Genomic DNA, 72,089 nt, shown 5'->3' on the forward strand with positions numbered 1-72,089 from the left:
AGCTTTTCTCAAACAAGTCCTTTTTTTATTATTTAAAATAGAGCCATTAGAAATCCTAAATGAGGATCGTAATGAGATATCCAAAGACTTGCCAAGTGAATTTAATCACTTTGTGATCCCAGCAGCCTTGCCGCTCAGTTCTTCCTGAGCATAATTAAGCAACTAAAAATAAGGGTGCCATTCCAAAGCCTTGTAATGAGATGCAACAGGGGCCCAAACTCCGCCAGAGGGGAATTCCTATTAAATATTTATTGGATGTGTAGCCTCCTTGGCAGCGCAGGAGAGAAGGAAAACATAAGACCTTTTTTTTTATGAAGCGAAACTGTTAAAAATTGAAGCAAACGCAACCCACTTGATTCTGGACATGCTATTACTCTTGGCCTGGGGGCCCTTCTACTGCTCAGCATCAATAAAATCATAGTGGAGGTTGGAGGGGTTGAAAATAAAATAAAATAAAGTGAGGCAAGGAAGACAAAAGTGCATGAAAATCCAAGTAGAAGGTGACTGAGGAAATGAGGTTGTGGCAAATCAATGGATGAGGTACAGCGCATTTCGAGACAGGAATAACAACAACAGCAACAACAACAATAGCTTAAATAAATGCCAGAATAGGGTCCTAAGCACTTTGCAAAGCATGAAAACCATTTACACAAACATAAAAATAGAAACACCCATAACCAAAATACACAATAAAACAATCCCATTAAAATATATACACCCGTAATGAAAATATACAATAAAACAATCCTGTTAAAACAGCATAGTGATTAAAACAGGAGACTCAGGTCAAAAGATCAAGAAAATGCCTGTGTGAACCGGTGTGTCTTGGAAAGCCAGAGGAATGTCAATACAATTCAGCAGGGAGTACATTCCAGAACATCCATGGTACCCATGAAAAAGCCTACCTCTGCATCACCACAAACTGTTAACCATCAGGCCAGTCCATACCAGTCCAATTCCCACATGGGCTCAGGTGCTTCGGTCAGTGTTCCCCAATCTGGTGACCTGCAGACATTTTGGATGACAATTCTCATCAGCCTTAACCAGCACGGGTTGACGAGAGTTGTCCAAAACATTTGGAGGCCTCTGAGCTGCAGACGGCTGGTATAGACTATGTATGTGTTGGAGTGTGGATGCATGCATGCACGTATGCACATGCACGCACGCACGCATGCACACACACACAAGTTCCATGTAATACCCCCTTACTTTTGGGTTCTTAAAAGGTAAGATGAGACCCAACCAGGGATTATTTATATCTAGATGTAACTGGCTTTGGTAAGATTTTGTCTCCATTGCTAATGACTTAATTAAAGTTGCATAAAGCATGGTTCATTAGCCAGGTGGGTGACCATCTCAGGGTGCCGAATGCTGCATCTTTAATGGCATAATGGGCATGCTGCTAGACTTGTAGCGGTTCATTAGCTCACAGCTCTACCGAAGATGGTTCAGGTAAGAATACCGATATCCCACATTGCTTTCTATTTTTTTGTCCTCTTCATTTAAAACCCCACACAGTTTGAAAGCACTCTCTGAGTTTAGCAGCTTCTATTTTCTTTGGAGGCTGAGTTCAACTATAGTTCAACCACTAACGATTCTTTATACTCAATTATGTGCTGCTCCCTGTTAGGGAAGGCCTGGTTTCTTAATGTCATTTCCTGTCCACCCATTCTGCATTAGAGAAACAGCCAATTTGTTCTTTGTGCCTCAAAAGCAGGGACCAAAAAGTTTAAATGGCAAAAGCACACGGGATGCACTAGTCCCATTTGTGTTGCATGCAACGGGTGGACCCAAGCAGCGACGTAGGAATCACCATCTGATACATCTATCAAGATCAATGGGTAGCAGAGGAGGATCATATTTTATGTATTTAATTTATTAATCTACTATACATTTTGGAACGTTGTCTGCTGGGTCGCTAGGCATTTGGACAACTCTGAAGATATCGTCACCAAATTTTATACGATGGTTCCTGAGATCATGGAGCAGGCTTTTGTGTATGCTTGGATGCAATGGGGCACCATTTTGAATCAAGATGCTCCAGTGGTAGTTGGTGCCCATTGGAGCTGGTAGGGCGGAAGGCTGGGAGCCCAACAGTAGGTAGAGCCAGAGCCAATAATAGGCAGCACCAACAGGTTTTGTTCCTCCCCTCCTCCCTAAATTGTGCTAAGGCAACATTGAGACTAAGGAGGGAGAAGCTGACAGGCAGTGCCACCCGCTGGTCTGGTTATAAGTAAGAAGGCAGGCAAGTGGGGTCTGGCTGAGGACAGACTGAGCTTGGTGGGGCCAAATGCCATATCAGCAGGACACGCAGGGATCTCCAATAGGATCCCTGCATCTGGAATACTGCCAAAAGCATTCCCCCTCCCCCCATTTTAGTACTTTTCAAGGGGCTGTTAGTACTTTTCAGCACTTAACCATGACTCTTTTTAAAGCAGGGACAGATAATCTGTCACCCTCTAGATGTTGCTGAGCTACATCTCTCTCTTCTCTGACCGTTGGCCATGCTGGATGGAGTTGATGGGAGCTGGAGTTGGGGCTCAGCTGCTTTGACTGGACTTAAGCACAACGTGACTGGAATTGGCTGCCTGATGCTCCTCTGTCCTCTCCGCTGCCGTATGAACAGCAGAGGCAAATGAAGAGAAGGGAGACAGAGAGGAGCTGGAGGCTACAGAGTGGAGACTAGGTCTCAATGGGAGGGCCTGGGATGGCCTAGGCACTGTCTGGAGATGAAGCCAGCCATATCCTGTCGCTAAAACTAGCAAAACAACTGGACAAGGCTTCCAATTCCAGGCAAATAAAACGTGGTGATGACCCGGAAACTGCAAAGGGGCAAGAGATGTCCTGTGGGTTGGGTGAAGTATGAGCAGAGGACCTTTAAGGACCAGGTTGTACTGGTTTATGACAGGGGCAGAGAATCTTAGGCCTGGAGTCTGAATACGACCCTCTAGGCTTCTCAATGTGGCCCCCGGAACTCTCCCTAGGGCACGCCCCTCAGTGGCCCTGCTTTGCAACCTCCTTGGGTGTTTTCACCTGGCTGGAAGGTACCCTTGCCCTTTGATAATGCCCCTCGCTTGTCTAGATGAAGGACAGAGAGGGAGTGTGTAGGAACAAGCCTGCTGCACAAGCGTCAAACTTACATTTGCCTCTGCCCTCCTGGCATGTGGCCCTCAGGAAGTTGCCCCCAAGGGAATGCGGACCTCGGCCTGAAAAAGCTTCTGCATCCCTGCTGTATGGAAAGCTACCTGAAGCTGTTAAGTAATTGAAAGACAGGGCAGGTTCCTGTGATGAGTGGGGCTTCCATCCTGACTGTAAAGGGTGGGAAGAAGCCATATCCTCTGTGCTAAGATGGGGAGGTGGAGAGAGAGAGAGAGGACGGCCTGGGCTCGCCCCACAAAAAGGAGCAGCGTCTCACAGAGGAAGAAGAGCAGCATCGCACAATGCAATGCAGTGCAGCACAATCATTAGCATAGTGGCAAATACAGAAACGCAGGGTCCTTTCAAAATACTCATACCGCCATGCCTCCAGGCTTCACCTTCTCTTGTGCAATTACAGAAGTATAGAACCAGAATAAAGCTGCTGTGTGCAGAGGCTTTACCCCGCCCTTCCCAGTATGCCTCTCTGACTAACCATTGCAAGAAACGTTTCGATTTTAAGATTTCTGAAATGAAGCCAAGTGTGGGACTAGGATTTGGGAGACAAAACTTCTTTGCCATGAAGCTCACTTCTAGGAGCCAATCAGCATGAAAGGGGAGGTGTGTGTTGACTACTGAGAAGGGTCTTCTCAGTGACTGGCTCACCTCCTTTCATTCTGATTGGCTCCAATCAGCACGAAAGGACAAGGAAGCATGTTGTTAGCCATGTGAGAAGACTCTTTTCAGTGGCTAACACATTTCCCTTTCATGCTGATTGACTCGGGGATAAGGACCCTACTCCCAAATGAGTAAAGGATATATGACCCCCTGGAAATTCCAGATGACTATACCCTTGAACACAACACAACGCAAATTCTGTTCTCAAAAACTCCCCATATGTCTTGCTTTCCAGATGTGATTTCAAACCTCCCCCAGTCTCTCCCTCCTATTATTATCATGCTCACACAAGAGAAGAAGGTTCCTTTCTCCTACAGCTGAGATGGTTCTACTGCTGTGCCTTTAATGGAGTGAAGAGGCTGCAGCAAGGATGCAATGCTGCTCTGTAAATTTAACGACTTTATGAAGATAAATGTTTCCCTTCCATAGCTCCTTCTTGTCGGAATACATTTAAGGCCGCCATTCCTTGGAGGGCTACGTTCCTGTAGCACTTTGCAGCACAATAGCATGTTTTTTCTGCCTGTGTGAAATTGCACTTCAAGCAAGGAATAATAATGTTTCAGCATTCCCGTGTACATTTGTATTACTGCCAATGAATAGGAGTAAATTAAGTATTATGGCTACCATTTGCGGGGACCAAATTCCTAATTCATTTTGCATTGAATAAAAAATAACCAATATCAATAAGATGCCCTTAACTTCCCGAACATCCTTCTGTGTAGCAACAATGTGTCCAGTTGCATTAATAAACAAATTGTAAACTTCCACAGGAATAGACAGTGTTTCTACATTTTTGAACATTTCATAATTAGGCAAAAAATATATATTCAATTATATATATATTTCCTTTTAAAATACTGCTACTGCTGCTATGTAAAACATACAACAAATGATAATGTAACAATGATTACAGAATCAGGGCATCAGAGCTGATTTGTGAAATGACATTTACTGCAGCAGCAGCAGCAGCAGCAGCATAGTGATTAGAGTGTTAAACTAGGGACCTCGGAGACCCGAGTTCAAATCCCCACTCTGCCATGAAGCTCACTCAATGACTGCGGGCCAGTCACTGTCTCTCAGCCTAACCTACGTCACAGTGTTGTTGTGAGGATGAAATGGGGAAGGGGGAACCATGAATGCCACCTTGAGCTCCTTGGAGGAAAGGTGGGATATAAATAAATAAATATTTTTAATCCTAGAAGCTTATTGTGAGCTTGTTGCTCCTTAGGTAGCTAACATGGCATCATCCCGGCATAAGGGCAAAGGTAGCAAGAGGCTTGCAAAGAGGGATACACCAAGGTCTACAGAAGTACAAAACTACTTAAGGGGAGGGTGAAAACAACCAAAACAGCTCTGTTGGCCAGTTGTTACCCAAAGGTCTGCAAGCAACTTATAACACTGAAACACAAATAAACATTTTATACCATAAAGACAAAACAACAATCCTCATAACAGCCCCAGCAACATTTGGCAATACATTAATAACAGACAGTATCATATTGGGCCACATTCACACCATACATTTATTCCACTATGATTCCACTTCGAACAGTCATGGTTTCCCCCAAAGAATCATGGGAAGTGCAGTTTGTGAAGGGGGCTAAGTGTTGTCAGGAGACCCCTGTTCCTCTCTCAGAGCTACAATTCCCAGAGTTCCCTGGGAAGAAGGGCTAAGCGTTAAACCACTCTGACAATTGTAGCTCTGTGAGGGGAATAGGAGGCCTCCTAAGAATTCCCAGCACCCTTCACAAACAGCACTTCCCAGGATTCTTTGGGGGAAGCCCTGACTGTTTAAAGTGGGATAAATCTACGGTGTGAATGTGGCCTTACACTTGCAACAAAGTGGACCAAGGGGACAACCCCTGCAATCCAAGGATATGACCAGACTTGGGAAATCTTTACAGTGGATAAGATTTTGCATCAATTAAAACAAGGGCTCACTTTTTTTTTGGCTTGAGGGCCACATTTGCTCTTGACCAACCCCTCTGGTGGCAGGAACACAACAGCGGTGGGTATTGCCAAAATGGGCATAGTCATCCACACTCTCACGTGTGTATGCTCACATTCACAAATACCGGGGCATGCACATGAGTGTGCATGCACATACACACTCAGGGACATGCACCCCTTTTCATCTGATCCAGGTAGATTAGCTGCAGAGGAGGGGGGGTATTGCCCTGTCCTGCTCATCAGATGATCAATCTGGTAACGACCATGGAGTGGGTGATTTGCATCCCCACAAGACTGCTGGGCTCTGTGGAGTGGTTCAAACCTCTCTATCTCCCTCTTGCACGATGTCTACTTTAAAAACAGGATAATTTTTGCCACTCCCACCTAAACATGGATGGTTTTGGAGGGGTTGGAAAAATGGTTTGCAACTCCTGAGTTAAAGACTACAGTTAATCTCTGGTTATTATTTTTAAAATCATGCTTGCTTCTAAATGCAATTGACTTGGCTAACTGGAAATAAAAAAAACTGCTTAGATTCTTTTCAGCAATGCTCTATTGATTAGAATATTATCTTTATTTATTTCATTAAATAATCACTTCCCATAAAAGATCCTGAAGTGATTTAATAATAAAACATTTATAAAAACAATTTCGAGTCCAATACGGATACAAATTATGCATGTGTCTGTCTGTCGTTCTCACTCTATTATTTATACATATATTTATCTCAGGTTATTCTAATTTTGGAATTTTATTTATTAAAACATTACTCTTGTTATTCTAATTTTTGAAAGAAGGTCTGTGCTTTATATAAAAAAGGAACAAAAATGATAAAATAGAGTTAACAAGCAACAATAGTCTTATGCTTCCTCATATTGTATAGGATTATGGGGCTCCACACCTAATTAATCCCCGGTAATCTCAAATAAAACTACAGGACACAAGTCAATTTAAGGCTGCAATCCTAAGCACTTTTCCTAGGGAGTAGGCCCCATCAAACATTTGTGAGGCTTCCTTCTGAGTAAAGATGCATAGGATTGCGATGTTAGGGATGTCATGACTTGTCAAATGTTCAACAGGTATTCTTTTTAGGATGATTCAGAATTTCCTTTCCGGTGTCTCCCAAAAACCACTCTAGTGATAATCAACAAATACAATACTACATCCTGAGAGTCTATTGATAGTATTTTCCTAACATTATTTAGAGCAGGGATGGGGAACCACTGGCTCTCCAGATATTGCTGGACTAAAAATGTAAATGTACTACCTTCAAGTCGATTCTGACTTATGGCGACCCTATGAACAAGGTTTTCATGAGGCTGAGAGGCAGTGACTGGCCCAAGTCTCCCAGTGAGCTTCATGGCTATAGGACGTTGGCCCAATGTCCTGTAGGGCCCTGCAGAGGTGCGTAGCGGAACGGAGAGTTTTGAGCGAACTTATGTGTGTGTGTTTGAATCTTTGCTAACATTCTACCTTCCCTGCAAATTAGTCAGACAGAGACATTAAGCTTTAAAATAAGAAACAACTACTTTATTCTGGAAGTACATGTTTGATAGGAAAGAGTCCTATATCTAGCTAACTAGCTATGTTGGAGCAGCAAGCACTGCACCCAGTGCTCGCCCTCATGCTGGAGGAGAGGGAGAGACAAAGGAAAGATGTCTGCTCCCCTCCCGAGAGAAAGAAGACTGGGAAGGAGGGAAGGAACTGGGATCAACATCCTTTCCATATCAGTCTAGCAGGAAGGGAGAGACAGCAGGAGATCAAAGGGATAGGTATAGCCTAGCAACCAAGAGGTCTCCTCTCTAGCTACCCTTTTTAACCCCATGCAGCCTCAACCCACAAGTTGGAGTTGAACCTCATACATTCCAACAGTGGCTGTGTGGGGATTCGAATCCTGGTCTCCCAGGTCACAGGCCAACACCTTAACCACTACACCACACTGGCTCTCATTGCTGGACTACAACTCCCTTAATCATAGGCACATAGAAAGCGGCTTTATACCAAGCCAGACCACTGGCTCTCCAGGGTTTCAGACAGGGGACTCTCCCAGCTCTATCTACAGATGCCAGGGACTGAACCTGCGACCTTCCGCAAGCAAATTGAATGCTCTTCCACTGAGCCATGGCCTTTCTCCAGACCATTGGCCGTGCTGGCTGGGGCTGATGAGAATTGCAGGAAAAGGTATATGGGAACCCATTATGCTTGATGAAAGTGATAATTTCCTGTTAAAAATCCTTGTTTCAGCATTGCCTTGCGTGGCAATATCCTGCAGCTTTTTCATAAGAGAGGAGATTATTTGTGAAATGAGAACAATTAAGATGCAAACTGGAGCACAAAGGCATTAAAATGATGGCCAAGAATCCTCTTGTTCCTTTTAGTTGGCTCTGCTTTTCTCTCCTTTTTTGATGAAATTCTAAGAGGCTTGCGTAGAAGTGGAGTGGTGCTTTGAAGTTTAATACCCGTCAATCAACTCTGAAACTGTTTAAAAAGATGACCTTTAAAAAGGCCTATGTAACGTCAATTAAAATTTCAAATTTAGTTAACAAGGCCGGATACTCCCTCTACCATGAGTGTCATCTTGTCTGTTTTGAAGACGCAGCAGTTCTGCTGATGGCACCTTTGATGGATGGCTCTTTTATTGCAGATTCTGGAGTCTTTTCTGCGAACTTGGACTGGCTTAATAGTCATTCGCCTCCCCAGGGAACCCTGGAAATGAAAGAGTTTGCAAGAGAGGGAGTGTGGGGATCCCTAGCAGAGAATGCTCAACACCCCCATCAAACTACGATCTCTGGAGGCGGGTGGGGAGGAGAGGGGGGCACGGCAGCTAAAACTGATATAAAATTGGAAATTGACTGCCTTCAAGTCGATCCCGACTTATGGCTACCCTGTGAATAGGGTTTTCATGGTAAGCGGTATTCAGAGGGGGTTTAGAGGGGGTTTACTATTGCCTCCGTCTGAGGCTAGTCCTCCCCACCTGGCCAGGGCCTGCTCAGCTGGCCACAGCTGCACAAGCCAGCCCCTTCCTTGTCCGCAACTGCCAGCTCGGGGGCAACTGAGCTCCTTGGGCACGTAACCACTGAGCCACTCACTGTGGGGTTGATCTTTAGCTGGCCCTTGACACCCAGGAGACACCAGCAGAGATTTGAACTCACAGACTCTGGACTCTCAACAAAGCTCTCCTCCCCACTGTGCTGATATAAGTTTGTAGCAAAGATAGGAATGCAGGATACGTTTGGCTCCATTTGCATTTTAATGTAAATGCATCCAATTCACACTTCCCTGAAACAATGGGTGGTATTCAATACTAGTCCTAACCAGAGTAGACCCATTGAAGTTAATTGACATGACTAACTTAGGTTCATTCATTTCAGTGGGTTTGCCCTAAGTAGGACTTTGTTAAATCCAACCCAATATAGAAACAGAAACGCATCTGTCCTTTGAAATTCACACCTCCTAATTTTGTGATGCAGATATCCAAACAAATAATGTTTACAATAATGCATATAGTGGGAGAAGGTGTATATAAACATGAATATATTTGTGAAAATGACATAAAAAACATTCTATTAGGGGTAATTTCTTGCAGAAAGGTGTATATTAGGCAAAATTTGAGTACAAAAAATCTGTATATGAGGAGAAATGCAGGCTTAACATGCTGGTGAATTTTGGTGAGTTTATTTATATATTTATTTATATCCTGCCCTTTCTCCCAGTAGGAGCCCAGCATGACAACTTTTAAATTGTCAAACTTATTGCATTAAATGTGGAAATCATAGCTGACAGATTCATCTAGCTTTAAGCATAGACAGACCCTTAGAATAATGCCACAAGAGAAGTCCTCACAGAACAGAGAAAATGGAATTAAGGCTGAGTTGAAACCACTTGCCGTTTTGTGTTTGCACTGGGGCCAAGAGATTCTTGGGTCCCAAGCCATTTAGGGCCTTTTGTTAGGTAGGGTAGACTAAGAGGGTGACTGGTCTAATGTAACCCAGCAAACTGATCGGGGTACATGAGCTCAGGTCTCCCCTGCCAAGTCCAACATGCCAGCCACTCCTTCAGGGATGGCCAACCTCACACTCCCTCTTCCTGGACCATGCCCCTCACTGGCCCTGCTTGGCACCTTCCTTGAGGGTTTTTAAATTTTATTTCCATTTTTTTGCCTAGCTGGACTGTGTCCTTAAATTCCGACAGTGCCTCTTGCTTGCCTGGGATGGAAGATAGAGAGGGTTGTGTGAATTGTGTGTAGAAACTAGCCTGCTATGCAAAGGTAAAATGTGGATCCATTGCTCTGTCCACTTTGGCCTCTGGATCTGTGCATTAGTGGCATATGGCCCCCAGAAGGTTTACCGGAAGGGGAAGCGGCCCTTTAGATGAAACAGGTTCCCTACACCTGCACTATCATTCTTCGCCAGCTCACTATTCAATGACTGTCAGCTGATCTTAATAAACTGAGAATACTGCCATGTCCTGCAGCTTTTTTGGGGGGGGAGAGAGGGAGGGGGGCTGATATATTACAGAGCAAGATGGCTACCTTCATTTTTGGACTCTCCTCGTAGGTGTGGCCATAGGGAAGCTGTCATGATGAATTCCTGCCCTTCAAATTCACTGCTACGCCTCTGCATAAGATAACTCTTGGTTATATTTAGGGGAAAGGGCGGGGGAATTGAACACATGGCAAGTATTTTGGGCAGCAGCTTCAAGTTGATTGTAATGTCGAGTTTGGCCATGGGAGCGTTGGGTCGGATGTGGGTTCTCTGCCTGCGTCAGCGTAACAAACAATTCCGACGAGGCATCACAGTGCAGAATGAAAATGATTAAACTACATTGGCATTTAGTAATATTGTAAACACTGTTTTGCTGGCAAGTAATCTCTTGTACAGATTAGCACGAACAAAGATTTGCAAAATGTTAAGCATCTGTCAAGACAACATAAACAGTTATAAGCAACTTTAACAAAGCGATTATGCAATAATGAAAGGTGCCACTGTATATTAATATGACACGGTACTTGGTTTATGTGCTCTAAAACGTTTTCAGTGATTCCGTTATGAAAGCAAACAAAGATTATACAGATTTCCACATGCCACCCACCCCTTAGGAAAATTCTAAATCTAGCATGAAATGTAAAGTCAGGGAAATGAGACTGTTATTAAAATTGACCTTGATCGGATTTTTATTATGTCAGAAAAGAGAGAGACAGAGAGAGAAATGGTTCTGAAGAGATAGAGCTGTCCTGGGATTAGACCACATGTACGGCAATATGTTTCCATGGCAACAAATCAAACACCATTTCCTATGATTGCTGTTGTCGGCTTCGAAAACCATGAACTTAGCATTGAATAATTATGAAGAAATGCAGATTTTTTTGCAGGAGGAGGTGAGAGGGGCATCAACAATCAGTATGGATGCAGTGACTTGTTTTTAAAATGCCAATTAACCCCATCAGTGTGGTGACTTGGGGCCTGTGATGGTGGTGACAGGTAAGGTACAGGCTATACAACTTGAAACTCTCTCTCTCCCCCCCCCCGTGTAATATGTAACTTACAGCATGAAAGGGCGGTGTTGATGAAGTTGGGGAAGCAGGAGAAACCATAACTTCCATTAGGGTTATGGAAATCTAAAGTTTATATATAGATGCAGCCTTGGAAATTGAGAATTGTGTTGGAATATTCAGCTAGCAATAGCAGATGGCACTCCATCTGACTCCTCATGTTTGAAAGGCCTGAACACATACTTGAGTTGGCTAGATGTTTAGTCTCCCACAACCAATGAGCTATCTAAATTCATAGGTTCCAACTATGCACTTCTGTGAACGTGGTAGAAAGTCACACTTGCAAGCATGTCACCACTCGTCACAAAGTTAAGGCTACTTCGCTCACTGGTCACCTCCCTAAAGAACCACAATTGCATTGGACTGCATTGTTTTTCTCTAGTAGTTTGGTTATGTGCCCTGCTTTACAGGGGACAGTCCTCTATTGGAAGGCATCCTCTAAGTGAAGGGCTGCCTGATCTAAGTCTGGTTTAAAGATTAAAAACCCATAAGAAGGGAAAAGCCCTGAAGCAAACCCATCAACAGTCAGAACCCCTTGGCAGCAGACTGAGCAGGCATTCAGACCACCTGGTCACAGTCTTCCCCACTAGGGTGAGATGTACTACACTTCTGTTTAAATTCCTAGAGTGATTTAATGATCAATCCCTCTTCCCAGGGAACTCTGGGAACTGTAGTTCTGTGAGGGGGAATAGGGGTCTTCTAACAACTCTCAGCACCCTTAAGAAATGACAGTTCCCAGGATTATTTGGGGGAAGCCATGACTATATAAAGTGGCATGCTAATGCTTTAAACGTATAGTGCAAACGGAGCCTCCATTCTGAAGATGGCCCTGCATCTATTTCACCAGTCAAAACTGGGTGCATCAGAGATCACTGAAAGTCAGAGATGTATATTCAAAAGTGCCCTCTTTGGAGTTATTCAGCAGTCAATTGTTCAAAAGATCTTCGAGATCCTTCATGGAAGAAGCATCCTTTGATGAGGGAGTCCATTATGGAATTGTCTTCTATATCTGTTTGCCACATTTATAGAATATAATCAGTGCCTATTGAGGATTGTGGATGGTCTGAACTACAGTGCAATAAAGAACAAACTCAAATAAAAACTGCATGCAGGAAAGGCATTTTTTTTTCTTTTTGGTTGCCTGCATTAAACAAAAAGAAAATGGCCCCATGTCACACTTTAAAGCTGTGTTTATGGGATTCTCAGTAATAGTGCAATGAGTGTTATGTGGCACAGATAAACGTTGGAAAACTGGGGATAAACATCTCTACTGTCCGTATGAGAGTAGTAAAGCAATGTAAATCTCCTGGAAAGTAATGATTAAGTACTTTATTACAGAGCTTCCAACCTTTATGAGTATGGGTCCCCGTTTGTAAGCTCAAAAAATTTCGTGACCCCCCCATGCTAACTGTAATTTTAGTCTCTGTTAATTGAAAAAATGATGCGTTGTAAAATCATATCTCCAAATTTCTCTTTCCATTAAAAGCTCCCTGCAGACAGGGAGGTGTTGCTTTCTTTTCTTAATACAAAGATCCAATCAAATTGGTATCCCCCCCCGACAGTCTGAAGATGTACAGTCCTGTCTCCCAACACCAGAGGGTTACAGTGTTGGGCAAAGATCCAGGTTCAAATCCCCACCCAGCCATGAAGCCTACTGGGTGACCTTGAGCCAGATACAGTCTCTCAGCCTGACCTATCTCACAGGGCTGGTATAAGGGTAAAATGGAAAGGGGGGAACCATGTGCACCACCTTGAGCAACTTGGAGGAAAGGTGGGATATAAATGCAATAATAATTAAATAAATACATTTCAGCTGCAGTATGTGGACCCCAGCCTCAGCCAACCAGTTGAGCTTCCCCCCCTTTTTCATTAATAATCAAGGAGCAGCAATGTGTTGGTGATGGGGATGCTAGACTGTGCACTGCAGACAACAAGGTGCACAGACTGAGGGTTAGTGCTTTTAGGCCTTGGGATGATCATCAGAACTGATGACTTGGTTAGTGTGCATTTGGAGAATGAAAGTGGAGCAGAAGACAGATCAATGCAGGTGCAGGCGTGCACACACAAATACAAACACACCTGGCCCTCCTGCAAGCATCTGCAGGAGTGCGTACATTCAGGGCACATGGGAGGGGGAAAGCCCTCAACTGCTGCAGCGTTTTGCAGAGAGAGATTGGGTGGGCGGAGTGTAGGTGGAAGAAAGGAGGGAAGCTGGCACACACACACTTAGTGTTCAGAAATGGAGGGTGATCAAGTCCTGCACTTGCTCACTGCTTCTTGGCTCTGTCTGGGCTGAAGGCAAGATCTGGGCAGCCTCGCAAATAAGAATAATTTTTAGAAGGAGGTGGCAGTGAAGCAGGAATCAAGAAAGGCAGGCAGGCAAGCTGCCAGGAAGGAAGGGGGAACAGCCTTTCCTTGCAGCCTTGCTTCTTTTTGCTTCACGAAAAGCCCTCTCCTCTCATTCTGAGTAAGGGCGTTGTCAGCAGCGGCAATGCGAGGAGACAGGAGTTGGTGATAGTCATCCCCTCTTCTTCCTGGTAGCTCCACCCTCAGCCTCCTTCGGCATCTGCCATGTGCGGTACAGACAGATGCCTGCCCTTGGCGCACCTGAAAGACATTTATTTATTTATTTATTTTATTCGATTTATTAGTTGCCCATCTAGAAACCCAGCCACTCTGAGCAATGTACAAAATAAAAGGCATATAAACATCAAACAAAAGTATATAAACATCAAAAAACAAGCAATACAACTAAACAACAAAGTAGACGCTATCCCCCAACCCACACAGCCCAACCCAAAGATCAGAAAGTCCTCCTAAAGAAGCTGTGTTTGAAGGCTGGAGGGTGGGGCAAGGCAGGTGGAAGCACCCTCCCCTGATGGCAACAGAGTCTCTCTCCCCTCATTCTGCCGCTTCAGCAGAAGTCCTCCCCTCTGGTTTGGAGCAAGGGGGAGGTGTCATCTGCAGTGGCAGTGGGGAGCAGACAGCATCCAGGGAGGGAAGACTTGAAGAAAAATAATTTCTTTATTGTTCGTGGACCCCCCAGATTACTTAAAAAAATTACCCTTAATTTTTTTTAAAAATGAACATTATTTACTTGTAAGTATATTTGTATACTGCTATTTCATTTAAAAACATCAAAGGGGTTTACAACGTGTTTTTTTTAAATCCGTACAGAAAAACCCCATTAAAAATGCAGCAAAAACAGAGATCAAATTTACACAAATACTGTTCTCGTTTTATGTTCTGTTATGAGATTTAAGGGCAAGTTCATAAATGAGGTGCAAGAACACATAACAAAATCCTAACAGGTTTTTTTTAAAGAAACAACAATATTTTATTTATAATGTTTGAGATTTCTTACGCATACACATATAAGGATTTTTTATTTTAAAAAAAGCTTTACAACAAAACAGGAATATTTGTATAGTAAGAACCTCATGTCACTTTTTTCTGTAACAATGCTGATCTCATAGTACCACAAATAGAGGTGGGGGGAAAATTCAATTCAGTGCACATTTGAAGCCAAATCTATCAAATTCACACTTTCTGAAACAATTTGAGCACTGAAACACAGACATCCACGGTTCTCGAACCAACCAATGTTTACAAAAAAACATATATTAGTGGAAAATGTGCATAGCAATGAATATATTAGTAAAAATAACCTACAAAAATGCATTATATTAGGAGAAATTGCTTGCAAAATGTGTACAGTAGTCAAAATTACAGACAAAAATTCATTTATTAGAAGAAATCCGCACTAAAATGTTGATGATGAATTTCAAGAGGATCTTTTTTTAAAAAAAAAACCCTGCAAATTGCTGCAGACAAGTGGAGAACTGAAATTAAGATTGGAAAAGTGAGAGCAAACCAAAATGGACAGATCCTGCCATCCCTACAAATAATGTCATTATACAGAGGCAAAATTAATCTAATCCTTGGAAGAGGAGTTGAAAAAATGGAAGGAATTTGTGAACATAGTTTATGCCAGGGTAGCCTTTACAATGGAATAAAAATCTCCACTATTGCAGACTATTTGCAAAGTCTGAAAGGGCACTGAAAGATTCAGGGCCCATCCATACCTAAGCACAAAATCTGCCTTTTCCATGTCTGGTTGGTGGCCACGAGATCCATACATGTCCTGTTTGTGGTCAGATTATTGTGAAAGCCCGATTATCAAGCATCCATACGTGTGGGCTTTTTTGGGGGTCTAAATTGCTTTAGCATTGGCCACTCCCCTAAGTTCACCCCTTTTCAGTGATTGGTCCATAACGGTCATTTGCTTTTTGCACACTTTTTCAGAAGAGTGCAGAAGCGTCTATCTTTTTAAAAAAATGCTCATGCCTGTGCAGGTTTGTTGATGTGCTATTGGGTGGGAAGGAGACAGGGGGCTTGGCATATGATGGAGAAATGCCATGGACGACATATTTCAGGAAAGTCCACAGCATAGACATTAATGAGATTGATTAGTTTAGGAAAGCATATCGATTTTTCGATGATATCTCTAATGCAGATTTGTGAATGTGAAAATCCATACTAGCTTGCAACGCCATATGGACGACGATAAATTAATGAGGACACAAAGCTATAACACTGCAGATTGTACAGTTGTATGGACGGGCCCTAAGACCACAATTGCTCCATAACTAGCTAATCAGACCCTGCTTTTGTACTGAAAAGAAAGTGTAGAGCTCAGAACTAGGGTACTCTGTTGACACCCATGCTCTATAAGTGGGGACCTCTGCCACGTCCCAGAGTCCTCTGCTGTCTTCCTCCTTGCTGCCACTGCCTGTTCACCTGTTCTCTTTGAGTGTGTAAGCAGTGACAAGAGAGGAGAGAGCTGTGGGGAAGATATGTAGCTCAGTGGCAGAGCATCTGCCTTGAATGCGGAAGGTCCCAGCTTCAATCCCTGGCATCTCCAGGCAGGGCCAGGAGAGACCCCTTTTGTAAACTCTGGAGACCCACTGTCAATCATTGCAGACTATACTGAGCTAGATGGGCCAATGGCCTGGATCAATGTAAGTCAGCTTCCCAGGCCCCTGTGTTCCTCTGGGCATGTATACAGACTGGGCAAAAGAGTGGATTTGGAGTGACAGCAGGAGGGAAAAAGGTCCACAGAGTGCTCATTGGATCCAGCACTGCAGAGCTGCTGGGAATGGTGCAAAGAGAGAGACAGAGAGAGTTCCAAAGAAAATTGTGCAAGTTTCCACATATACAGACTTTCATCAGCAGATGGAGCTGCCCTCTCTCTGAAAGGGCCTCTGATCAAGATCAACACATCTGCCCAGAACTCTGAGGTCCCTTAGGTTCTACAAGTCCTCCTTTCAAGATCTACTGTCAAAAATAAATAAATAAATAAATGCTACAGTATGGAAAGTTCCCTGCAGATTGCTAAAAACCCCTCCTTCCATGCAGGACAAGATTTTGCAATAACAGATAGAGCACTAATCACCGTGCAGGAAAGATTGACAGGTATGAATTACAGCCCCCTTAAGTAAGAAATCCTTGGGAAAATGGCCTTGATAAAAGGGCATTCAGGTCTAGTGAGGAATACAAAAGCTTTGAAGTGTCAAAAGAAAAACGCTCCATTTATTTGCAGCATGGCTGTTGTAGCAGTTTAATGAAAAATGCTTACACACTACGACCGCTGCTAATGTTCTTAGGGCGAGCAATAACAGCGAGTCTCTTGGAAAGGTAATTACTTTGCTTCTCACGCTTATTGGGCCTAGAAGCAAGCAAGATAGCAACAGAGACATTTTTATTTGCTATTATTTATTTATTGGATTTGTATGCCGCCCTTCCTCTGGAAGGAGCCCAGGGTGGGAATCTTAGAATGACCTTGCTGTTGTAAATGTATGTAAATGGCCAGGAGAGCTTATCAGCTAAATCAGGAGCTCTGGCAACCCCTGTCCAGTTTGAGGGCGGCATTCCCTGTTGGTCAGCTTTCCAGGGGTCACATGCCAGTGGTGGGTGGGGGAAAGGATACAGCAGGCAGCAGTCCAGCCGTGCTGGTTTCTACAAGTACGTGTCTCCATCCAGGCAAGCAAAAGGCATTGTTACCATGCAAGGACACATTCCATCCAGGCAAAAGGGCGCGTAGAGCATGGCCAGTGAGGAGGCGTGGTCTGGGGAAAGGAGATGTGGCCTGGGAAAGAGGCATGGCCTGGGGAGAGGAGGTGTGGCCTGGGAAGGGTTCTGAGGGCGAGACAGTGAGACTTCGGTGGCCATAATTGAGTTTCCTTGCCCTGAGGTTGACTTAGGGTTGCCAGGTTCATGGCCTGAGACTGCTCCTGTATCTTTAGGAGAAGAGAAAGTCAGCCAGGTGCAGGTGTTCTTGCAACACTGTAATGGGAAAAACCACAAGGTGGAATTCTCCCTTCCCCCTGCACAACTCCATGGAAGAGACACTGCTTTTCAATGTAACAATTTAAAATTTATAGTGAAAACTGACTTGCCTCTTCATCATGTGGTAAAAGCTATTATTCCCCCTACTGTTATTTTGACTGCAGCATTGGGGAGCACGAGATCTCAGTTTAAGAACCATTGGAAAAAATGATGACAGTTCTTACGGCACACAAACAATGCATAGGCAATTGTCCCATGATCAATTCTCTTCTTAACCTTCCTTTTAATAAACTCACCAAGTCTGATGAGAATTTAAATGAAGCCACCAGATTAATTTTAAAACTGGCTTTCTGTGTGATAAAGTGCAATCCTAACGGTGTCTACTTAGAAGCAAGCCCCTTTGAATTCAGTGGGGCTTACTCCTAGGTAAGTGGGGTCAGGATTGCAGCCTAAGTAGGATTTTTTAAATATAGTAATTAAAATCTGAGCTATTACCTTCTTATTCCCACCCCAACTCACCTTACTAATAAAATTAACATTATCTGAGAAGTTATTTTTAAGATATCAAATTGATAGGTTCTGGAATAATAACAGTTTTCAAGATAAAGTATATATATAAGCCATGAAAAAAGCCAGGGTTTTTAACAAACACATACACACCCGTCTCCATCCTCATTCAAGGCAAGCAAGAGTCATTATCACAGTTCAGGAACATACTTCAGCCAGGCAACAGCATTCGAAGAGGGTGCAGAGGAGAGCTGATGATGAGCATGGCCCAGAAAGATTCAGAGGGCACTTGGACCTTCTGCTTCAGCCCAAGGAACACTGACCAGTGGGGTGTGCATGTGGTTCCTCAGCATCCCTTAAGGTTGTCTGGAAGCTGCAGCTGGTGCAGAATGCGGCGGCAAGGCTGCTCACTGGGGCAGGGTATTGCCAACATGTCACCCGGCTGCTGAAAGAATTGCACTGGCTGCCCATTAGCTACTGGGCCACGTTCAAGGTTCTGATTTTCATGTACAAAGTCCTATGCAGCTTGGGACCAGGATACCTGAAAGATCGTCTTATCCCTTATATACCCAGTCGATCACTGCGCTCTGCAGGTGAGGGCCTACTGCAGATACCATCTTATCAGGAGGTCCGTTCTGCACAACATACGAAACGGACCTTTAGTTTATGGCACCAACCCTTTGGAATTCCCTCCCCTTAAATATTGAACAGGCACCATCTCTGTTATCTTTTCAGCACCTATTGAAGACCTTCCTCTTTCAACAAGCCTTTTAAGTAGAGACCTTATCCCAGTCTGCTTCTGTGTTGGAATTGCTCTTTAAGATGTTTTCAAAGTTGTTTTTTTAAAATGATGTTTTGTTTTAATATGTTTTTAAAGATGTTTTAATATGTTTTAAAGTCTTTTGTTTTTAAGATGTTTTAAAGTGCTTTTAGTGCTTTTGTTTGCCCCCCTGTGCCCCTTCTGGGAGGAAGGGAAGCATATAAATTTAATAAACAAACGAACAAACAAATAAAATGAATAGCTACTGAAAGGCATGGATCTGTTGCATTAGCCAAGGTAGAACTACCCAACAGGGAGGCAACAAGAGGCTCTCCCACCTGTCTCAAGTTATAGGGTACCTGAACAGGTACAGTGAAAACTAGATTTGAGCCCTATTGCAGATCCTTATGCTTAATACAGATGTGGACCTTACAACCATGCCTCTATTCTGGTGGTGGTTTGGAACTACATTGTCAATTTTGTTACTCTCATTGCCTTTATTCCTATGATATAATACAGGAAAGCTTCCTTTAAAAAGCACTACGGATATAAACAAATAATTCTAACATTACTTAGATTTATATGTTTTTGGTGTGTGTGGGAGCTAATATTATCTGCTGCAAGCTCGGTAGAAGTTAACAGTTTGTTAAATTCATGGAGATCCATCGATTTGATTTAACAACCACATTATGTCATTCTCTCCTTCTAAGTACAGTGCTTTTGGCAGAACTCCATCACTTTCAAGTTCAGGCTGAACTTTTGAACTGCAAAACACAACACACATGTAGGATTACTCTTCTTCAGCTGGTGAAGATGAAGACACAGGTCTCCAGCAAGGTGATGCTGGCTGTCACTCTTTCAGAAACATATTGTTGAAAAGATGGGGGGATTGGACAGGAGAGGGTTAATACAGGGCTGGCCCTACCATTAGGCAGAGTGGGGCAGGTGCTCATGAAATGGCAGCAAATTGTTATTTATTTTTATTATAGTTCCACTCCCAGGTTTGGGCCTTTTCTGACCAGTGCCAAAATAGCTTGGACTGTGTTCAGTAACTACAGTTACTGACTTGGCCAAAGGAGAGCGCCAGCCCATTAGGGTTAATGGAGCAGTGCCCCACCAATCTCAGTTAGTCCCCGCTCCTGTCTTCTTACTTGCAACCAGTCCAGGGGGTGGCACTGCCCATCAGTTTCCTCCTTAGTCTTAGCATTGCCCTTGTAGAATTCATCAGGGAGGAAGATGGGGCAGAACTAGAATGAGTTGGCTCCTGCTGTCTCTGTCTCCGCTTACTGTTGGTCTCCCTACTGTCCGCCCCAACAGTTCCAATAAGCACCAGCCACCATTGGAGAGTGCTGGATTGGCTGTTCCACCCTAGGGAGCAAAATGTCTTGGGCCAGCCTTGGATTAATGGAGCCAGAAGACTGCCTTGACGATCCTGGCGAGGAGGACAAATATCACCTTTCTTCAGGGAATTACAGGTAAATGGGTCACGATCGCTAAGGAGACTCCTCTGCTAGGTGAGAGCCATTTGGGCTAAAGGGGCTGTCTTCCCTGCACCCCCAGTTCCCACACCTTAGCTAAGAATCGGTTGGCCACTTACTAATGACACACACACAAAAAGAGGGCACAGAATTGCATAAAATGTGTATGTGTGCATTCATATGTATTAGACGCAAATTTAGAAATAATCAGTACGAATGAAATGGAACCAATCTATCTCAGTATAATGGGGGACAGTGTGTCCAGGTGCTGACTGTGTGATGGGCAACTTCAAGGCCTCTCCTGCTCCCCCTTCTTAGGGTTCTTTATCTTAAAACCAGACTTGGACTGGGCATTCCTCCAAACAGAGACGTGTTCTTCAGCCTTGGGGCCCCAGATGTCATTTGACTACAACTCCCATCATCCTTGACCATTGGCTAAGATAGCTCGGGATGATGGGAGTTGTAGTCCAGTAGCATCTGGGGAACGTAAAGATTATTATTATTTTTTACTAAATTTATATCTCACCCTTCCTCCCAGTAGGAGCCTAGGATGAAAAACACTAAAGTGGAGGATGCCTTCAAAGAGAGGACTGTCCTTCTGGCAGCCCTTCAAATAGAGGATGGCCCTTTGTAAAGTAGGACACACATTGTCCTCCCTGCTAGGAACTCAATTTTAATAACAATCAGCTCCACCCCCAGTAGTGTGCTCCATCTCGGGCAGAGCAGAACATTATCTCTTAGACTTCATCAGGCCTGAGGTCCTAGGTTCAAGCCTCAGAGCTCCTTTCAGGGGCACATATGCAGCTGCTATTCTCTGTAGCAGAAACCTCAGGCCCAATGGCCAATGTAGCCCATCAGGACTCTTGGCCTGGCCCTTGCAATTCTTCTCTGAACACACCACTCACCGGCAGAGCTTGGAAAAGTTACTTTTTTGAACTACAACTCCCATCAGTCCAATCCAGTGGCCATGCTGGCTGGGGCTGATGGGAGTTGTAGTTCAAAAAAGTAACTTTTCCAAGCTCTGCACTGGGCGTGCTTTACACCCTGACTGTTTTTGCCTGGCTGGAACGTTTTCTTGGAACGTTTTCAATATCTGTTGTTTGCACTGCCCACCACTGCCACGTGGCCCTCAGAAGGTTGCCCAGATGGGAATGCGGCCCTCCGGATGAAAAACGTTCACCCCTCCCTGCTCTGTAGTCTCTCCTGGCAAGTGTTCTATGCAACCAACTTTTTTTCAGGTAATAGTTCTACTGTTTTAAGACAACACTGTTGCCGGGTACTCTGCATCTTCCGGTTGGTCTCCTGTGTGGGTTCAGGCCCACGGGGGGAGCCCCTGTTGGAGAGAGATGACAAATGTTTTATTCTGAGCAGAGTCACCAGCCTCCCTGGGGCTGGTAGCACGATGTTAATGATGGCGCCACAATCACATGGGAAGCATACCTTTGTGTGGTTCGGTGTAAACAGCACTCAATATTATGATGTAAATGAGAAATCAGCAAGATACAAAGTGTGAATAGAAACACAGCAAGGCACAGAAGAAGTGCAAATTCAGTGAGGTACAACACTAAGGGAAACAGGATTTAGAAATGGGCTGGCCACTGTGCAGCAACTATATGTGCCAAAGTCAGCGTGGAGAGATAGGAAGAGACACTATTATTTATTTGTTGAATTTGTATCCCACTCTTCCTCCCGAAGTCACCTAGGGTGGCAAACGTAAATCAATTTAACAAAAAGAAGAGAAAGCATACTAAAAACAGTTAAAAACATTCTAAAACACAACTGCAATTAAAAACATTCTAAAACACAGTTAACATATAGTAGAACACAATTAAAAATATTCTAAAACACAGCTTAAAAGCAGTCTTTCATCAGTGATCTTCAGGTTGCCAGGAACAGTCCCTTTCAGCCATCAAATGTCTGGGTAAACAGGAATGTTTTCAAATTCCTCCTGAAAGCTAATAGTGGTGGAGACAGAGGCACCTCCCTGGGGATGGCATTCTATAAACAGGGAGCCACAACTGAAAAGGCTTTGCCACAGGTCAGTGCCAACTAGGCATCACTCAGTGGTGACACCACCAACAAGGCCTCCCCTGCCTATCATATAGGGTTGCCAGGTCAGAAGCATCCCAAAACCTGAGATTTTAGGGGCGGGCCCGAGTGATGTCATGGGGCGGGCCCAAGTGATGTCATTAAGGATGATACATTAAGCATCAATCACAGTTGCTTGGAGCATACAATTAAAAAAAATATCTGACTGGAAATTAAGCTAGACATTTTAGCTAAAAGATGGAGCCTGGTTAGGGAACATTTAATCTAGCCTGCTTGCTTTTGGCAAGAAGGGTTTAAGTGCCTTCAGGCCAGGCCAGTCACCAGAAGGTCACTGTAGGAAGAAAGGAGCCTAGTTTTGTGGAGATGTTAGATGGGAGCATTTGGGAGTAAAGATGGATGCCCCTGAAGGCTGCAATTCTAAACACACGTACTAAGGGACTAAGCCCCCATAGAACTCAACAGGACTTACTTCTGAGTAGATATAGTTTGGATTGTGCTGTTGATAAAGCTTGACTAGGGATCCTCTGCAAAGACATCCATATCCAAGCAGGGTTGGCAACCCCCTGCCTGGAATGCCCTGCCCTTATCTTTTAATGTGGCTGCTCCAAACTTCTATACAGATTTGACCGTTCACTTCAGAAAGAGGTCTGAGAAATCAGTAAGAGTAAGAAGATTCTCTACCCTTTCTGTCTGCATAGATGCCCTCATCCTTCCCCTGCGCCCAGCAGAAGCTCTGGGCCAGGCGGGACGCAGTGGCATCTCATAGAGGACACCCTCCTCTTTCCTGGGGTATATGATTTGTGCTGTCCCAGAGAAGATTTTGGGATGGGCACCCCCAGTTACTTATTTTTTCCTGTATGTTTTGGTCTGCTTTGATTTTGCATAGATATCCTCCTCTGTGCCCTGCGCCCAGCAGAAGCTCTGGGCCAGGCGGGACGCAGTGGCATCTCGTAGAGGACACCCTCCCCTTTTCTGGGGTATATGATTTGTGCTGTCCCAGAGAAGATTTTGGGATGGGCACCCCCAGTTACTTATTTTTTTCTACGTGTTTTTGTCCATTTTGATTTTGCATAGATATCCTCCTCTGTGCCCTGCGCCCAGCAGAAGCTCTGGGCCAGGCAGGATGCAGTGGCATCTCGTAGAGGACACCCTCCCCTTTCCTGGGGTATATGATTTGTCCTGTCCCAGAGCAGAGTTTGGGGTGGGCACCCCCAGTTACTTATTTTTTATGATTTTATGACATCATTATGTATTTATGATAATATCAGAAGCCTGATGATTTTGATTGCATAAGTGTATTGTTATTCTTGATGGGGAGAGTTCCCCGATCACAGTGATATATCATACAGGGTACCCCAACATATATTTTGGCATTCAGAGACATGTTAAGTTTGGTTTGAAGTTGCTGTAGTTGTCAACTCTTCTTTTTTAGTGTTTTGAACTTTCAAGCAAATAAGGAACTGGGAACTAGGAACCAACTTCAGCATCGTATCAGTTAAATAGATTAAACAGTCACGGGGGGGGCAGCTGACATTTTGGTGTATATCTCGGGAACCAGACCACCTAGAAACTTTTTTTAAAAAATTGAAGCTGAGAGTCCGGAGATTAAGGGGTGCTAGCTGGAGAGCCGGAGGGGCCCCCAAAAACCGGAGACTCCAGCCGAAAACCGGAGACCTGGTAACTCTATTATCATAGGACCTGGGATGGCTGATACTGGGGAAGGCGCCTTGTGACCTCATCAGAAATCTGGGTTTTGCCAGCCAAAGAAGGCAATGCTGGATTGGATGGACCGAGAGTGATGTAGCACTGTGTGTTTGGATTGAATGAATGAATAAATTTATTTCGGTCACAGACCAGCCGAGTTTATATAAATACCATACACAAATTACATCTTACAAATTACATCTTACAGAGAGAACTGCAAGATAGAAACATGGGAATAAAAGAATATTTGACAGTTAAAATATTTACTCCATGTCTAGCATCTTTTTCCTGCAAATAATGGCAGCTGCACAAAATTTGGCTACCTTAATGGTGACCTTTGGATTACAATCAGCTAACAGGAAAGAAAGATAACCAGCTTCAGAATCCTCTGGAAGTGCTTGTAAGACAGGAGTAATAGAAACATGGTGGAGATATCGATAAAATGAACAGTACAGAAGGACATGCGCTATTGTCTCCACCTTCCCATTCTCACATGGGCAGACCCGTTCACAGTAGGGGACTCCATTATATCTGCCCTCAAGCAAAGCAGAGGGCAAGTTGTTATGTCTAGCCAGTGTGAACGCCTTCCTATATTTAGCAACTGTTAAGTTTGCCAGATAGGGCGCAAGAGAGAAAACTCTACGATTCAAACCCGGGTTAGGATATGCTGCAACCAAACTTAAAGTAGTTTGGAGTTCGACATCCTTAATCCGTTGGAGAATGCCCATTTTGGCCTTAGAAAGCCTGAGTTCAATAAGTGCCTCGGGCGAAAAGCCAAGGGCATAAATTTTATTATATAGTAACCGCTTCTACTTGGTCTGAAAAGAATCTTCTAATGTCAGAGGGGCCAACTCTAAAGGGGTAAAGATCATCTTGAGCCAGTAATTAAATCTATAGATCCAAACGCGGGACTCTAAAAGAATAAGACCAGCCTCGAGGCGAACAACTACGTTAGGTACACGGGGGGGGGGGAGGCCAAGTATGGATCTAAGAAATTTAGTTTGAATAGCTTCTAAGGCCACAAAATCCTCAAAAGCACAGAATTGCACACCATACAGCATTTGTGCTATTACCTTGGCACTAAAAACCTGTATCGCAGAGGGAATATGTTGCCCTCCTTTACTGTAGAAGGACAACAATGCCTTTACATTCCTCTGTGCGTTCACGATGGAATTGGTGATTTGTGGTTTCCAGGAACCATGAGAGTGGAAGGTAATTCCCAGGTACCTATACACAGTAACCTGCTGGATCCGATGGTCATTTATTTGCCATCGGTGATTGGCCTTCTTCTTAGTGAAGATCAGAACCTTGGATTTATCATAATTTATTGTCAGCCTTTCCTCCTTACAGTAGGAAGCAAGTGCCCTCAAGAGACGACAAAGGCCCACACTGGTTTGAGATAAAAGAACAGCATCATCGGCGTATAATAATATGGACAGGGGTCTATTAGCCAGTTTGGGGGGATGAGAATTTACGAGCGCAAGGCGGTTGACTATCGAGTTAATATATAGGTTGAATAAAGTGGGTGCAAGGATGCAACCCTGTTTGACCCTGTTAAAGGTGGGAACATGCGCCGACAAGTGCCCGGCGCAATCAGATCTAACCCTTAGACTCGTATTCTCATGCAGGCTTCTAATTAGATATAGCAGCCTTCTATCAATGTTAGTACTCCCTAGTTTGAGCCAAAGTCTGTCCCTGGAGATTGAATTGAATGCCAATTTGAAATCAATAAACGCAGCAAATAACCTACCACTTGGGGTAGCGGAATATTTTTCGGCCAGGTGTTGAAGAACTAGCCTTTGATCCACGGTCGATCTCCCTGTCCTGAACCCTGCTTGTTTGTTTGCTAGAATTTTCTCCTCCTCCAACCAGGTAGTTAATTTATCAAGGAGGTGTTTGGCGTATAGCTTACTAACAACGCTCAGTAGGCTTATGGGCCTATAGTTTGCCGGGTCAGCTCTATTTCCTTTTTTAAAAATAGGTACAACAATTGCAAATCTCCAATCAGCCGGAATTTGCGCAGATTGATCAATAACAGTAAACAGAACTGCCAGGATTGGAGCCCATCAATCGATATTCTCCTTCAGTGCCTCAGGCACGATGTTATCACTCCCAGGGGCTTTTCCGGTTTTAAGTGTGTTAATAAGGGAGGTGATTTCAGGGATAGTTACTGGAGGCCATTCCGGAAGAGACTGCAGCTGCTCCCGCAGGATACACACGTGGCTATGTGTCTTAGCATAGATACCATGGAAGTGTGATTCCCAGACACCTACCAGGATGTGGGAGTCCAGGGCCTTAAGTGTGTGTTTGGATTGGAAATACATGCTACTGGGCTGCAGACACAGGGCGGTGGGGGGAGCCTTTTTCAGCCGGAGTGCTGCATTTCCTTATGGTGACTTCCAGGATATCTTACTGCAATGCACTCTGTGGGTGGGGCTGCCCTTGAGGGTGACTCGGAAGCTGCAGCTACTGCAGAATGCAGCTGCTCGTGGGGGCAGAATATCAGCATCGTATTGTCACGGATGAAAGAATTGCACTGACTGCCAATTAGCCACTGGGCTGAGCTCAAGGTGCTGGTACTGGTGTACAAAGCCCTATACAGCTTGGGACCAGAATACTGAAGAGCCCATCTCATCCCTTGTATACGTAAACCAAACACTGTGCTCTAAAAGAGAGGGCATCAGGAGGTCCATTATGTATTATGCTGGAACTGGGCCTTTAATGTGGTGGCATCTCCCCTCTGGAAGTCCCTTCCTTTACATATCTGAGAGGCCCCATCCTTCTTGTGTTTTGAGGCCTGTTGAAGACTTTCCTATTTCAACAAGCCTTCTAAGTGGGGATTGCTATCCCAGATGGTATCTCACGTGGTTTTGAAACAGATTTATATATGCAATTGTTTTTATATATGGAATTGTTTCTATTGTTTTGTATATGCAATTGTTTTCACTGGTTTTATATATGCAGTCGTTTTGTACATGGTATTTACTGTATTGTGTATTATCAGGGCCAGCCCCAGACATGCCGGGGCCCTTGGGCACAAGTCTGCCCTGGGCCCCGGCACTCCCCTTCTGCAGTTTGCGGCAGGATCGCTGTGCAACCACACAACAGCCGAGAAAGGTAGGTTGCAGCAAGGGAATGGCAGGGGCTCTGGAGCTCTCGGCGTGTGATCCGCGGCAGTGATCTTGCCACGAATCACGGAAGGGGAGCAAAGGGGCCCCTTAGGGGCCTCTGTAGCCCCAGGGACCCTCACCAGGGCCCCACCTGGCCGCCCTTTGGAGCCGGCCTTGTGTATTATTATTATTCCAGGAGCTATATGATAATGGTAGGCGGGGCCAGAAGCAAAAGTGGGTGGAGTAACGAATGTGATTCTTACCTTTGTCAAGGAGGCTACATTCCAGCCATGCAATAACCAAAGGTTTCTACTCTCTAGGGATGGGAAGATCTCTCAATTTTAGTTCTCTCAGTTTCTAATTTTTCCAATCTTGAATTCAGTTCTCCACATTTCTGCAGCAATTTGTGATTTTTTTTTAAAAAAAATCCTCATGAAAAATCTCCTGCATTTTAGTGTGAATTTCTCTTAATAAACACATCTTTGTAGGCAGTTTTGACTCATGTACACATTTTTGCAAGCCATTTCTCCTCATCTAATGCATTTTTGCATGCTAGTTTCACTCATATATTCATTTTTATGCACACTTTCCCCTAGCATTTTTGTAAACATTGTTTAGTTAGAGAACTGCACCGCAAAATTCAAATATGTGTGAATTTTGAAGGACGGCTGTGTTTTGGTTCTCATATTGTTTTGGGAAGTGCGAATTTGACAGATTCGGCTTCAGACGCGACCTGAATTGAAACTCTCGCCCTGCAACTCCCCCATCCCCACAAACATCTTTCCATCCAGGCACCCAAGAAGCCCTATTATACATCTCGCCAGGTGCAAGCACTTATGTAAGGCATGGAGCAGCGATTGCGAGGGGTGTGACCAGGCGGAGAGTTCTGAGGGGCAACTAGACCAGGCTCCCAAACCCTTGCAGAGGGGATCACGCCCATAGGGCCAGTGCAACCAACTAAGCAAACATAGCTACTGCTTTGGGCGGCAGCCTTCCAGGGCTGCCTGCCTCATCTATGTAAAGGCCTGGGACAGAGAACCTCTGCCTGTACTTTTGGGCAAAGGCACTTCAGCAGCTTACTGGCTGAATAATATCACCTGCATTTCTGGGGGACCCTATCAGGTGCTTTCCGAGCTTCCCTGGCCACCTGGAGCACAGACATGATTGCAAAGGGGAGGAAGCAGAGATGTAAATGACATCAAACAATGAACATGAGGAAAATAATTGTCCCAGATGATCCTTGTTCATGAATCATTCCATTGTTATGTTGCTCAGCCTACAGTTAGACACGAGCTGCCTTATACCGACTCAGACCCATTGGTCCATCTAGCTCAGTACTGTCTATACTGACTGGTAGAGGCTCTCTGGGGGTTTCAGGCAGGAGTCTCTCCCAGCCCTATCTAGAGATGCCCGGGATTGAACTTGGGACCTTCTGCATGCAAGGCAGATGCTCTACTAATGAGCTATGGCCCTTCCCCATCAGTGTGTGTGTGCTGGAATTTGGCCCAAGTCAGTGATGTGTAACCTCCATGCCTTCCTGTCTGGTCCTCAGGATTATCCTCAGGGCATACGCTCTCCTGAGCCACACACACCCTTTACGCCCTCCTTGAGTCCTTTTGCCTAGTTGGAATATGCTTCTTACCTGCCTGGATGGAGAGGGATGTGCAAAAGTAAAAAATCATGTTTGTTGCTCTGCCCACTTTTGTCTCTGACCTCACCTGCCGCTGGTCTGTGGCCCTCAGATGGTTGCTCAGAAGGGAATGTGGCCCTTGAGCAGAGTTGTCAATAGGCAGACGTAGAAAGCGAGAGAATAAGCAAATGACAGAGATGGTGTCAATTTGTCAAATCCCTTGTCTTTCCTGGCGCTGCTGTGCTTGGCGACTGTCTCCGAGTCTTGACTGACATGCTGTCACTGACTGAGAAGCATTCTCGATGGAATCAGGAATCTTCTGCCACTCACAGCTGTGTACTTTAGAGTGACAAGTGAGATAAGGCATGATTCTGGTTAATCCAAATGATTGGAAGGGACAGTCTAAATGTTCAGATAGCCATGCCTTTGCCGAAAGAAGAGTGCTGGTTACATTGAGAAGGGGCTCTGAGTGGGCCAGGAAGCGGCTTTGGATACAAGATCAAGATTTGCCGAAGCTTGGAAGATGGTTGAAGGGTTCTGTTGATCATGGAAGATCATAGAAAGAAAGAAAGAAAGAAAGAAAGAAAGAAAGAAAGAAAGAAAGAAAGAAAGAAAGAAAGAAAGAAAGAAAGAAAGAAAGAAAGAAAGAAAGAAAAGTTCCAGAGGCTGCTTTGCAGGGCCTGTCACTTTTCCATTTTGTCCTGCATTTGTTGCAAGCAACACTGCTTCCATTCTGCTGCAATTCATCTTCTGCCAAAGACTATGTTATACATCTCTCTGTCTGCTGTGGCAAAATTATGTAACTTACATAATTTATGTAATTAATTACATATATTATGTAAGTTACATTGTCATTACCTTATTCCACCCCATGTTATTTCAATGCAAAGGAAATGCAATGCAAATAGGAAAAGAACAGAATCAATTGCACATTGTTTGTGGACAAAAAGCAACAACAGTGAAGACCGATCGTATTTACTGGATTGATTTCCATTCCAGACATGGAACAACTAAGAAGAAGGCAAACTTTGTCAATTTCCGCTCCTGTTTGTTTTTGTCAGAATTGTCTGACATGCTTAGACCTGACCTAAGGCACGTCCATTTGTTTGGGTTTGCAGAGAATTGTGAGGAGAGACCACTGGGGACATGTGGTGCCTCTGTTAATAATCTCATATGCTAGTACGAATCTCAGTTCTCCACGTGCTGTTCTGGGCTTGCCTACTGTTCGGCAAAGTGAGGCAACTATCTCAGGCAGCAGATGCTAGGGGACAGTGGCAGCAGCAGCAGGCCCAGTGCCAACAGGCAGCCAGGTTAGGCACTGGCTAAGGCCCAGAGGGGCCCCTCCTTGGGTAGGGAGGGTGGACCTCCTTCTCTGTGATCTGCGCCGATATTGCTTCATGGGGTGAATCACACCCAGTGACCCAACACTGTTGCAGAAAGCAGAATGGGAGCTCCACCCTCCCAGGCAACACTCCTCAGTGCAGGTGGCATGGGCTGAAAAAGGCTTGCCCTCCCACCTACCTCCTGCGTTGTTGTGTTAGCATTCTAGAGTGCTATGCAAATGCATGCTATCACCCAAGATGGCGGCAGGAGCTGCCTTAAGGGGTTTACACCCCCACTGCCATCTTGGGTGATGGGAAGTGTGCGCACACAGCGCACTAGTGCACTGATGTGGCAATGCGGAAGGTGGGGCAGGTGGACCTATTTAAGCCCGTGCCGCCTGCATCGGGAGGGGGTGTTAGAGAGCATAATGAACTGGGCCCAGAGCAGTCTGGTGCTCAAGGGCCCAGTTATGCCCGGTGCTGGCCCTGGGCAGCAGCCTCCCAACTGTTCCTCCCATGTCTCACCGCATTTTCTTCTGCTGGAGGACAAGAACTGTGTGTGCTTTACGGCCTGCTCTGCAGTGCCTGCACTGTACTAGCCTGCTGCTGTCAGGTGCAATGACCCCAGAGCAGTGTATTATCCATTAAACAACACCAGTGCTTAGAGTGGTAGAGTATCTGCTTTACATGCAGAAAGTCTCAGGTGTGATCCCCAGCATCTCTAGGTAAGACTGGAAGAGACTCCTGCCTAAAACTCTGGAGAGCTGCTGCCAGTCAGTGTGGACAATACTGTGCTAGATGGAGTGATGGTTTGACTCGGAATAAGGCCGCTTCTTATGTCTCCCAAGTTCCAACCAGAGACCCCAGTGTCATTTCCCCTCCAAAAGCTCCAAACTTCAGACTGACTTTTCCTGTTCTGGTCTACATTCAAAGAGTAACACCACAACCACCACTAAAACCAACCTGTTTCTTTAGTTTTGGTTAAGTGGGTGACGCACCTTCCACTGACCTGGAGATGCTGCTGGCTATCAATGGCCATGAATTAGTACCCCATTGTCTGCTATCCAACACTGAAAGAAACCAGATCATTTTGCATGAACAAAGATCACCTGTACAGTAACATACTTGTGAGTGTGTGTCAGTGGCAAGAGATAACCTCTTAGGAAATAATATGTCTGACTGCAATATTCCTGACTTCTGCACAAAGGAAAAGGGGGGAAAAGTCTTTTAATTTCTTATATGCATGATGGATAGACAGTGAACAAAACCTGAAGCATATAACTTGTTTTGTTCATGTTTTTAGATTCCTGCAGGCCCCTCTTATATATTGCCCTTACAACTCTGGTAGCTTACTCTGCTTTGCAAAATTCCAGATGGGAATCTAATGCCTTTTACAGTACCAGATCTATCACCTCTTTTTGTTTTATACTGTATCCCACTGCTAATATTTTGCTTGCCCTATGAATAACAGCTGCAGCCCAGGCTTGATGGTTTCAATGAATTTTACCCCCTCCCACTTCCGAGAACATCCCACCAATCGTCCCCCTAATCTCCCCACTGAATGTTTTCTCTGTTAAAATGATATTCCCTAGACTCCACCCAGATTAATTATTCTACATCTGTCCACACTGCCATCCAACAGAAGTTCAAGACCTATAAATATGATGGAATTTGCTTTGCTTTACTGACATCCACAGCAGATCTTGAAGATCTAAGTCTCTCATACTGTGACATGAATGGAACAATTACCCTATGATAACTAGGGACAGTTATTACCCTGTAATAACTAGGGACTGGGGTGAGAAATTCATTTGGTGTGCATTTTAATGTGAACCTAATTAATCTGAACTACTCAAACCAATAGGCGAACCAAAAGGTAGCTAGCCTTCAAAATTCACACTTCTCTGAATTTTGCATTGCAGTTCTCCAACCAAAAAAAGTGTACAAAAACACATATATTATCCGAAATTGCACACAAAGGTACATATATCAGTGATAATGCCTCTTGCTTGCCTGGATGGATGATATAGAAGGGTGTGTGAATTTGCGTAGGAATTAGTAAAATTAACATTAGTTGCTTTGCTCACTTTTGCTTCTGGCTCTGCCTGCCACTGGCATGTGGCCCCCAGATGGTTGCCCAGAAGGGAATGTGGCCCTCTGGCTGAAATATGTTCCCCACCACTGTTGTAAGGGCTCAAACTGTCCATCTCTCATTGCCCTTGCCCCTTTCTCTCTTGACCTTTTGTGCACGAGCATGAATATAACCCTCCCAGCAATAGAGAGCTCTGCAAAATTAGACTCCCCCACAGACAGGAGAATTCTTGCCACATTCAGCTGAACTCACATTTTCCTTGCTGATCTTTGTGCTCGATATGCAAAACATTGGGAGAGAAGAGGATGAGGTTTGTGTGCATGGGCACATTGCTGGTAGGGCTGCTTCATGCTCCCTCTGTGCCCCTGCACAGTTTGATCCCCCATTTTTCTGAATGACCGAAGAGGGTTTAGATCTGCCTTTCCCTACCTGATGCCTCCTAGATGTTTTGGACTCTATCATACCTGTCCTTGCTTGTCTGTTTCAGCTTAGGGATGACGAGAGCTGTAGTTAAAAAAAATATATCAAAAGATTTTTTAAAGTTTTCTTAAAAGGATGTTTTTAAAGATGTTTTGTTTTAATATGTTTTTAATGTCTGTTTTTATGATGTTTTAGAGTGCTTTTAGTGTTTTTGTTTGCTGCCCTGGGCTCCTTCTGGGAGGAAGGGCAGGATGTAAATTTAATTAACAAGAACAACAACAACAAACTGGGTGGAACCAAGGTGGGAAAGGCTGGCTTAGATGTGACACATTACGTTTTACTGGATTTTACACATGCTGTAAGAACATGAGTCTTCTAGGTCAGGCCAAAGGCCCATTCCTCCCAGCATTCTGTTCTCTCTGTGGCCAACCAGATACCAATAGGAAGTCTGCAGCAGGACCTGAGCACAGCAGCCCTCTCCCCGCTTGTGATTCCCAGCAACTGCTATTACTGCCTCCGACAGTGGAGGTAGAGCATAGCCATCATGCCTAGTAGTCACTGACATCCCTATCCTCCATGAATGTGGCTACTCCTCTTTTAAAGCTGTCCAAGTTGGTGGCCATCACTACATCCTGTGTGAGCAAATTCCATAGTTTAACTCATTTTTAAAACCAGAAACAAGCTTGGGAGGCTGCAGTTTTGTATGCAGGAGCTGGTGGGAGGGCAGGCGTGCTTTGCCCTTCCCATGCTTCTTCCCCAAATCACTCCCTATTGCTTTTCTCCCAAGTGGAAGAAAATATATGGGTACCCATTTCTCTATTCCTGACTGTACCCTCTTCAGCCTGTTTTAGGTCCCATCCGTACCTAACTGCAAAATCCACGTTTCCCATATTCGGTAGGTGGCCTCGAGATCCATACATGCCCTGTTTGTGGTTGGATTATGGTGAAAAACCGATTATCAAGCATCCATACATGTGGGCTTTTTTTTTTGGTCTACATTGCTTTAGCATTGGCCACTCCCCTAAATCCACCCCTTTTCAGTGATCGGTCCATAACGGTTGTTTGCTTTTCACACACTTTTTCAGAGGAGCGCAAAACACCTGTCTTTTTTTAAATTCCCATGCTTGCGCAGGTTTGTGGATGTGCTATTGGGTGGGAAGGAGACAGGGGGCTTGGCATATGATGGAGGAATGCCCATGGACCGCCTATTGCAGGAAAGTTGTGGCATTGCGTCCGGCGCACAGATGTTAATGCTCTTAATTATTGATACAGGAAAGCATATCGGTTTTTCAGTGATATTTCTAATGGGGACTTGTGAATGCGAAAATCCGTATTAGCTTGCAACATCATATGGACAATGGTGAATTAATGACACAAAGCTATAACGCTGCAGATTATATAGTCCTATGGACAGGCCCTTAGTTGTCGTTTGTTCTTTAAAAACCACAAACCATCAGGAGAATGTTACATGGATCTAAAAGGTAAAGGTGTCCCCGCACTTATAGTGCGAGTCGTTTCCAACTCTTAGGGTGCCGTCTTGCGACGTTTACTAGGCAGACCTTTTTTTTATATGGGGTGGGATTGCCAGTTCCTTCCCCGGCCTTTCTTTACCCCCCAGCATATGCCGGGTACTCATTTTACCGACCACGGATGGATGGAAGGCTGAGTGGACCTCGACCCCTTTTACTGGAGATTTGACTTCCTCCTTCCGTTGGAATTGAACTCCGGCCGTGAGCAGAGCTTCGGCTGCGTTACCGCCGCTTACCTCTCTGCGCCACGTTTGTAATATCTAGTCTGGCTCTCTGCCAAACATTTTACAAAACTAAGGTTGTAAGACCTTTGGACATATTTTGAGTTTGGATGAAACTATTGATTCATGGGTAGTCTTTTGATACCTGCCCCCATTTTTCACAGCTTTTTCTATGCCTTCTACTGCTTCCTCCATCTATTTCTTGTGCATTAATCTTTGAAGTAAAGCTTCATGAAATACTTAAAAAAAAAAAGCTAAGTACACTTGCCAAATTTCCCTTATCTAGTATAGCTCAAACAGAAATCAGTCACCCTCACAGCAGTCGCCCTTAAGGAACATCCCCCTCCTGAAAAATGATTTCACCTCATCAACCTTGTGAAGAATACAAACTTTCTTTGCTGTATTTCATTGTACCCAATCTGTACCTAACGCCCACACTAGTTAATATTTTCAAGCGAGAGAAAATGTGTGTATCAAATAGTTTAGATCTCAAATCACCTCTCATCCATCTGCCACAGCAGAAGTTTGGGTTTTTGCACTGGAAATGTTACATGTGAAAAATCCTTGGCTGCCAGTTCCAAGGATGGTGTAATTGGGTATCAGCTGGTGTCCCAACACTGGCTGAAGGCCCAGTGCCCCAACAATGTCATTCTAATTTTACACAGAACACCCAAGAAGATTGGAGAGCCTACTTAAGATAGCTTTCATTTTGCTCACCCCATGCCTTTCTGATTAAGATGGGGAGCTCTGAGGATGCCTTACTGAATCCCAGAACCAGCATTGGAGGCCAAGGTTCCAGAAAGAACCATCTCTTCCAGTTGCTTGTTGGTCTGGGACTGCAGCAGCAAAGGGGAGTATACTCTGCTGCTCCCATCCGTTGAACAAAGGACTAAGGACAACTCAATTGTGTGGTTACATGTGTGTGTTGCTTCCCCTCCCCCACCAAACAATTACTTACCACCACCTACTACCACCATGTGATTGAAAGGCAGGCTTAAATTTCCAAACTAAATAAATACATAAACAGGTTCGTAAAGCCAGAGGCTGCTTTGGCCTAAGCTGGAGTGATGGATCAGTTTGTTTGTTTATCGTTACATTTGCTTTTCAGCCCAAATTAATATTGTTAGTACTGTCGTTGCTATTTAATGTGTCCCAAGGTGATGCATAAAATAAAATATAAACAACTAAAAGCACAGTTAAAAACAACACACAGACACAGCACAACAGGAGAGAAATTGAAAAGCAAGGCTAAGCGGACACCCATGGCAGAGACCAACTCATCCAGCTGGGAAAGTCTGTTGGAACAAATGTCTTCAGTTGTTTCCAGAAAGTTGGCACCGAGCAAGCTTACCACAGTTATCATCCGTCGCAGAGTGAGCAGAGAGGTGGCTAAATATGTGGGTGACATCAAATTATTCAGGGTGATAAAAACAAAAATGGATTGCAAAGATGTCCAAAAGGATATCCCCAAATTGGGCCCCCATCTGCATCGTACATTTAAAACAGTATCATGCCCACTGTAAACAGTCACGGCTCCCCCCCCAATAATTCTGGGAACCGTAGTTTGTGAAGGGTATTGAGTGTTGTTAGGAGACCCTTCTTCCCCTCACAGAGCTACAATTCCCAGAATGCCCCGAGAAGAGGAATTGATTGTTAAACCACTCTGGGAATTGTAGCTGTGTGAGGAAGAATAGGGGTCTCCTAACTACTCTCAGCACCCTTTTAAAACTATAGTTCCCAGGATTCTTTGGGGGAAGCCGTGATGGTTTAAAGTGGAATAATACCACTTTAAATGTATAGTGCAGATGCAGCCTAAGTGTAGGCAACAAAACAGCAGATGCGGTTCACTGTGGCTGCATACACACTACATACCTTTAAAGAACATTCAAAGCACAGTTCCCTCAACAAAGAAACCTGGGAGCTGTAGTTTGTTAAGAGTGCTAGGAATGGTAGCTCTGTGAGGGGCAAACTAAAGTTCCCCACCCCTCCTATAAAGGCACGTGTGCATGTTACGGAGACTGGTGGCTCCAATGTCAGCATTATATTCACTGCTCTTTGGAGTGAGCGGGTTGGTGTATTGGGGGTAGAACGTATTTTATTAATGTTGTTAATGCTGACTTAGATGTTGATGCACTTTGTTGATTTTTGATGCTGAGCCCACTCTGTGATTTTTACTGAAAAGCTGTATATATCTATAAATAAAAAATATTAAGGAGCTGCAAATGGCTGCAAGGTTGCCAAGCCACAGAACCAGCCTTTCTTTTCATCTGCAAGTTCTTCTGGCTCTCTCTCTCTGAATAGCAGCACCTTTAGTGCCAAATACCACCCAATGGAAACGCCGTCCACTTCTGCAACTCTTTTACTGAAAGAACCTTTACCTCGACTGCCTGTTGAAAAACTCTTCATCTGCACATTACTTTCTTAAAAATCTCAGTGGGAAGTTCAGCAACTAGCTCATCTTTCATTTTAACACCTCACTTTTCCTCTAGTGCCTCTTTGCAACCTCCATCAATTTCTTCTAATTTTGTGATTATTCTTCCCTGGCTTGAGAAGAAACTAATCTTCTCCTTAAGTTGCCATTTTTCATATTTTTCTACCTGCCATAATTACACTTTTCTGGGCTCTTTATGCTGCTCATCCGAATCAAGTGGCCTCAAGTTAAAATGCTAGTTGAAAAATGCAGAAGGCGTGTGTGCCTGCAGTGTTGCAGAGTGGGCTCCAGATTTGACCAGATGCTGGCCAGAAGGAAAAAAAAACCACAGAAAGGGCAACCAAAATGATCAAGGGGCTGGATCATCTCCCCTGTGAAGAAAGGTCACAAAGGTTGGAGCTTCTTAGTTTAAGGGAAGAAATGGTGAGTAAAGGGTCTGTGTGTCATGAATTATAGAGGTGTATAAAATTATGCAAGGGGCAAAGAAACTGGATCAAGATAAGCTCTTCTTCCTCACTTGTAATTCTAGCAGTGGTGGCTGGTGTCTAGGGATGTTGGAGAATTCTGTTCAAAATGGGAGCAGAAATTGCCACAGTTTGCATGTTTGTCAGAGGTTGGGAACTGAAATCATGCAAGAAAATAGGAGCAGTATTCCCTATAGTGTTCTTTAGTCCACAAAGATTATGTAAATAATTACGTTCTTTTCTGCATTGTTGTTGACATTTCACTTCAATTGGAGTGCACTGAAATTAATTACGTTAGTTTTGGCCACAGTGGAGAGCAAGCTGAACTGTAGTGGATCGGAAACAGCGCAGATTGCAATGAATACAGGATGGGATGGAAATTGCTGCCTCCATGCATCCCTACTGGTGCCTGTTGAGACTGGTAGGGTGGAAGACAGGGAGGCCAACAGCAGAGCTTGGAAAAGTTACTTTTTTGAACTACAACTCTCATCAGCCCAATCCAGTGGCCATGCTGGCTGGGGCTGATGGGAGCTGTAGTTCAAAAAAGTAACTTTTCCAAGCTCTGAAGAGTGGCACCAAAGCCAATGACAGGCAGAGCCAACTCATTCTAGCTTTGTTCCCATCCTCCTCCCTGCTAATTCCTATAGTGGCAACACTGAGATTATGGAAGAGGAATCTGATAGCCCATGCCACCTCCTGGACTGGATGTAAGTCAGAAGGCAGGCAAGTGGGGGCTGGCTGAAGCAGACCATTTCCCCATACGAATCGGCCTCTAATGAATACTAGAATCCAGGGCCATCCATTTAAGTGGAACTGTTGGGTATTCAGGAAAGACAAAAAGAAGTCCTTCTCCACTCAGTGGATGATTAAACTATGGATTTCACTGACACAGTATGTAGTGACAGCCATCAGCTTGGGCAGCTTTAAGAGGGGATTAGACAGAACCATGGGAAATAAGGCTTTTGGCAGTTCTTAGTCATAATAGATAACATGGTACGTCCAGTTATCAGAGGCAATATGTTTTTTAATACCAGTTGTTGAGGATCATAACCAGGAGGCATCTGGCTGGCCACTGTGAGAACAGAATGCTGGACAAAATAGGGCTTTGTTTTGATCCAGCAGGGCTCTTTGCATGCAAACTGTCCCAGAGCCAATCCACAGCATCCAGGTGTGTAGTTGTCCAGAGGAGCAGGGGGACACAGACATTACTTTTTTGGAAGCAGGGTCCCAGCCAGCTCCCTATGTATGAGCCAATCAGCATGAAAAGGAAGCCTGTTAGCCACTGAGAAGGGTCCTTGTCCTTGGATGCTGATTGGAACCAATTAGAGTGAAAATAGGTGAGTCAGCCATTGAGAAGACTCTTCTTAGTAGCTAACACACAGCCTTCCCTTTCATGCTGTTTGGCTCCTAGGGAGTGTGGACTTGCAAGATGACAGGGAGAACAAGGGAGATGAGGGAAAGTGGAGAGAGGGCGTGGCTAAGATGGTGTGTGACATGACTATCATGAAGGGGCCCTGCACTTCTGGATTTGCCACCACACTACTGGCAGCATCTCCAGGGAGGGCTGGGAAAAACCCATGTCCAGAAGCGGCTCTCCCAGGAGGCTGGAACCACAATGCTAACTACCCAGCAGCAGGGTCACTGCTGCTTACAGGAAGGGAGAGGGGGTGAGGCAGTGGGGAGACTGGTGAAATGAAGGTGCACTGGTGGGAGTGCCAGACTGGCTCCACCGGTGTGTCTAAACCATGCCGTCCCATTACCTGGCTCCTCTCCCTCTCAGCAAATGGCAGCAACCCCACGCTGGGAAGCTTCAAGACACCAGCTGAGTTGCTCCTCCCCCTGTCTGAAAACCCAGGGATCTGCTGCCAGTGAGCTAGATAGGCCAGTGGTCTGACTTGGTATAAGGCACCTTCATGTGTTCAGTAGGGGCATCCATAGTTCAGTGGCAGAGGACATGCTTTGATGCAAAATGTCCCAAAATCCTTGGCATTTCCAGGTGGGGCTGGGAAAGACTTCTGTCTGTCCGTCTGAAACTCTGGAAAGCCACTGACATCATTGAGCTGGGTGGACCAATGCCTTGACTTGGTATAAGATAGCTACATATTTTACCAGGCTTTAAAGATGCTTTTTGAAAAAGGAAAAGCTTCTCACTGTTGTGATTTTTTGCTGCTCTCTGTTTCAGTGCTGTTATGATTTTAAAAATGCATTTTAATTGTATTTATTATAAGATGTCGTGGGACCACGTGGGAACTGAAAGGTGGGATGTCAAACATATAAACCAACAGATGAAGCAAATGAAAAAAATGGAAATGGACTGCCTTCAAGTCAATCCTGACTTATGGTGACCCTATGACTAGGGTTTTCATGGTAAGCGGTATTCAGAGGGGGTTTACCATTGCCTCCCTCTGAGGCTGAGAGGCAGTGACTGGCCCAAGGTCACCCAGTGAGCTTCATGGCTGCGTGGGGATTCGAACCCTGATTGCCCAGGTCATAGTCCAGCACCTTAACCACTACACCACACTGGCTCTCTATGAAGCAAATAATACATGACAATTTAAAGTTATATAACTTTAATATATAACTGGGTTATATTTGCCATGTATTATTTGATGAAGCAAATAATACATGGCAAATATAACCCAGTGAACAGGTTAACTGGTTGGATCCCACCACCCAAAAGTTAGTATGAGAACCGGTCCTCTGAGTCTTAAAAGCATTTCTGTGCTCCCAGGAGCGTCTCCGTTGTTAATGCAGCCCCAAAGTGAACATGTCAAAACTTTAAATTGCTAATACATTTTACAATGTAGAAAGATACCAGCAGAGAACTCTGAAGAGCTAACAGAACCTGAAGGCATTATCAAGCAGCTTTTGATGCGCCTCCAAAGGAAGGACTTTTCCTATATTCCCCCTTTAAACTTATTATGGATGCAAGGTATAAGCATTTCTTAATGCAAGAGGCAGCCTTACAATGCAATAAGGTTTCTCTCTGGTCTTTTCATGGTTGGGAACATATAAAATTACTTCTTGAAGCCTGCCCAGGAACTCAAACTTAATTTGCACAGTATTGAAAACATTACAAAGCATAAATCAGTTCAATTTTTAAAGTCCCTGTATGATATTTTCAGAATGGCCGAGTCTCCTCATTTCACATGGATCCCCTCCAAAATTCTGCCAGCACTCCTGGAAATCTTAATAACTTTGGAGAAAGAACAGGTTCTCTGTGGAGTCTCAAATTACCCCGTTTTCCTATTTTCCCAGCAGACTGGCCTCTGATAAACATGCAGGAGAGAGAGAGGTAGGGAAATTGCTTCATTTCATAGTGTCCTTATCAATTACCAACATCTAGACACCCGTTTCTGCTGCCAGCAACACCCCCATGCTCTCCCCCACTCACAAAAACTGGGGCTCCTAAAAACAACCAAAACACGATGCAGTTTCTCCCTGCATCCTGCCCCCCTCTTTCAGAAAGAAATCAGTAACAGAAAGTGTAAATGTGTTAGTGAAAATATGCAGTGGGTTGGCTTTTGACCCATTTGTTCAACATTAGGAATGACGCCAGTGCTACATTTCACAGATGTAACAGTTTGGCTCAGATCTGGGGGATATGAATGAATGCCCCCAGATGCCCCACCCTTGGATGACCTCCAGCTCAGTCTAGGAGAGGGGAAGTCGCACACTAGAGATTTAGTGCTCTTGTTGAGTTGGCTTAAGAATCCAAGACTTTTGGCTGTTTATACCTCCATTTTAGCTAATATATTTCAGATACTTGGCGTTGGGGGGGTGCAGCAGGGGGAAGAATTTAATCCTAGATATTGCCAAGGGTATCATACATTTGCAGAAGCGACAGTGTAAGACTATGAGCTGTACTTCTTTGCTGTGTTTATCTTTATCTTCCTTCCACACTTGTTTCTTTCAAGGCAGGTCGTCGGCTTGGTAGCTCAGTCAGACCCTTGGTAGCTCGGTGGCAGAGCATCTACTCTGCATGTAGAAGGCTCCAGGTTCAATCCCTGGCATCTCCAGGTAGACCTGGAAAAAGACTGCTGCCTGAAACCCTGGAGAGCTGCTGCCCATCAGTGAAGGCGGACCAATGATCTGACTCAGGTTAAAGCAGCTTCCCATGGTCCAAGGCTAGACATGAACCACAAAAAAAGGGTGGCTGAGTGGACTGTCCCACTTCAGAATGCAGGCAGTGTTTATTGAGCTTTCGTCCTGATGTGTTTGCTTCCAGATGACCTGTTTCAGTCCTGATTTGTCTGCAGGGCGATTAAATGACGTTGGCTATTTAAATTCACTCTGATTTGTTGCAGGGATGTTAGGTGATGTTGCATCTACTCAAATGTTATCTCACACTTTCCAGTGCATTCCCACATCACTTTCCTTATCACAAAAAGTCTGATCTTTTGGGGAAGTGAGTTTTATTGCACAGGAAGAACTCCCAATCAAATATAATTGCGCAACCTGAATTTGCCGGCAGTACCTGATTGAATCCCACCCTAAAATAGTGCCAGTCTGGAAGCGGTCAGAAAGACAGTGAGACACAGAAATGGGAGCAGGTCCAGAGAAGGACAGCCTGGATGGCAAAGACCCTGGAAACCAAATCCTATGAAGAACATCTAAAAGATCTAGGTATGTTTGCCCTGGAGAATAGCAGATTAAGGAAATATGGGATAACTTGCCTTCCAGTACCATGCAGAAGATGGAACAGACTTGATCTCTGTTACTTCAGAGGGACTTGAACCAACAGGTGGAAATTTCAGGGAAGTAGATTTGGCTAAGTATTAGAGGAAACTTCCTAATTGTAAGGACTGCTCAACATTGGCTGCCTTGGGAGGTGGCGGACTCTCTCTCTCTCTCTCTCTCTCTCTCTCTCTCTCTCACTCTCTCTCTCTCTCTCAGGAGGCATTTAAGCAAAGGTTAGACAGCCACCTGTCAGGAATGCTGTAGTCGCATCCTGCATTGCAGATCCTGCTTTAAGCAATGGATTGGACTAGATGACCTCCAAGATCCTTTCCAACTCTTAACATTTGATGATGCAGTAATTAAAATCATCACAGCAGAAGGAAAAAATGCATGCACCAGAAAAAATAAAAAAGGTCTTTGCTTGGTTCCCAAAAGACATTGGTGTAGGAGCCAGGTAAGTCTCCTTGGGAAAATGTTCTGCAAGTAAATAGGGATGGCTGAATCTGTCAGTTTTGGTTCTCTATGTTTCTCATTTTTCCAGTTTTAAATTTAGTTCACATTTCTGCAGCAATTTGTGATTTTTTTAAAAAAAATCCTCAAGAAAATTTATCAGCGTTTAGTGCCAATTGCTCCTAATAACCACATTTTTGTATGCAGTTTTAACTAATGTACATGTTTTTGCAAGTAATTTCCCCCTAATATATGTTATTTTCACAAAAACTTGCATTTTTATGCACATTGGTTGGAGAACTACTTCATAAAATGCAGAGAAGCGCATTTCAGAGGAGAGTTGTATTTCGCCTCATGTATTCATTTGAGAATTAGGTAAATATCTCATGAAAACGCAACCAAAATCAAACTTCTCTGCCCCTAAATATGAGATGCCACAAAGGAACAGGCATTCTCCCCTTAGCTACCTACTTCACTTCAGATAGACTTCAAATTTTAAAAAAATCAACCAACCCTCCTGCCATGTAGAAAATGAGCGCAACAGGAAGAGGGCAATGCTAGCAACTTTCTTCCTGTTGTGTTACTTTTCTACATGCAGGGATTTTTTTTTAAACCATACCAAAATTGTATCTCTTACCAGCAGTGTGAAGTGGTGCAGTCCACTGAAACACCAAAGCTGTCTTCCAAATTATGCTTCCACAACTTTGTGCCCTCCTGATGTTTTGGACTACAACTTGCTATCTTCATTGACCACTGGCCATGCTGGCTGAAGCTGATGGGAGTTGGAGTCCAACGACATCTGGAGGGCACCAGGTTGGAGAGGTGTGGTGTAAAAAATGACAGTTCCCCTCTGGCTTGTGGAAAAAGACAGCAGATAATCCTCTGCTCTTGCAATATGATCCATATGGACACATGTGTGGAAATCTTTTTTTTAGAGCCTCTTGAAAGGGTTGACCTATGTGTATTGGAATGCATAATGGGGACCACTGTTAGCAATTTAAGCAAATATATAGCACATTGTAATTTGTTTAAAAGTGAGGGAGAAAGAGCAACTCAACTCCCTTTGTTTTTGTTTTACTCTTCACTGTTCTTGAATGAAAGCTTTTTATTCCATGAAGTATCCAATTCGCCCGAGAGGCCCACATGATCAGTTACCAATGGCTTCCCTTGGCATCAAAAAGGCAGGATTTTCCTATAGGTGTTTAGGGCTGTTCATTGCCGAATGCCTTTTTACAAGGCTGTTATTAACATTACACATTTCATGGGTGACTGAAGTCACTCAATCCCCTCCATTGATGTTTTATAATACACGGGGGCCCATTATTAATAGCCTAGTAAAATAATACACAGCCTGTAGTTATCTTAATTCAATAGCCAGTAACAGACCAGCCTACATAAAGCCATTTCAGACTCTTGGGTTTCTTAAGCTGTTTGGAATGCAGGAGACTTTTTTGTTATTTCTTTAAAAATCAGATATTAATGCTAGTTGCAGAAGGCAGAAGGCAGCTGCGATATAATGAAGAACTGTATACCAACAGAGGAAATCTGTTTTCCCCTAAGTGTAAGAATAGTTCTGTGGCAAAAGGGAGAGCATGTCTGGAGCTAAAGTATGTTTCTGCAGCACCGAAATTTGTCCAGCATTTTAGTGGACATTTTAACTAATGTACATATTTTTGCAAGCAATTTCCCCTAATACGATGAATTTTTGTATGTTATTTTCACTAAAATATGCTTTTGTGTGAATGTGTCATCCCAATATATATTCGAATTTATTATTTATTTATTTAAAAGACGTGTAAACTGCTTGATCAAAGAACTCCCAAAGCAGCGTACAAATAAAATTATAGGTAAAGCACTGCTAACATCCACAAGCCATTTTTTTTTAAAAAAAACCCCATCGGATATACATAAAAGCCATCATCATTAAAATACAGATCAAATTTATATGAAAAAGGAACGTAGATAACTAAATGAGTAGTATTATTTTCCAAGCTATCCAAGAAAAGGAAAACAAATAACCCATAAAATGATGTTAAATTTTTTTTTTTACAAGTAATATTCAAACTGTGTGGCAACCCTTTCCTTCCGCCACCCTTTGCCGCTCTGAAAATCATTATTTAACACAGTCCGTTATAGCTGCAGAATGTCACAAGTGTATTCAGTATCTTTTATGTGCTTTACAAGGTTATTAGAGAATTTATTTTCTCTTTCCCTTACAGATTGGAAGGGTGGGCAGTGATATATAAGCGCTCCCATTTTATTTATTCACCAAACTGTTCCAGATGTGATCTCATCACTTATCCAATGACACATCGAACCTGCTATATGACCTTTACAGTGACCTCTTTACAACATTTGCCTTCATGCTCTTAAAGTTATAACAGCTTAGTAGGGGGGGATTGAATTTTCCTGGGAGACAAGAGAATTGATTCTCACTTCCCCATCTCTTCCACCATCCTTATTGCCTGCTAAATTCCTCAGCTGCTATCGGAAAACGAAATCCAGGTGGACCACTAATCCTAGGTGATATTCTCCCCCCAGTCACCGGCCTGAAAGATCTCTCAAATATTAGCCTGCAGAAAACTATATCTTCTCATGAGGTTGAAATGTGACATCTTCAATTGGCTAAATTTAGCAGGTTCTATATCTTGGTCCACATTGGCAGTGTAGTGACATTGCAAAACATGTATACAGATGCCACGTCATCTAGCTTTATAGTGTCACTGAAATTTTCCCTAAAGTGAAATTGGAAGCATATGGAGGGATGAGTTGATTTGTTTGTACAAAGCGCGAGGGAGGTCAGATAACATCCACTGTTTGTTGAGCATTCAGTCTGATTTGTTTGTGGTGTCAAAGCAACAGTAGCAACACACTTCCAGTGCATTTCCCTGTCACTTTCCTAACCTCAAAAAAGCCAATTTTTTTGAAGCAGGTTTGTTATGTGAGAGCACGAAATCCATTATAATTGTTCAATGTGAATTTGCCAGTGATTGAATCCCACCTTGCATATTAGCGATAGTCTGGAAGTGACCTTTGTGCTGCGCAAAATACTTTTTTTCCCTGTCTTGCATATCCTACCAATCAGCTTCGTTGGATGACCCCATTGGGTTCCAGTCTTATGACAGAGGAGGAAAACTTCTCTCTGTCCACTTTCTCCACGTCATACATCATTTTACAAACCCTTTTCAATGACAACCGAATAACACAACCAAAATCTCTTTTAATCGGCAGATACATGGGTGCACACACAAACACACCCACATGCGAATCCAGTGGAGGCTAGTGCATTCGGGCAAATGGGGCGCCGCCCTACCAACCTCCATTTGCCCTCAGCCAGTCCACACCTGCCTGCCTTCTTCCTTGCAACCAGTTCAGGGGGTGGCCCTGGCGGCTGGCTTCCTCCCCTTAGTGTTGACCCTGTAGAACTCAGTAAGAGGATGGGGACAAAATTAGGTGGCTCTGCCTGCCGTGGGTTCTGGCGCCACCTACTGTTGGGCTCCCAGCCTCCCACCCTCCATGGTCAATTCCCCTCTGAATGTTTTATCAGCTTGTGTGCAGAGCTTGGAAAAGTTACTTTTTGGAACTACAACTCCCATCAGCCCCAGTCAGCATGGCCACTAGATTGGGCTGATGGGAGTTGTAGTTCAAAAAACTAACTTTTCCAAGCTCTGCTTGTGTGGTTAGCAACCAAAAATGAATAGGACGTGGCCTTATACCAAGTCAGACCATTAATCCATCTAGCTCAGTACTGTCTACACTGACTAGCAGCAACCCTCTGGGAGTTCAGACCAGGGTCTCTCCCGGCCCTCCCTAGAGATGCTGGGGGTTGAACCTGGGACCTTCTGCATACAAAGCAGATGCTCTACCACTGAGCTACAGCCCTTCTCTACCATGGAAAGTTTTAGGCAACCATATCAGGTGTCACTCCCAGTTCAGCATAGGCTCCCACCGCTTCCTGCCTGATCTTTGTCAAGGAATCATCTTTCATTCCATTATTTTCTACCACACATTGCCAGGCATGACAACTTTTTGAAATTCAGTTCAGCCACTGCCCTTGCAAGGAATGAATACACTGACAGATGCCGCTGCTGAAAACTGAAGAGGAGAAAAATGGGGGGGGGGGGAAAGAAGTTGCAAATGTACACCCGAGAAAGGAAATAACTTCAGATAAACACTGCAACAAATAAACTCTTAAAGGAAAGTTGACACAGCCATTGGAGAAAGTCCAATGATTTCAACAGCACAGTGTGCGCTTGTGAAGAATAATGATGTGTATAGCTACAAAGTGGATTAATTGGTTAGATTAATTGATGCAAAAATATTTTGATGAAATAAAGTATTCCCTGATTAACCAGGAGAAACAGTTTGAATGTTTAAGAATTATTTTTAAGTGAAGGGCTTATGAAAAAATGCAGATGGCAAAGGACAGCTTTAAGGAAGCCTTTCCTTCTTTTAAGGGAGAACAGTGTGGAAACTGAGGGAATACATCTTCCAAGATGGATGAGATAACACACCCACACATAACCTCCAAAAAACAAAGCAGGCATCGCACTGTTGCTCGAACCCATGTTGTTTGAACCATGTGACGAGGTGCGCCTGGCGCCAACACTGTGATCTTTTTGGCACCAGGTCAAGACTTTCCTCTTCTCCCAGGCGTTTTAGCATGATTTTAAATTGTTTTTTTTTTTAAAAAAAGTGTTTTTAAATTTGTATATTTGTTTTTAATGTCTTTAATTGTTGTAAACCGCTCAGAGAGCTTCGGCTGTGGGGTGGTATACAAATGTAAATCAGCAGCAGCAGCAGCAGCAGCAGCTATAATTCATGATCCAACAACTAAGAGTTCTTTAACGGATGACAGCCCTAATAATATTGCTAAATAAATAATAACAATCAGAAGCGGCCCACCTGGTACAGCGGAGCTGCAACACTAGCTTCCAAGCAGATGTGTTGCTGCCCCTTATCAAGAGGGACAGGGACAGGGGGGGCATTGGTGGGGTGCAGGTGCACCAGCAGGAGTGCTGGTTTGACTCCATTGGTGCATCAGCACTGCAGCAATTTCCCTGCTGCCTTTCGCCTCCCCCTCTCCCTCCCGGTAAGTGGCAGTGACACACTTGCTGGGAGGCAAGCATTGCAGTTCTGTCTAGCCAGACAAGCCACCTCTGCTAATAAGGCTATTGACCAACCTTGGATTAGGCCGTGACATGGTGGGCAGTGACACTCACTGAAGAGCAATGCAACAGAATAGGTTGCAGTGTGTGCTTGGTGGCAGGGTACGTGCGTGGTGTCCATAACAGTTTCTCTAGTGTGTAAATGTGCCTGCAGCCCTAAAAAGCTTAATTCCATGCCAGCTCTTTCTTCTGCCTTTACCCACATACATAACAGGCAGCCTAAGGCAGAGTTATGGGGAAACAAACTTGCTCCTTATTTTACTAACATTTTGGTTGATCCTCCTTCCTAATAAAGGGATCAGTGGATTTTAGGAATTAGAAAAGCGGCATAATTGACAGCACAATAGAGTCTACCCACTGTGTGAACACTAGGGGACAAATTAAACTAGGAATTCTGTTAAAGACAGTGTGCACAGGACTGATGCCTAATTTAGAGCAGGAGTGGGCATGTTTGAGCCTTTTGGAATTTACCTTTCCCCCCAAAACCCTTGGTATTCCATAGCCCATCACTGCATTTTAAAATTAAATGCATTTTAGAAACAGTTACATACCAACAGCTTTTAACAATGGCATGAGCAAGTACTTGCTAAAAACCATTTCTCATTGTGCAGATGGAAATAAAACATCATTTTTATACACAGTACTGGTGACTTAGGAAAACTGAAGAACGAACTTAGTATTATTACAGTTTATCATAAATGAGCACCAGCAGAATTCTGCAAATTTTGCACTTTGCAAAATGCCTTTTGTGCCTAATTCCTTACAATAAATATTGTGACCATTTTTATTCGCAATGAGGTGGTGGGGATAGAGAAAAAGCACGATATCGGTAGTATCCAGTGGGGATAATCATTTAATGGATATTAAATCCCCCACCCCAGATATTACCTAAAATCATAGTCTCTATCAGGTCAACATTCAAAGCACTGTTAAACCTCAGAGAAGCTGTTACGGACGACACAATCTGCCCAATCAAACGGTTGAGGTTGGTGTAAGTTGGACGTTAAATGTCAAGGTTATGGTTGCAGATGTCACAGACGGCCTCGTTGTCTACCAGGAACGAGCAGTCCAAGTGCTCCAGGATGGTGTGGGTGGTCAAGATGGAGTTGTCATTCTGCCCCATTCATTTCAGTGCAATGGAACTGCAATGCAAATGGAGAAAGAACTGCAATCCATTATGTATCATTTGCAAACTGGAAGCAACACCCACCATGAATATCGATCGTATTTGCTGGATTAATTTCCATTCCAGACACACGACAAAGAAGTGAACATTGCCGATTTCCACTTCTATCAAAATTCTCTGATAACTCTACTTGAGATTAATGGCATTCTTGCCCCTGGAAAATTCGAGGCTAGCAAGACTGTTGGCGTCAACATTCTAGGGAAAGGCTATCGCTTAGATAAGAGGTCCTGACCTTTGACCCTCCTATGCCTATTGAAAGCAGTGAGCTTTAGACTTGCCTGACTCCACACAGGATTGCAGTCTGTGTCATGGAGAAAGGAGCACTGGCAACTCTAAGAGTTTAATGCTCCCCCATAAGTAAACAGTAAAGATGCACATCCAGACACAGTAACAATAGCAGAATATTATATTATTATACATCCATATGGAGGTATTCTTCCATTTTTTCCCAAAACTGAAGGACGGATTAATTATATGAGGGGTGGGGAGGCTTGGCTCTTCAGATGTTGCTGAACTACAGCTCCCATCATCCCTAGCTATTGGCCATGCTTGCTGGGGCTGATGGGAGTTATAGTTCAGCAACATCTGGGGGCCCTGAATTACACAGTGTCCTCCTTCTGGGGTGAATCCAGGTGTATAATGCTCTTTTCAAAGACAGCATCCTGCCTTATCCAAGGCATGGGAATGTGAAATAGCCAGTCTGTTTTTCTGCAAAAAAGAGCAAAGCTGTAAGGAAGAGTAGCAGTTTTGTTCCTTCTGAAGTGGGTAGCATGAACCACATAGTGTGCAGTTGAATACTTGAATGTCTTATGGGGAGTACAAGAGCTGCTCTTTGAAAAGGTTGGCATGAAAAGCAGATATTCTGAGATGACTCACTGTCTACATAGGGATGGGATCCGTTGGCCGGTGCTGGTTCGAAAGCATTCCGTCAACCTAACAGGCTGACATCAATTCAATTGTTTTGTATCTACCAGCTGCTGCTTTTACTGATCAGGTTTTTTTTGCTTAGAAAAAAAATCAATATTAATACCAACATTTTTAAAGGAAATATTGATATTTTGGATATAGACATTTTGAAGAAAATGTCTATTTTAAAAGGAAATATCGATAAATTATCATTCTTACAGTTGATGTTTTAGATTTTTTTTTTTTTTAAAGGTCTGTTTTCAAAAATAGCTATGGAAATTCACTACATTAAAATCCGGTCCTTGGTGATTCAGAATAAGCTAATTAATAGACAATTGGGTACCAAATCCAAATTGGGTGGAATCCTAGCACATCCCCAGTCCTTCATTAACATCTCAAAGTTGGAAGAAGTAGTGATGGTCCCCAACTTGGAAGACTTTAAAAGAGGTTTAGTCAAATTCATGGAGGAGAAGGCTGTCAATGGCTACTAGCCAAATGAAACAGTCTGACTCAGTATAAAGCAACTTCTTATGTTCCTGTTAGATTGCAATATAAAGCTACAACCCTCTATACAATTACTGTCCTGGGAGAAACCCCCCCCCGAATACCGTGAGACATACAGAGCAATCCAAATGCTGGGAAGCCATGGGAGGAGGAGCTGTCAGAAAGCTCCACCGGATTCTCCTCCTACTCGGGAGCCACCGGCCCGGCTGAACACTGGCTCCATTAGGAGCCATGCACACCAGCTGGCTGGGAAGCACTGGCTCTGACAAACAGGTCTCCCAGGAAGTATATGCTCCCTGTGGCCCATAGTGGGAAATAAATAAAATTATTTCACTGCTCCAGTCTTTTGGCTGGCAGAGTTTGTGGGGGGATCAGGACCCGGGAGAGGGCTCTGAACGCGAGAAGGATCTCGTGTAAGCCCCCCTTGCAGCTCCTCTCCCCAGGAACTTTCCATTTTCAGGGCTTCGCCACCTTCCACCCAGTCCTCCTGGTGGCACCATGGCTCAGTCATGGCAGAGGGCTGCTGCTGGCACAGCCCGGTGCAGCCAGGAGCTTGCCGGCACAGCCCAGGCTCTGCAGCATCAAACTCACCCCAGCTCAGCAGAAAAGTGAGTTGGATTGCACCCTTAGTCTACAATCCTCTATGCACTTAACATGGGAGTATATCCTATTGAACTCAATGATATTTACCTCTGAGCACCAATGCATAGGAGGGCACTGTTCGTAAGCATGCATAAGCGCAGACTGTATATAGTCAAGGGACTCTGATTACAAGTACTTACAAGGGTTACTTTCTCAACCCCTCTTTAGTACGAGTCAAAACTGTTGAGCTACCCTTAGCTGTTCTTGTCCATTTGCAAGGCATCTAGCCAGGAAAAAATCCCTTCCAAGGATTACATTAAAACCATCCACTTTGAAGCTCTGGAAGTGGCTGTCTTTCTTTGCAAGAAGACTGAACTGTCCTCAGTTCTATCATTGCCTTTATGGCCACAGGCTCATTTGGTGTCTTCAGGTATAGGTAGTGTGGGGGTAATTTTCCAGGCTTCTTGTAAAGGTTGTGAATCTTTGCACACTCTGCTAAATATTAAAATAACATTTTAAAAGAAACTCTGTGTCCTGTTTAGAGTATTCATATTATAAAGAGGTGGGGAACCTGTGGCCTCTTCAGCCCACGGGCCTAAGTAGCCCCCCTGCAACTTCTGTTAAATGAGCTCATAGCTGGCTAAACTAACCCCACCCTTTCATGTTTGTGGCCAATAATTGAAGTCAGGGTTGTCCCAGGGCGGCAAACAAATATATATATATATATCAGGGCTAAACTAGACTATGTTTTTTGTAAATAGTGTAGATGTTCCATCCAGTTCAACAGTTTGATGATGATGATGATTCCTGAACTGAATACGTATCTATATGCCCCTATTATCTTCCTTCTCAGGCTCTTCATGCTTTCAGAGTGCCACTAGGAAGTCTCATCTATGCTGACCTTCTGTAATTTAAAATCACTGCCTCTTCTCAAGCACTGAACTTGGCCAGCCTCAAACCAGTCTCCCCTAGACTTGATTTCCCTCTCAGATATTAATTGCTACCCTTCCCATTCTTCTACTCTGTTTTGCCATGCTGTGTAGATTAACTCTCTTCAGTCTTTCTCCTGACCCTCTTATCGAAAGTTGGCCACGGCTGACATAATGTCTCGGAAATGTTAATGGTTGCTGAAAGCATTTCCTATGGAGAGCTCTTATGGAGGAATATAGCTGCCTGGATGGCCTATGTGACCCAGTTTGCTACAAGCTCTGTAGGCCATAACACAGTCAAGGAGGCAACAGTCAAGAGGGAGATCTTTTAAGTCTGGTTACAAGGAGTCCAGTGCTCTCAAATGAGCAGTCAATAAGAGTGATAGGGTATAAAATAGCAGACTAGAAATACACAGTAGTAGATATTAGAGATAATGGGTGGAAGGTTGAGCTTCTGGTCAAAGTGCATTTGAGTATATTGAGCAGATGGCTCCTTCCTGGGGATTCGTAGTCGTGGCTGGTCAGCTGATTTATTCCGCATGTAGCTGGGTGCTACGGGTTTAGTATTCTAACACAAACATTTTAATTGTGGGTTGAGTAGGGTGCATGCAAAATTATTCAGCCAGCTGGCCCGTATTACTGTTGTTGTTCTTATTATTCAGTTGTATTCAGTGCTTGTCCTACTTAGAGGACCCCCACTGAAATTAATAAAAATGTCTTCATTAATTTCAACGGGTCTGCTCTGAGTAGGACAGTTGAACAACAATTAATAATACATTTCAACCCCACACTTCCTCCCAAAAGAGCCCAGGGCAGCAAGCAACAAGTAGCAAAACAATACCATTAAAAATAAATAAAAACATATTTCAAACATTTAAAAAAATTAAAAACAGCTAAAAACATGTATAAGCAGTCACATCCTCTCCTAGCTAATAAGTTCAAGGTTGCCGGGAACAGTGATCTTTCAGCCACCAACCGCTTAGGTGAATTGGAATGTTTTGTAAATTCCTTCTGAATGTTCATAATGTGGGAGTCAAGCACATCTCACCAGGGCATTCCGCACATAGAGAGAAGACACTGAGAAGGCCCTGTAGTAGGGTTGGGGCAAGAATTCGAGTCTGTTCTCATTTAAAGGCAAATTTACCTAATTTGCACTTTCTGAAACAATATGGGAACCGAGACACACTTCTCCAAATTTTGCAATGCAGTTCTCCAGCCAAGTAATGTGTACAAAAATGCATGTACTAGGGCAGTGTGCACGTAAAAATGCATACATGCTTGAAAATGGATTATATCAGGGAATGTTGCTTCGCAAAAATGTGTACATTAGTCCCACCTTGTGTTTATTTAGAGAAATTTGCATTGAAATGTTGATGAATTTTCATGGGGATTTAAAAAAACAAACAAACACCCACAAATTGCTGAATACATTTGGAGCAATGAATTTAAGATTGGAAAAATAAGGAATGGAGAGAACAAAAAATGACAGAGCCTTTCATCCCTAGCCAGGACCCAGGGGTGGCACCATTAAGAGGGTGAACTGGCAGCCTGGAGGCAAAGCAAACACTGAGTGGGTTGGCTGTGTATTGTTGTTGTTGTTGTTATTATTATTATTTGGGCCATTTATATACCGCTGATATTTAAATAAAACTCTAAGTGGTGTATATCAAAACATCCTTGAACAGCAGATACATGTAGATGGGGAGGTATGGACATCCTGAGAGCAGCTAGGTCTCTAGTCAAGTGCCATGGGAGAGGTCTATTGTCTTCACGTCCAGAGGCATCTGGCATGCCACTGTGGGAAACAGGAAGCTGGACAGGCTGTTTTGATATCCTGATGGAGACTTCATCAGTTCTCCCCTTCCTTACTCCTATTCCCAGTGCAATGACAATATGAAATCAATAACGCCAAACGTCTTCCACACTAATCATGTATTTATTGGAAGGCAACCTGTCCTTTTAAGTGCCATGCTTTTGTTTACACTGTGGGCTATTTTATTTATTTATTTATTAGATCCCTTTCCCGCCCTTCCTCCCAGTAGGAGCCCAAGGCGGCAAACAAAAACACTCTAAAACACCATAAAAACAGACTTTAAAATATATTTTTAAAAAAATATTTAAAAACATCTTTAAAACAAAAAGGTGTTTAAAACATCTTAAAAAGCAATTCTAACACAGACGCAGACTGGGATAAGGTCTCTGATTATAAGCCTTCTTGAAAGAGGAAGGTCTTCAGTAGGTGCCAAAAAGATAGCAGAGGTGGCGCCTGCATAATATTCAAAGGGAGGGAACTCCAAAGGGCAGGTGTCACTACAATAAATGTCTGCTTTCTATGTTGTGTGGAACAGACCTCATGATAAGATGGTATCTGCAGGAGGCCCTCACCTGCAGAGCGCAGTGATCAATTGGGTATATAAAGGGTAAGACAATCTTTCAGGTATCCTGGTCCCAAGCTGTATAGGGTTTTGTACCCCAAAACCAGAACCTTAAACTTGGTCCAGTAGCTAATGAGCAGCCAGCACATTTTCACACATGCATGCTCATTGCTTGATGGCTGCAACATCATGTAACAATGTACTGTGTGAACACCACCACGGATACGATACCCCACTAGCAGGACTTTAATTTTTGCCCAATGTCACACCCTAATTGCAATGCATTTCAGTGTGTGCATTCAAACAATGGTTCACACATGCATGTTTATCACTTGAAGTCTGCAGCATCAAATGGTTACTTGCCAGTGTGACTAGGCTTTATGGATTAGGACACCACAGACAGAATGTACTTACAGCTTCAAGTGCAATGCTTTCCAGGGGAGTCATTTCACACTAGGGACTTAAAGTTCTGTCATTTTGGGTTTGCTCAGTTTCTCATTTTTCCAATCTTAAATTCAGTTCTCCACATTTCTGCAGCAATTTGCAATATTGTTGTTGTTATGTGTCTCCAAGTCGACCATGACTTATGGCGACCCTATGAATCAGAGACCTCCAAGAGCATCTGTTGTGAACCACCCTGTTCAGATCTTGTAAGTTCAGGTCTGTGGCTTCCTTTATGGAATCAATCCATCTCTTGTTTGGCCTTCCTCTTTTTCTACCCCCTTCTGTTTTTCCCAGCATTATTGTCTTTTCTAGTGAATCATGTCTTCTCATTATACATATATTATAAAATCCTCATGAAAATTCTCTAGCATTTTAGTGCAAATTTCTCCTAATACACACTTTTGGTTGGCACTTTTGACTAATGTACACATTTTTGCAAGCAATTTCTTGTCATATGATGCATTTTTGTATGGTATTTTCACTCATATACTCATTTTTATTCGCACCTTCCCCTAACATATCAATTTTTGTAAACATTGGTTGGCCAACTGCATTGCAACATTTGCATAAGGGAGGAAGGGCGGGATATAAATCTAATAAATAAATAAGTAAAATATTGTTTCAGAAAGTGCAAATTTGATAATTCAGCTTCAAATGTGAACTGAATCCAATATCTCACCCATCCCTAGTTCACACAATTCAATACACAATTTAGCAACCAAGTGTTGATGAAATCCAGCAATGTGTACGTATGTGTGACCATGCCTATCTGTGCTACAGCAAGTCACAGTGTGCAATTGTTTTAATTCCAGTGTCTTTTGTGGCAATGGATGCATCTGGGCTAGCTTGGTATCTGAATGGAACACCTGTGCTCTCTGCCAAGGGGATTTTCAGATGTGCCAACAGAACATCAGTATGTGCCGTATGTTACAAACAAATTCATCATTTGCAGATGCTTATTGTTTCTTTTTTGGAAAAAAAATTCAGACATGACTAATCAGTCAAAAGGAAACATATTCTGAAATTACAGTTTGCTTTACTAAAAAATGTGTAATTGCTTTCAACTGCAAGTGATGTTGGCTTTTGGATAGCTTTAAACAAATTATGGGATCCAGCAGCCGGGGAGTGGGGGAGCAGATTTCAAAGCACTATGAAGCATTCAGATTTGTGCAGATCTCAATAATCCAGTTTCTGCTTTCCAGCGCTTGGAATGAACTAGCTGGTTTGATTCACGGAATTAGTTTGAAAATGTCTGAACTACACCCGTTGGGTGAACTAACAAGACTTAAGTTCATTTTGGGGTAGAACTTGTATGATTTCTAGTTCATCTTCAAGTTCATTCTCTTACATGTATTTTTTACTCTTTAGACTCTTTGGCCATTAGAATATAAAGTTCATACGTTTTGAGAAAAATAAATCAAACAATTCACATTCCACTCTGTGTGTGCTTTGATATTTTCATAGTCTTCTTAGGTATATTTTCTGCAGCATAGCAGCTCATAACATTCTGAAGGCTGATTTTTTGGGGGGGGCGGGGAAGGATCATTTGGATGAACTTGAACTGAACTGTGCCCTGAACGTGAATGGAACTAGTTTGTTTTGCAGACTGAACTAGTTCATTTTGCAAAAGTGTGAACTGGAATTAGTTTGTTTTGGACATTTTGAACTTAAATTAGAGCCAATTCTTTTTGCAAATGAACTTTCCAACCTCTGTCGCTTTTTCTCCAGACTCCTCACCCCCAGATCCTTCAAGACTATTCTCAAATCTAACAGAATGATAGTGCTCTTTTTTTTGCATCTGGACATCGTGGACATTTGCGACATTCTGACTTAGTCCAATTAATTCTGTAACCCAGGGATAAACCACCTGTGATGCTAAATGTATTTTTGCATTTAACATGCAGGCTTAAAACATTTAAATATCAGCTGGGGGAGAGAGGGGCTGATAATTATTGGGATTGCATTAGACATAGAGGGACAATGTAACCCCTTCTTCAACTGCAGTCTTGAAGAAACTCCCTCCTCTGAAGCTGGCATCAGCTTTGCGAGGATTCCCTCCTCAGTGCGAATACCAGCTTCAGAAAAGGGATTTTCCTGAGGACTGCAGGATGAGAGAGTTAAATTTCCTCTTCATGCCTAGTGGAATCCCAATAATGATCAGCTTTCCCCTCTCCAACACAGCTGATGCTATTTGCATTTGTAAAAATCTGCAAGTTAAATACTAAGACATAGTTTACATCACGTGTAGGTTGTCCCTGCATTACAGAATTAATTGGATCAAGTTAAAATAAGACAAGGTACACAGCTTTGACCGAAATGATGTCACTGTCCAGTAGGAATCTCACAAATATCCATGACATTCCTCTTGTGAAAAAAATAAAAATAAAATAAAAATGTGACACTCATCTAGGGTTCTTCAATAATACTGGACCCTGTAATATTTATTTATATATTATTTTATTTATATCCCACCCTTACTCCCAGCAGGAGCCCAGGGCGGCAGACAAAAGCACTGAAAACATTTTAAACACATAAAAACAGACTTTAAAATATATTTACGCAAAACATCTTTAAAAAGATTTTTTTAAAAAGCTTTTAAGACTTAAAAAAAAATACACAGCTGAAGTGGAGCATGGGTGTGTTTGAGGCAGGGGTGGGGAACCTTATGCACGGGGGCCAAATCCTGCCCTCCAGGCCTCTCTATCTGGCCCTTGGTGCTCTGCCGAGGCCATGCCCCCTCTCCTAAGGCACACTCCTCACCAGTCCTGATTTGCCCTCTGGGCCTGGTCAGAATGTTGTTTTGAACTCTGACAGAGACGACTGTGTGGGCATGTGTAAAATTAGCCTACCGCACATCCGTTGCTGTGCCCGCTCTTGCCTCTCGCCCTGCCTATCACTGGCATGTAGCCTCTGGAAGGTTGCCCAGAAGAGAAGGTTGTCCTCTGGCTGCAAAAGGGTCTCCACCCTTGTTTTAAGAGCATGCTCTCGCTTCACACAGGTCAATGGAGAGGGTGTACAGGCCTGGCTAGTGCCTGGTATAAACTGAGCCTATGCCCAGTCCCTTCAACATGCCCCAGTATCCTTGGCAGACGCCCAGAGGTTCTGCAGCAAAGAAATCTGCAGACAGAAAGTCTGATGAACACTGCTGTTGCCCAGCAGAACCCAGAAACGGCATTCCACAGCCGTCATTTTGATTCAAACATCCTTCCTTACATTCTTGAATCTTCCTGCTATAATGTCCTAGCATCGCTTGCTCTCCGACATGGAGAACAACTGTGGTTCATTAGACTCATAAATCTAGGAGGAAGGAAACCTCTTCAAGAGCCATGGAACAGCTTACAACAAACACAGCAGTGGGAGCACCTGCAAATTAGCAAGCCTCTGCTTTCCTAAGCAGTTTTTGCATCTGTTGGGGGGGGGAGAATTACTATAAAGAGCAATGAGTGAATAAAGCGTATGCTAAGCCAAAATAAATAAGTCCTGCCTACGTTTCCTTGCAGAGAATCCTTTATAGCAGCAAAAACTGAAGTGAGAGTTCTTGGCAATCTCCATTGAGTTCCCCCCCAGCCGAGACAGCTTCCCCTGCACTTTTTTTGGCATGGTGGTTTTTCAAAGAGGTTTGGATGGACACCCTGTGCGCAGCTGACCTCAGCTGACCATATGGCATCCTGATGACTGCAGCTGATCCAACAGTGGTGGTTTTCAAGCTGTATTCCAGGGAACTCTGGAGTTCTTGGGAAGCTAGTCTGAGTCTCTCCAAAGGATAATTCCTTCAGTTTGGATTTTAAAGTGAACGTCCCTAATTCACACTTCCCAAACTAAAGTTCAAATAGAAATGCAGCTGACCTTTGAAATTCACACTTCTCTGATTTTTGCAATGCCATTTCCCAACAAAAATGTGTACCAGAAAGAACAACCTATATTAGGAAATGGGTGCAAAAACGCATATATGAGAATTTAAACATAAAAATGTGTACAAATTCCCTTGAGAACTTTTAACAAAAAAAGTTTGCAAACTGGTGTGGAAATGGGGCAATGGAACTTAAGAATGAAAAAATTAGAAACTGACAGATTCATCCTTCCCCGAAACATCCAAGAAAGGATTGGAAATGTCTAGAGATGTAAGAAGGCATCATTTTCCGTACTGCTCTGTATTTGTCACATGCAGCACTGTTTCCATTCCAAGTTATTTGTCTTCGTGTCCGCTGTGGTGATGTTACATAACTTATGTAATTTACGTAATTAATTGCAAGAATTATGCAAATTAAGTTGTCATTACACCCCATTCATTTCAATACAAAGGCAATGCAGTGCAAAGTGGGGAAAATGTAATCAATTATGTAAAGTTTACCGAGTGGGGACTAAAAGCAACAACAAGAGCAAAGACCAATCGTGTTCGGTGGATTGATTTCCATTCTGCACATGGGACGAATAAGCGAGCAACAGCAATTTCTGCTCCTGTTTCTATTTTTATCAGAATTTTCTGACATCCCTAATAATGACAGATAAACTTCCCTGAAAGACCATTTGCTACCACTACTGATCTTCCTCTGCAATGTATACAACTATGTTGGGAAGATCCTAGGCCATATTCTCAGTTTATGTGGGCTGCCAAATTAGGTCCTACAGACCTGGCCAAAGCCCTGTGTGAACTGAGTGTGCCACCCTAGAATAAGTCCCATACTGCTATGCAAATATACAGTGGTTCTGCAACAGACCAGTTGACGTGGAAGGAGTGGAGCTTGGAAAAGTTACTTTTTTAAACTACAACTCCCATCAGCCCCAGCCAGCATGGCCACTGGATTGGGCTGATGGGAGTTGTAGTTCAAAAAAGTAACTTTCCCAAGCTCTGGGAAGGAGCCACTTCAAACTAGAAGTCATGAACCAAAGTGATAACATTGGGGTAGATTTGGGACATACTGTTTCACATCTCTACTCAGCCATGAAAAGCACTGGACAGCCTTGAACAAGTTACCTAACCCTACCATACAGGCCAATCATGTGAGATGAAAACTCTGTACTTAGTTACATAAAATAAAAACTGCAATAAACCAATCCCCTCTCCTTTACTAAAACAGGTGTAGGCAGATGGCAGACTTGTGGGGTCTATTTTGCTTTTTACTAGAACTCTGAGATCTACCAGCTGGAGCCAGGTGCACAATAGTCATTCATAAGTTGGAACCCGTTACACACTGAACCCGTTACACACTGTGCCTCGTGAGTCAAACACTGGATGGCCTGCATATACAAGCATCAACCTAACTTGAGTTACTACAGATCAAAGAGTCTAAGCACTCATTTTTCCAATCGGAAAAATTCAGTTCTCCACATTTCTACATCAGTTTGGAATATATATATATATATATGAACGTAATTGTGATTAACCAAACAGAGGTTTTTATTGTATTAACAAAACATTTCAGCTTCCGCCTTCATCAGCTGGTAACATACAAATGCTGTTACCAAGGTGGCAGTTATAGAGCTTTGAGGATGGAATGCTCAGAGGGGCTTCATTTGCAGAAGCTAAGTGATGCTGGTACTGTCCTCCAGGTTCAGGCCATGTGGTGCCAATGTGTCTAGAGAGTAAATCCAAAAGTTCTCCCTTTTAGTCAATGCTGCTGGATCTGCCGGCATCTCTATCGCTGTAATGGAAAAGTCCAACAGGCTGTGACCCTCAATGTTAAAATGCTTTGCAACTGGTATATATATATATATTAAAAAGTACTCATGAAAATTTTTCAGCATTTTTGTGCAAATTTCTCCTAATATACACATTTTTATATGCAATTTTGCCAAATATATACATTTTGGCAAAGCAATTTCCCCTAATGCATTTTTGTTATTTTCACTAATATACGCATTTATGTACATATATATTGTATATGCACTTTTGTACAAAGTACTTGGCAGGAAAAATGCACGGCAAAATTTAGATAAGTGCAAATTTAGGATAGCTGATTAGAAGAAGGAAGACCTGAGGGCGGACCCAGCTTAACCACCTCTTCCTGATGGGGCTCAAGAACCCCATGTGTCCCAAACCACTTCTCCCATGGGGGAAACCACTCGAGGTTTCTCTTAGGGGAAGGAGTGTGTGGCAAATGTGTCTCCACTTAAGAGCAGAAGTGGCATTGCTATGAGAACACAAGCACATGGAAAGGATAACCTCCTGGTTTTATTATGCACCTCAGTGCTATGTAGCAGAGTCCATGAATGTGTTTACATGCCAGCATGCAATTTTGCCACTGTTGTGGTTTATTGATGGCGATGCTGAGATGCAACCCCGTAAATTTTCACAACGAGCATGCTTGAATTATGTGTGTAGTGCTGGATCAGAAACAAACAAACATAAAAAAAACCCAGAAATGCATCCTGAACAACTCTCTTTACAAAGATTTAAAGTGCAGATGGTTTCCAAGTCCTGGGAATATTGCTCTAATGTGCTTGCATGATGTTTTACAGATTGTGAGTTCAAATCCATGAATCAGCAGTTGTCTAATGAATCTGACAGGAGCGTCCCACATTAAGGAGGAGAAGAAGAAGAAAAGAAGAAAGCCAGCCCAGTGACATGGTTTGAGGAGAATTTAATGAACAAATAAGTGACTTTTGCAATGAAGGAAGATAAAGATTTCATGCCAGATTTGGCATAATATACCCTTGAAATTAATGGAGTATTTATTAAGACTCCTTCCCTTTGCTCCTCCTCTTGTTTATGTTAGCAAGTCATTAGGTTAGCAAAGGTGCAGCTGGACTGTGGCACTGGCCTCTTGTTGGCAAAGCAGAGATGCAATTTCAGGAGTGAAATTCAGATTCCAAGCAGCGACTTGGATCATAATTAATGCTATAGGGATAAATAGGAAGAGACACGTGCTAAGGAAGGATGTGCCACCTCCCATCTGCGATTCAGCTCCAGGCTTCTCCATGCTCTTCTGTGTTACTGAATGGAAAACAGGGTTAAGTGAGGAAGCCATCCATCGTAGCTGTCATTCAAACGTGTGCATTCGTAGTCTGAAAGAGTGAGGATCAACATTTCCCATTTGACGTGGACCTCATGAGCCAGCAGTAACCTCCCTGAGAAACACTCCAGAAGTGTCCCTAATGAAATAACGGATGGCAAGCGCCAAGTTTCAAGGATGGCCAGAGACTGCAGGATGTTGCCTGCTGCGCTGAGAAAGCTAAGCAGGTCTGCTCAGTGCCCAGATAGGAGATTGCCTTGGAACCTCTTGTAAACAAAAGAGAAGGAAAGCCCAGCTGGGTCAGACCAAAGGTCCATCCAGTCCAGCACCCTGTTTTCCACAGTGGCCAACCAGATGCCAGGATGGGCTGTAACTTAGTGGAAGAGCATCTGCTTTGCATGCAACCCCCCCCCCCCCAGCAACTGTCCAGGTAGGGCTAGGAAAGACCCCTGCCCAGTGGCAGCTGGTAGCTCCGTGTCAGTGAGGCACTGGAATCCATTTGGGTTTTATCCACACTTTGAAGGAGCTGTCCAAGGTGTGTTTTGAAAGTTTGGACTAAAACCCAGAGTGGATTCCACTGCTCCGCTGACATGGGGCCGCCAGCCACCCTGGCCTATGCCTGAAGCCCTGGAGATCCATTGCCCTCTCCTGCTGTGGCTCCCCATTAACTGATGATCAGAGGCATAGGGTGAGCATAAGCCTCCGTTAAGAGCTGAGCTGGAAGGAACAAGAGGTGAAGGGGTGTGGCTAGAGCAAGGGTGCCTCTGATGCTGGAGGTAGTATATCGCTATCATGACTAGGAAGCCATTCATAGACCTCTTCTCATTCATAGCTTTTCCTAAACCCCCCCCCACTGATGCCATCTAAACAGCTAGACCAGCCTTTCCCAAGCAGTGTGCCTCCAGATGCTGTTGGACCACAACTCCCATCAGCCTCAGCCAGCATTGCCAATGGTCAGGAAAGATGGGAATTGTGGTCCAACAACATCTGGAGGCACACTGGTTGGGAAAGGCTGAGCTAGACTGTGACCATCACCGCATCTGGTGGCAGCAAATCCCATACATTAATTGCTCTCTGTGTGAAGAAGGGCTTGCTTTTGTCTGTCTCGAAGCTCATGCCAATCCGGTTCATTGGATGACTCTGAATGCTAGCATGAGAGAGGGAGAAAAATACATGCTATGGTATTAATTACTCAATGGCAAGACACATTCATTTCAGAGGAAAACATGCATTTCTCAGACTGACAGCGCAACCCTGTACATGTGTAGCGAGAATTACATTCTTTGAGTTCAGTGGGGTCTATTCCCCAGGTTAAGTGGGCATAGGGTTGCAGCCTGAAAGAGCCCAGGCAAAAATGGACAATAGGCAGACCAAGATCCTGATCTTGATAATAGTACTGTACATTTTGCCTTGGGATGGACTGTCTGCTATAGCTATATAACTATGGTCTCTCTTGTTATTTCTGTATAATGGGCATGCACACTTTCAGGTGGAAAGGTAGTTTCTGTAATGTAAATTGTTCAAGTCATTTAATATCAAAAGATCAACCACAGCACATTTCCTTTTTTCCATGTACTCCAAACATTCTGTATTGATCCCATATCCCCCACATCCAGAACACTGTATTAGTCCCTGTCCAATATTTGTAGGTCAGTGGTAGAGCATCTGCCTTGCACGCAGGAGGTCGCAGGTTCAGTCCCCAGCAACTCCAGGTAGGGCTCTGAGATACTTTGTCTGTAACCCTGGTGAGCTGCTGCAATACACTGTCAACGCAGAGCTAGATAGGCCAACATAAGGCAGCTTCCTGTGTTCTTAAAAGGAGTGGCCGTGTTATTGAGGACATCTTGATGATTTTATGGATTGTTCCGAAGAACATCAGGGCAGCTGACAAGCTTGAGTAACAGGTGGAAACCACTTAAGTTTAATTGCACTACATTGCAGAGAGAATCAGCTGTGGCTTACTTAAAATCCTTCAATGTCTTCTCTGAAGAAAATGATAATAATATATATTTCCATCTACCTTTATCACCTGGTTTACGAGCCATGGACCTGTGTGCAACAGCTTTGCTTTAGCAGAGTCCTGCACCTTGTAAAAAAGGAGCAGGACTGCATTGCAAAATGGGTTTATAACACTCTGAATTTCCCCGGAGGAGTCATCTCCTTCCTGTTGGCCAGACACAGCACCTTGAAATGGCTGCCAACTTTTTAAGAGTTCCTTTTTGGCTATAGTCTTCTTTTCAGAGCAGTATTCGTGGCTCCAGACCAGGTTCATAAGGAACAGAGTGTAAAATTAATCAATGGATTGATGCACTGTTTAGAATAAAAACATTCCAGCTGCTGGCTCCATTTTCTGCTCCTTCCAGCCAAATGAATGCATGAGCCTGTATGAAATGTAATTTAGTTTGTTCCTTTTCTGCCTGTTGATTTTTCTCTAATTCATTTTCCTCTTTGCCTCTCATTAAGTCGCCTTCTGTCTGGCTAGTCTTAACCCTCGAGTGCAATGGCAGGACTTCAAATCAGAGACTGAGAGCCATTAGCAGGGACTTAAAAATGGTTTGGTTGGAATGAGGAAGGATGCATCAATAAACACAGAGCAATTCTGCCAACCTTACATCAGAAGAGGCCAACTGAGCCAGGTCTGGCCTCCAAAGCAATTTTATCTCGCTTCTGGATACTGCCACAAATGGCTCCTGAGCTACAAGGGCAGGGCAAGGTGATGGTGGCCTATAGGCTTCAAGAATAAGAAGGAGTGATGGTGGCCACCACATTGAATGGCTTTATTATTATTATTTTTTTACAATAATTTTTATTCAAATTTTCATAAAACATAGAAAACAAAATCATAAAACATTCAAAGACAAAAAACAAAACAAAACAAAAATGATTAAACAAAAAAATAAAATGTTGACTTCCCATTTGTCACAGATCAAATCAGTTATAGGTCTACAATATATAACAATCCTATCTCTTAAATTATATTATAAAATCACTTTCCTCCAGTAGTTATCTTAATTAATCATCAAATCTCATAAACATTACTTTATTCTTTCCACAAAAAGTCAAAGAGAGGTTTCAATTCTTTAAGAAATATATCTATCAATTTTTCTCCAAATAAACATATTGATTAATCCATCTCATCAAAATCTGTTAGGTCCAATAATTTCAATAGCCATTATTCCATTATCCATATTAATTCCATCTTCCATCTTCAATAGTCCTGTTAAGTCCAGTAATTTCAGTGTCCAATCTTCCATTATCAGTATTCCATAATAATCTTGCTGTCATAGCCATAGTCATATAATAAGAGTCTGATGGGAATTTCCTCTATCCCAAATATTTTCTTGCCATCAATTCTGAATAAGTTGCTGAAATATTGTTGTAAAGTCATATCTCTGTTCTTCTTTTTTACAGAATGCACTGGCTCATCTCTTGAGAGTTTTTCCATTGTCACATGGCTGCAGTTAATTCCATAGATTTTCTCTATATCAAGCTCCATCACATCATTCCAGTCCAGAAGATTATCCAAGCCATTGATAACTTTATCTCTAATATCTTCATTAATTTCTTCAGAGATAACGTTAAATTCCAAACAGTAGATTTTATTTCTAATATCCATAAACTCCAGATCTTTTTCCAATTCCACATTTGTTCCAATCTCCAGGGCTTGTATCTTCCCTTTATTTTTTCTTTTCTCATCTCTGATCTCATTCTCCTCTCTCACAGGATCCCCTATTTCTTTAAGCTCCTGCGTCATTTTGCTCAGTTCCATTTTCAGCTCCTTACTGCCCTGTCGCAGGGTTTGTTTCGTTATCTCAATCTCATCCATTATTTTCTGAAACATAATTACTTCCAGATTCTCAGCCACTTTCTTGATTGCCATTTTTAAAACCACGAAAACAAAACAAAACAAAAATAAAGAAGAACCACTTCTTATTTCAGCAACAATTGGGTTAATATTCCAGGCTTGATGACATCACAGTATAAACAGAACAGCCTGCCTTATCTCTCTATGTTCAATAATACAAAACAAATTTAGTTCCCAGCATCAAAACAGTTAGTGGCGTCGTGCAGAAGCAGATTCGTCAAAATAAAATAGACCAAAAAGAGAATAGTCCCAGACAATATAATGTTCCTCGGAATAGAAATCCCTCTTCTGTTTATATCTTTAGAATGCACTTCCAGGACAGGTTTTTGCAATAGAAACAGAGATAAGCTGTTAATTTCGTGAATAACAGAGAAGAGTTATAGCTCACCCAGAAGTTCTTTAAAGCTGATTCATTTGACAAATCTCTTTTTGCTGCAACAATTTAAACCAAGTAAAAAAAATAATAGAAAGAAGGGTGCTTGCCTGTTAGTCCGTTTTCTCTTTGAAGAAAAGATAAACGTATCGCATTAATCAGATAGAGCTTGTTCGGAAGTCCGTCCGGCATTGCTGGCTGGACCTTTTCTCATAAATTAATGAAATCCAGTCCTCCCAACAAAAACAGGCTTTTGAGGTTGATCTCTACGTTTCTCCCTGCCCGGGAGAAATTTCATCAGTCAAAAAAAAAATGTTCTGACTGATTTATATCTGAATAAGCTTCTTCTGTGGCAGGAGCCCGTCTCAAAAGCAGGCACAAGCGAAGTCACCCTTCCCGGAAGTCCACATTGAATGGCTTTAAAAGAGGATTAGACATAATCATGGAGGATAAGGCTGTAAGTGACTATTAGCCACGATAGCATTGTCTTACCTCCACTGTCGGAAGCAGTGTGCCTCTGAATGCCAGATGCTGAGAATTGCAAGAGGGGAGAGTTGCTGTTGCACTCAGGTCCTGTTTACAGGCTTCCTACAGGCATCCTGTCAGCCACTGTGAGAACAGGACACTGGACTAGATAGGCCACTGGCCTGATCCAGCAGTGACCAATGCAAGCTGATGTTCTTTTCCTTTCTTCACTTTTTCCCTCTTTCTTCCTTTCATCTCCTTTTGTTTTTCATTTTCGGTTCTCCTCCTTTGTTAAGTTTGTATACATAAGAAATTGATTTTTAAAAAAGTCACAGATCAGGGCAATTGGAGTCTAGCAACTTTTGGAGCGCCACAGGTACTCCTGTAGACAGATGCCACACTTGCAGTTCAGTGGCTCACCACACAGGGCAGTAACACACACACAAACACACACACACGGCTCCTACGTTGAGTCTTGGCATTGTATTCTAGGCCAGTTTACAATAGAAACAGGGAAGTTGTGAGCATTCAAGGTGAGGTGTTCACATAGGAGAAGCACTGACTCGTCCTGCGCTATTGCAGATTTCTGACAGTAACTGACTGTGTGGAATGAAGCTTCTACAGCAGGGATAGCCAACACATGGTGACCTCCAAATGCTGTTGAACTCCAACTCCTATCAGCCCCAGCCGGTGTGGCCAATAGGCAGGGATGATGATGATGATTTATTAGACTTGTTAGTTGCTTGTTGCCCGAAGGTCTCCAAGTGAAAAAAACATACATAAATATATTATTTCACAAAAGCCAAACAAAACATAGCCACAGGAACCTTTGGCAATGCACTAATATCAAAACAAGATAATCTCAGTCTATCAGAAGCCTGGGGAGAAAAGGTAAGCCTTTACCTGGTGTCAAAAACATGTAAGTGAAGGTATCAGGCGGACCTAGCTGAGGAGATCATTCCACAGATGAGGAGCCACAACTGAAAAGGCCTTCTTCTTTGTCATCACTCTCTGAGCCTCCCTCTTTGGAAAAGGGTCTCAGAAGAAGATCTAGAGGTCTGGGTAGCTTCATACTGGGAGAGCCATTCCATATGATATTGGGGTCCTGATGGGAGTTGAAGTTACCTTTGTCCCATACCATTCAAGATCAAGTTCAGAGAGGCTTGAGGAACAATTTACTCATTATGGTGGGCACTACACTATTTCCACCAACAGCAAGCTTGCATCCTCAGACTTTTTCCAGAATTGGACCTCAGTGCCCTAATTCTTTACAATAAAAAGAACATGTCACCTGCATTGGTAAATGTGGAGAAATCAATGCATACGGTAGCAACTCCTCTCTGTTGTAGCTCATTAGGAAATAATATTTTAATTCCTGTTTAATTACAATTCAATTACTCCCATTTATTTCTAGCAACCCTAAGTGAGGTAAAAGGAGGGCTGTATTGGAAATTAATGAAAATGTTACCAAGGTTCATTTGGAAATCACACAATAATTCCAATTTAATTATATTGCAATTACCTCCACTCATTGCTAAGAGAAGTGTGAGAACAGTCTAGGTCATTGCAGAAAATGCCTTCCTAGGAATTACTGAAGGTTGGCCTTTTTATTATTATTATTGATTAACTACCCCCATGCTCCAACACTCATTATAGAGCACATAAAAATAACAACTAGCTATGGCACAGATCAACTGAACTCATCTGCAAGGCACACATAGTAACTGGTACCCTCAATACCTGATAATAGCCCCAAAACACCCTCCCCGATTAGCCTTCCCCAACCTGGTGCTCTCCAGATGTGTTGGACAACAACTCTATTTATCTCTGACAAGGGTGTAGTTGTCTGGGGTCTCAGGGGGTCTTAGACCCTTTACTTTTTTGGGAGCAGGGTCCCAGCAGGGTCCCTATGTCTCCAGCATCCTACAAGCCAATCACATGAAAGGGGAGTCTGTTAGCCACTGAGAAGAGTCTTCTAACATGCTTCCTTATCCTTTCCTACTGATTGGAGCCAATCAGATTGAAATGAGGTGAATCAGCCACTGAGAAGACTCTCCTCAGTAGCTAATATTCTCCCCTTTCATGCTGATTGGCTCCTAGGGACATCTGTTGTTGTGGGAGAAGGTATAACAAGGATCTCATTCTCAACTCAGCAGCAAAAGAAAAAAAGGGAGAGGTGTGGCTGTGTGTCACTGTCATGAAGGAACCCTTCACTTCTGAATTAGGCATTATTGATCTCTGACCACTGTGACCCCTTGACCACCTGCTATGGTGGCTGGTGCTGGTGGGAGTTGGATTCCATAGCTGGAGGGCAACGGGTTGGGGAGGCTGCCCTAAATTCACCTAGAAGCCTATAGACCACAGGGGAAGGGCCATAGGTTAGTGGTAGATCATCTGCTTTGCATGCAGAAGGTCCCTGGTTCAGTCCCTGGTATCTCCAGATAGGGCTGGAAAAAGACTCCTGTCTGAAATCCTGGAAAGCCACTGTCAGTCAGTGTAGACAATACTGAGCCATATGCACCATAGTCAATAGACCTCTGTTCCTATGCTACTACATGCATTGGTAACGCTGCTGCAATTCCCCATTCGGGCAGGTGATCAGACATAGAAATGATTACTGATGCTCGCTATGTTATTTTAACTTTAATATATATCCTTTTCCACAACAAGCTGGTGCTTATTCCCAAGTAAGGCTGTGTATATACCATATAATTAAAGCACATTTAAAGTACGCCCCCCCTCCCAAGAGTCCTGCAGATTATTAAGGGTCTTTGGAATTGTAGTTCCGTGAGGGATAACCTGCATTTCCCAGGATTCTTGAGGGGCAGAAATGTGCTTTAAATGTATGGTGTGTATGCAGCCCATATGTGTTTAGCTTCAGAAGCCAATTTTATTCATTCCTGTGGTCATCATGGTGCTATGACTCAAGTGATGCTTAGAGTATTTCTTTTTTAATCAGGGTGACAAATTGTTATTGGGCCAGTGTATGCGTCGTTTTGTTCTAACTTATCAGGAATTTAAAAGGAAAAAAATGATACCAGTGCTGGGCCTGTTTGCTGCTGTCCTCCTCTGCATCTGCTGTTCTCTAGGTTGTCATGGGCGGGGCGGGGGGGATCCTGGGCTTTGAGGCTCTGGACTTCAGCCTCGGCATGTAGCCCTAGTTGTATCGCTGGCTGCAAACTCCACCATGACTCACAGCATTTGCTTCTAGCTGTCCACAGCCTCTCCAGCTTCTGGAACGGAATGTTACCAGTACTCAAGCACCGAGTGCCTGACACAATTGCTTCCAAGAAACAATTGCCACCCCAAGTTCTTTCAGTACTTAACAGTGTAAAGGAAACAAGAAATCAAAAGACCCGGAAAAAAATTAGGAAGTTAGTTCTTGTTTCATCCTGTATTTCTCCACATCAGATAACTGTACATCACTGAACTCTGATGGACTGCCTTCAAGTCGATCCCAACTTATAGCTACCCTATGAATAGGGATTTCATGGTAAGCGGTATTCAGAGGGGGGTTCCCATTGCCTCTCTCTGAGGCTAGTCCTTCCCAGCTGGCCAGGGCCTGCTCAGCTGGCCACACCTGCACAAGCCAGCCCCTTCCTTGTCCGCAACTGCCAGCTGGGGGGCAACTGGGCTCCTTGGGACTATGCAGCTTGCCCACGGCTGCACAGGTGGAAGGGCACGTCACCCCTGAGCCACTCAGTGTGGGAGTGAACTTTAGCTGACCCTTGACACCCAGGAGACACGAGGGGGGATTTGAACTCACAGACTCTGGACTCCCAGCCAGGCTTTCCTCCCCACTGTGCTATACCAGCTTACATTTAAGTTGTTTTTTTAAAAAGGTGGCTATTCTTGTCAAAAATGCAGGTGCACAGAAAGGGAAAAAAGAGAGATCATAATTGCTACCTTTCTGTAAGAGTTTGGATGCTTAATCATTGATGTTTCATAAAAGAAGCTCTCTATCTCCTGTGCCATGATTATAGGGGACATCACTCTCTGCCTACTGCAGAATCCATTGTTGACAGATACTCAACCTGCGATATCAATGAAAGTTTTGTTAGCCTCCAAGAAATTTGAATTAGGATTATGTCTGATTTCTTTCAGAAGGAAGGCTTGTTGTGAGAGCTGCCGTTAATATTAATCACCGGTGTGTCACCCAAGGAATGGTTAGCATAGTTAAGTGTCTGGGCCAGAGCAGGAGACAGGTGAACAAGCAGGCTGCATTGGGAAAGAGGAGGAGTCCATCCAGGGTGGTCTTGTCAGTGAGCCCCCTGTTGAAATGTGTGCCCATGTGGACCCTTGATATGAATGCTATCAACACGGCCAAACTGCAAAAAGCATGGTTAGTGGTTTTCCAGCTATCCAGGGACTGTGTCTGCTAAATACTAGGAATGGTTATAGCATCTGGAATGGGGGTCACTTGAAAAGCAGCCAGAGTGGTTTTTCTGGCTGCGTTTTGAAGTGACTCTGCCCTCTGCTGGCCACACCTCCTTTCCCTGCTGCTGACTCCAGGCCTTTCAGGACTGCCCACAGCAAAGTGTTGGGCCAATCACTGTCTCTGCCTGAGCCTGCAGCAAAGCATTTCCATTGCCCACACCTGGAAGACAAACAGGTTGATCTACCAATCAATTGCAAGATCTACCTGAAGCTGGATTAAAAAAAAAAAATGCACTCGAGCTTATCCGACCAGGGCTTTAGAGTAAGAAGGGGCGGAGTTTGACTAGCATCATGTGCCGCCGTTTTCAGAAAAGAGAGGCGGAGATGCACTGGAACAGGGACTACAGTAAGTGTGTTTCTGTCCTTGGACAATACCACTTAAGGGTGCATGATTGAATCTTTCCCCGCATTAAGAAAACACATACATCCCATTTGAGTGTTCTTTCCTTCACATGATTAGCAGTGTGTGTGGGGAGAGAGGGAGAGAGAGAGGGAGAGAGAGCAAGCTGTGTTTTTCAGGGTTTGTGTGGAAAGCACATTAGAATGCAGGTATGTAATTAATAATTACATACACAGAGAAAAGTCATATTTTAACTTGGGTTTATAGCAAACTATAATTTTGACTTAAAGTGTTACCAATGTAGAGCAGTTATTACTAATACTGATTTGGTTAATTTAATCCCAAATTATAATCCTTGGCAGTTTGGGGTTTCCCTTCTGCCTTACTGCTTTACTAAAGATCTAATTTTACAAGTGTGTTTAAATGAGCTCTCTCTGTGTGTCCGTGTTTATTGCGTACCTGATCTCATCGCTGCAAGAAGAAGCAACATTATGATGGATCAAATAACTTGAGGCCCTTCCAGATGTAATGTTTACAGCTCTGGAGTTACTGTTGCAAAGTTGTTTTGGAGTGAAATTGTACCAGACTGTGCATACCACAGGTTGCTAGGATGGAGGAGAAATTCATTTTAGTTCGTATTTAAAGGTGAACCTGTCCAATTTTGCACTTTCTAAAACAAAATGTGAAGCAAAACACTGCCATCCTTTGAAATTTGCACTCTGAATTTTGCAATGCAGTTCTCTAACCAAGTCATGTGTACAACAATACCGATACTGCTGTAAAGTGTTTGTAGAAATGCATATATTTGTGAAAATAGCATACAAAAATGCATTATGCTAGGGAAGAAAGAAGAATGTATATCTTGGGCAAAACTGCATATAAAAATAAATATAGTAGGAGCAATTTGCTCCAAAATGCTGACAAATTTTCATGAGGGCTTTAATTTTTCTTAAAAGGAAACTGATGTAGAAATGTAGAGAACTGAACTTCAGATTGCAAAAATGAGAGAGACACCAAAATAGACATATTCACTGAAAGTTGTTAGGAGACCCC

General features: G+C 43.4%; 1 non-coding gene across 1 annotated transcript; it reads left to right on the forward strand.

The window, feature by feature from the left end:
- The first annotated feature begins 16,161 nt into the window (after window positions 1-16,161).
- On the forward strand, window positions 16,162-16,238 carry TRNAS-UGA (transfer RNA serine (anticodon UGA)). Its single transcript has one exon. It is a non-coding gene; the product is annotated as a tRNA-Ser (tRNA).
- The last annotated feature ends 55,851 nt before the right edge of the window (window positions 16,239-72,089 follow it).

Source organism: Rhineura floridana, chromosome 16 (assembly GCF_030035675.1).
Source record: "Rhineura floridana isolate rRhiFlo1 chromosome 16, rRhiFlo1.hap2, whole genome shotgun sequence".
NCBI classification, from domain to species: domain Eukaryota; kingdom Metazoa; phylum Chordata; class Lepidosauria; order Squamata; family Rhineuridae; genus Rhineura; species Rhineura floridana.